The following is a 72,089-nucleotide window of genomic DNA, read 5'->3' on the forward strand; positions in this document are numbered from 1 at the left end:
CCACCTTTTTGCTGATTTATGTCCAAATTAGTCACTTTTCATTCATTTTTTTCCACGATTTTGCCACTTTTGGACCATTTTTGCCATCTGTAACTCTTTTTTTTAACCACTTCTCACAAATTTTTGCCACTTTCTGCCCTTTTATGACACTTTTTCTCTGAGTGTTTGCCAATTGAAGCCTATTTTACCACCTTCTTTTTGTCACTTTTCACCCATTTTTGTCATTTTTATCCTTCTTTTTGCTATTTTTGACCCTTTTTTGCATACTTCAGCCACTTCTCACCATTTTAAGCTGCCTTTCGCAGTTAAATTCCACTTTATTTCCATTTTTCCACCTTTTTTCTGTTTTTTTTTTGCCTATTTTATTCACTTTTCACCCATTTCTTTGCCACTTTTTTCTTTGCCATTTTTGCCATCTGTAACTAATTTCTTTTTACCACTTCTCACAAATGTTTGCCACTTTCTGCCCTTTTATGACACTTTTTCTCCGAGTGTTTGCCAATTTAAGCCCATTTTCCCACCTTTACTTCTAATTTTTGCCCATTGTCCCACACTTTTTTTCTAAATTTTAGCCCATTTTCCCACCTTTGTTCAGATTTTTGCAACTTTTTGACAATTTCTTGCCACTGTTAACTTATTTTTGGTCACTTCCCACCCATTTTTGCCACACTTTGCCCATTTTTGCCACTTTTCTCCCAGTGTTTGCCACTTTTGCCACCTTTAACTTATATTGATTGCCACTTTTCATGTCTTAGATTGTGGCTCTTGCAAATGTATTTTTCAACAATTTGGCTCTTTGGTTGAGCAGGGTTGAGTAATGCTGCTCTAGACTAAACACGTTACCTGTTTGCCTACAAAATTACGTCACGACTGCACCACTTGATTATGCTCTTAAATCGTCTTTTGTGTTGTGGACCGTTGGTCTGTACATGGCTTGTAGCGCCACGTATGTAAAAACGTAATACATTTTCCATCCATCATGTAATAACGCCGTATTTTGTAAGCCTCTGAGCGGGTAGGGTAAGGGCAAGGTAGTTGGGTAGGGCATACCTTAGAGCCCACACTAAGTCCTATGGTCAGGGTTATTACATAATGCAGTGTTATTACATAATGTGGCTCTACTAGCATGGTTCAGACCAACAGTCCACAACGCAAAAGATGATTCAAGAGCATAATAGAGTGGTGTAGTTGTGACGTTATTTTGTAGGCAAACCTGGAAGTTAGCGTCGCACAGGTTCCCTCGTCGTTGAGCCTTTGGGATTTTTCAATTGGTTTTTTGGATTATTGCCGAAAATAAGATCTGTGTCCAATAAGTTTTTGAAAGTTACACCTTTAATTCAGAAAGATAATCTTAATAAATTGATCGTATAAGCATCATATCTGGTTCTTTAATCCAGTGGTCCTCAACCTTTTCAGCCCGGGACCCCCAAAATAAAGGTGCCAGAGACCGGGGACCCCCACTGTACCTGAAGGTGGCTGAACACATCCACGCAAAATCTAGAATAGTCATGTGCAGACAAGGCCGTCCATAAGGGGGATAGAGGGGAGAGCTTTAACCTGAAAAATAACCACTCTTACCAAAGAAGCTTCATCTGTGTGGTAGATAGTCTTCTTAACGATGGATTCAAATCCCTTTTGTTAAAAACAGAAACAAAATGGGTTAAAAATGGCTGGAACATTTTAATAATGGCAAAAATATTGTGAAATTGGATTTTAAAAGTGGCAAAAACTGGTTAAAGTGGCAAAACAGGCATAGTGGTATAAACTGCGACGATGGTCTAACTAAGACAGAAAAATTGGCAGAAACGGGTTAAACTTGTAAAAATGAGCACATTGAATAGTGGAATGGGTGTAAAATGTAGTAAAAAGTTGTTAACAGAGGCAACAATTGGTGTAAAGTGGCAAGACTTGGTTTAAATGTGGCAAAAACAGGCAGAAAAAAGTGTTGAAAGAGTTTGAAATGGAAAAAAATGGGTTTGAAGTGGCGAAAATGTGTTAAAATTGGTGGGAAAAGTGATGAAAAGTGGTTTAAATGTAGCAAAATTGGTGTAAAGTGGCAACAGTGTAATTTAAAAAATATTCTTAGTTTTTTAGGTCATCTTGCGACTCCACCTCAGTGTCTCGCGACCCCCATGGGGGTCCCGACCCCAGCGTTGAGAACCACTGTTTTAAGTGGTGGCGGGAACACGCTCAGGCTTTGAGTCTGTGCAGAAAGGCCCTGACCGTGAAGCGAACCAGGGACCTTCTTGCTGTGAACGGTGCTGACCCCTGCGCCACCGTGTCATTGGTTGTGACTCACCACAAGACTGTTGGGTGTTCCCGACACTCAACGTCAGACTGAGGGGTTGAGCTGGAACATTTCAGTCTGGTCTACAGGGGTACAGCCAACTTTCAGATACCAGATTTTACAGCTAGTTGAAGAACATTTTTCTTAAATATAATGATGATAAATGGCTAAAATTATATTTATTATATATTTAAATGACATGTCCAAATATATGGAACTGTAGAAACCTGAACTGAAGCCACATCCGTCTGTAACTTGAGTAAAGATGCAGATGTAGTTTCCATTATATCCTCTAGATGGAGCCGTCACTCCTCTTTCCTCTCTTCTTCTCCTTCCTGTCTTCCACTCTCCTCCGTCCTCGTCTCTCGCCCTTAGAGGAAGAAAGCTAAGAGGGATAATGAGCCTCAAGGGAGAGAGAGAGAGACGCTCTCCCACACTAATTAGGACTATCAGGGTTCGATTAAATGGCTGTTAAACACACACTCCGGGGTGGATTGGTGCCAAGTCCAGACTCCGGTCAGAAAAAGAAGAGAAGACGAGGACTAAAGAAACGATGAGAAATACAAACTGAAGAGAGTCCAACAGGCCAAACATTTGCTGGACAGAGAAAGGCTTTCTCTATTTCTCTAAATTTCTATCATTTTAGGAAGCTTTCCACCCCCCCAGAGCACCGGGGAGGGTTCTTTGTTAAACGTGTCTTCCTACAGGACGTCATAGGGGCTTTATCAATATCACCGCCCTCAGGGCCCCACAGAGGGCACTTTAAAAACCTGTTCCCATTTAAGGGCCCCAAAGGTGTGACTTTCCAAATTCTGTCCACTCAGGTCCCGTCCACAAGAGATGAAAACAGGAAACGATATATTGCTGTTTCGTTTTGAAAAAGTTTTCTGTAAAGACAGTGAAAACGCCGTAGTGCACTGATCATCAACTGGCGGCCCGAGGGCCACATCAGGTCCCCCAAAGCTTCCTGTCTGGCCCCCGAAAGATGATTAAATTCAGAAAAGAAGATTTTAAGACTTTCCTTTTGCTTTAAATGTCTGCAGCTGTTAAATCCATCCCACAAACAACACTGAAAAAGTTTTTGAATGACTGAACATTTGATCTGTTTTACAGAAATTTACTGTCAAAATTAGTCAACATTTAAAAAACGGTTGAGGTTGGCAGAAGTGCTGCAAAAATTGGCAGAAAAAAAGTTGTGAAAAGAGGTTAAAATCTGTCAAAAATGGTAAAGGAGGAAAAAAGGGGCAAAGGGTACCAAAAATTGGATACAAATGACAAAAAATAGTGCAGGAAAGTACAGAAAAAAGGTTAAAATGTGGCAAAAATTGCTAATGAGTGGTTTAAAGGGGATAAAACATGCAGAAAAGGTGGTTTAAAGGGGGTTAAAATAATGCAAAAGCTGGGTTAAATAGACAAAAAGTATCAAAAAGGGGTTAAAAGTGTCAAAATAGGTTAATATTGGTGCTAAAGGACAATCAGGGAGGGCCCATTCTCTGTGATTTTCAGGGGTCCGGCCAATCCTGTTGTCAGGCCTGCTGGGTTATAGATAACAGAGATAGATCTCACTGGTGATGACTGAAAATGTCCTGTAGTTTAAAGGCAAACTTAAATACTACAGCAATAATATCTCAGTCAGACTAAAATGTTCAGTTAGTTTTTCTGTGTTTGAAAGTCCGGCCCCCAGAGTTTCTGTTGAGACTAAATCTGGCCCTGGTGCAGATGGACTTGATGACCCCTGCTGTAGTGCATATGCCACGCCTGTATGTGGCGCTGTAACGCCGCCACAGAAATGCACCAAAGAAGAAGAAGAAGATCACAGAAAACTGACGCAAACTTTCTTCTAGTTGCCCTTCTGGTTGTTCTCCACGTTGGATCTAAGAACATCTGGTGTGTGCGTTTTGTGGTGGTAAAGGAGCATCAGAGTTAGCTGTTAAAGCCATAACTAGCTCAGTAGCCTCTGCAGCACGGACACAGCCCTGTAATCCGCCATTATTGTTTTGGTCGGACCCGCGCAGGCGCCTTAAGGGCGCTACGCTGTGTGATGTAATCATTTCAAGAAAGATGCGGATAGCCGTCCACACGAAGACGAAACGGTGGTCGTTCATGGATTTATGCACTCTGGGACCCGTGTTCAAAAAGTATCGTTCACAGCAGTGGTTCTCAACGTTGGGTTGGGACCCCCATGGGGGTCGCGAGACACTGAGGTGGGGTCACAGGATGCCCTAAAAAACTAAGAATATTTTTTAAATTACACTGTTGCCACTTTACACCAATTTTGCTACATTTTAACCAGTTTTTATCTTTTTTCCCACCAATTTTAACACATTTTCGCCACTTCAAACCCATTTTTTTCCATTTCAAACTCTTTCCAACACTTTTTTTCTGCCTGTTTTTGCCACGTTTAAACCAAGTCTTGCCACTTTACACCTATTGCTGCCTCTGTTAACCACTTTTTACCACATTTTACACCCATTTCACTATTTGATGTGCTCATTTTTACCAGTTTAACCCATTTCTGCCAATTTTTCTGTCTTAGTTAACCCATTTTCACAGTTTATATCAATTTATATTCCAATTTCACCAAATTTTCCAGCCATTAATGCCAATTTAAAGTCATTTCAGCCACTTTTTAATTCCCCATACCACTATCTATGCCTGTTTTTGCCACTTTAACCAATTTTTGCTACTTTGTGCTTATTTTTTTGCCAATTTTATCAGATTTTTGCCACTTTTTGCTTTTTTTGTGCCAATTTTATCACATTTTTGCCACATTTTGCTTTTTTTGTGCCAATTTTATCACATTTTTGCCACTTCTAATCAAATTCTACCACTTTTAAAATCCAATTTCACCTTTTTTTTTTTTTTTAACCATTATTAAACTATTTTCACCATTTTAAACCCATTTTATTTCTGTTTTTAACTAAAGAGATGTGAACCCATTGTTAAGAAGGCTATCTACCACACAGATGAAGCTTCTTTGATAGGGTGGTTATTTTTCAGGTTAAAGCTCTCCCCTCTACCCCCCCTTTTGGACGGCCTTGTCTGCACATGACTGTTCTAGATTTTGCGTGGATGTGTTCATCCACCTTCAGGTACAGTGGGGGTCCCCAGTCTCTGGCACCTTTTTTGGGGGGTCCCGGGCTGAAAAGGTTGAGGACTCCTGCCTTAGAGAATACTTTTATAGGGCACCTTTAGGGCACATCCTCCCCTATAGTTTCTCTAAAGCAGAGGTAAAACCAGCGTCTCTGACACTTTCAGTCACTAAAGAACTATTGTTCCTCAGCTGCCATGCTCATTCTGCTCCATTATTTAAAGGTTGAACTTAATAAAACATACCTGACATCAGTACGCTGCTGATGGCTCTTTAGCTGTTTTTAGATGCTGATCTGATTTAATGGAGTCTCTTTTTTATTTTGTGATGAGCATCAATCATTCACACTGCAGCTGTCTGCGTTAAAACCGGCGGGCTCAAACTCTGCAGAGAACGCCACCCCCCACCTACCCCACTCCCAGGCCACGCCCACTTTCTAGAACACTGGTGGCAGGCCTTTGTTAGCGCTGTTGCCAGGCAACACGGGGCCCCGTCGTCAGGGACAACCGGGCTCTCTGTCTTTCTTCCTCAGCACCATTACCGAGATGACGAGCCCACACACATGCACAGCTTCCATCTTGTGGCGGCGCTCCGGCAGAACATTTTCACACAAACACAAAAACATATTGTTCATTTTCATGCCTGCTCTCTCTCTCTCTCTCTCTCACTCTCTCTCGCCCGCTCACAGTACTGTATGATGCAATCAGCTGACATCCATATTGGTGCAGCGCGCGTGTCGATCACACCACACAGCTCATCTTTGAAATGCTTTATTATAATTCAGCACATGAGGAGGTCACAGAGACAGAACACAGGAGGAGGAGGAGGAGGAGGACAGACACAGTACACAAACGCCTCCTTCCTCCCTCACTCACCCCGCCAACATCACCCCACCCCGGGAAAAAAGAGACGTTTGGATTCAAGTTCCCATCAAGAGACAAGGGAACGTTTTCCTCATGAAACCTGGAAATAAAAATAAACATCAAATAAAGAAATATTTCCAACATGTTTGTGGGTCTTTAAGCAGGACGGGCCAGGCATCATCAAGGCCTGGTATCTGGCTCTAATAGGTCAGTGGATTTTACAGCTAAAGGACTTTTATTTGAAATGAGAAATCAAAATCAGACACAAGCTGCTCCCAACGTTCCTCAACCTGCTCATGACCGTTTCAGGAAGTTCATATTAAAAAACAAACTAAAAACTTTTTTCTCACTCTGTTTTCCAAAAAAAAAAAATATATATATATATAAATAAAAATCTGTTTTATTGTTTTTGTTCTCATCAAAAAGGAAAGGTCAAAGGACAGAACGCTGGTGATGTAACATTCTTTTTCCATAACACCTGCAGAGACAGGAAATAGAAGAATGTTACATGGCCAGTGTATATTAAGGTCAACATTTTTTTTTTTTTTACTTGAGAAGAGAAATCCAAAACCAAGAAACACGTTGTTTCTTGGTGAAAGGATGAAATACTGGTGATGTAACATTCTTTTCCCATAACACCTGCAGTGCAGAGACATAGGAAATAGAAGAATGTTACATGGCCAGTGTATATTAAGGTCAACAGATTTTTTTTTACTTGAAAAGAGAAATCCAAAATTTTCTTGATGGAAGGATGGAATACTGGTGATGTAACATTCTTTTCCTCATGACATCATCCAAAACAGTTCGTTCCCTTTGTAATCAGATGCCTAGATGGTGTTTAGGTTTTGATTTATATCCGTTGTTGCTGTCACTGTGATTTGTTTGTTTTTTGCTTTTCAAGACCAATTCCTCTTCGAGGGGTTAATAAAGTTTTTTGAATTTAAGTGAATTTAATGAAAACATTGGCAGCAGAAAATACATATAGAAAAAAAAGAATGTTACATGGTCAGTGTATTTGTTGCCATTAGGTTTTGGATTTAATAAGAGAAATCCAAATTCAGGAAGAGAGCTGTTTCTAAATTACTGTTTTTAGGAAAACACCCAGGAAAAAAAAACACATTTCACATTTCAAACGAATTAGAAATAAAGGTTTTTTGTTTGGATCAGAGGGTGGAACACTGGTGATGTAACAATTTTTCAACAACATTTACTGTGGCAAAGACTTTTTTTTTACAAGAACAAAAAAAAACAAAACAATAAAAAACTAAAACAATGAGGATGTAATATTCTTTTTTGTTCGCTTTATGTCTCTGCTACTGCAGGTGTTGTGAAAAAAGAATGCTACATCAGTGGTGTTCCATACGTAAATCTTCCTTTTTTTTGATTCGAACACAAAAAACAAACCAAAAAAAAAAACACAAGCTGGTGATGTAACATTCCTTTTTGCTACATCTGCTGTTGCAGGTGTTGTGAAAAAAGAATGCTATATCACCAGTGTTCCACACATAAATCTTACTTGTTTGATTTCAACACAAAAACAATAAAAACTGTAACAAACTGGTAATGTAACATTCTTTTTTGCTATGTCTTTGCCATTGTAGGTGTTGTGAAAAAAAGAACGCTACATCACCAGTGTTCCATTCTTTGATCTTTCTTTTTGAGGCATTCTAAAACAATTTTAAAAATCTGTTTGTTTTTCATCTTTTTTTGTTCTGTTAAAAACGGAAGGATCAAAGGACAAAACATTGGCATTGTTACATTCTTTTTTCTCACAACAGTATCAAAGAAATGTAGGAAAAGAGAATGTTACAGCCCCAGTGTTCTATTCTTTGATATTTTTGTTTGATCAGAACACAATAACAATACGATGAAAAACGAGACCTTTGTTTGTTTGTTTTTAAATAAATTTTTGGAAAATGTAAAAAAAAAAAAAAAAAAAAAAAAAGAGAAAGAGAGAAATGGAAACACTTTTGATTCCCAGTTTACTATGAACTGCCAGGAACAGCCAAAGGAGTGGTGTGTTAATGGCCAGTATATTTTTAATTTGAAACGAGGAAACTAAAATCATAAACACAACATTTCTCTCTCACTGTTTAAAAACAGAAAAACAAAACATAAAAAATCAACTCTTGCCCCGGACAGCTCATATTAAAACTGAGAATCAAATACAGTTTCTTTTTTTCATTGTCCTAAAGAAATGAATACAGGAAAAACTTTTCATCTTATAAGATATCTAAAAGAAAGATCAAAGAATGGAACATTGGTGATGTAACATTCTTTTTTTACATAACACCTGCATTGGCAAAGAGATGTAAAAGAATGTTACATAGTGTTTTGTCCTATTAGCTTTGCGATCAGAACACAAAAACAAAATGACAACAAACTGTTTTTTTATTTTGGTCCAAAAAAAAAAGAAAGAAAACAACAAAAACAGTTTGCTTTTTTGTTTTTTTGTTTTCTTGTTTTCGATTCCCAAATAAAAACGAGCTGCCTCTAACGGCCAGGGTTCATTTTTTTGTCCATATTTTGATTCTCTTTTTTAAACAGCAGTGGGGGAACAGCTGGTTTCTTGGTTTTGGAGTTCTCCTTTCAAATTTACAGATCTGTTGGCAGTAAAACCACTGACCCTAGAGGCCATTCCACCAGATTTTTTAGAGGGATCCAGTCAGGAGGAAGGACAAAAACAGAGCCATGCTGACGCCATGAAGCATGAAGTTAGATGGACGTCAGAAATGGTGGAGCAACTTCCTGATTTTTTTGGCAGCATGAGAGTTTGAACAAGTAAAACAGTGGTTCTCAAGTGGTGGGTTGGGACCCAAAAGTGGGTACACGAGCTCTTTCCAGTGGGCGTTAATGGGTTAATGAGTGCCTGGATAAATGTGGCAAAAAGGCCTAGAATGTACGGAAGCACTAAACGGACAGCGGATCATTTTCTTTAAGATTACAACTTATTAGTTACTTTTCTTGGGATAACAGAGCTGTTTTTCTCAAGAAAACCAGATAATTCCTCAATTATCAAAACTTCCACGGGGAATGACTTGTAACAAATGGCGCCAGGGTTGGAGTCGAACCTGTGACTAGTGCAACAAGGACTGCAGTCGTATACGGCAGTGGTTCTCAATGTTGGGGTTGGGACCCCCATGGGGGTCGTGAGACACTGAGGTGGGGTCGCAAGATGCCCTAAAAAAACTAAGAATATTTTCTAAATTACACTGTTGCCACTTTACACCAATTTTGCTACATTTTTACCAGTTTTCATCACTTCCCACCAATTTTAACACATTTTTGCCACTTCAAACCCATTTTTTTCCATTTCAAACCCTTTCCAACACTTCGTTCTGCCTGTTTTTGCCACATTTAAACCAAGTCTTGCCACTGTGCACCTATTGTTGCCTCTGTTAACCACTTTTTACCACATTTTACACCCATTGCACTATTTGATGTGCTCATTTTTACCAGTTTAACCCATTTCTGCCAATTTTTCTGTCTTAGTTAACCCATTGTTGCAGTTTATATCAATTCTTATTCCAATTTCACCAAATTTTCCAGCCATTTATGCCAATTTAAAGTCATTTCAGCCACTTTTTAATTCCCCATACCACTATCTATGCCTGTTTTTGCCACTTTAACCAATTTTTGTGCCAATTTTATTACATTTTTGCCACTTCCAACCAGATTCTGTGACTTTTAAAATCCAATTTTTTTTGCCATTATTAAACTATTTTCACCATTTTAACCCATTTTATTTCTGTTTTTAACAAAAGAGATTTGAACCCATTGTTAAGAAGTCTATCTACCACACAGATGAATCAAAATATACTTGCTTCTTTGGTAAGAGTGGTTATTTTTCAGGTTAAAGCTCTCCCCTTTATCCCCCCTTATGGACGGCCTTGTCTGCACATGACTATTCTAGATTTTGCATGGATGTGTTGAACCACCTTCAGGTACAGTGGGGGTCCCCGGTGTCTGGCGCCTTTATTTTTGGGGTCCCAGGCTGAAAAGGTTGAGAACCACTGTTATACGGGCCACCTGTATACCAGCTGAGCTAAACCAGCGCCTGGTAAAGGCCTGTCATAAAGTGAGTAGCCTTGTTTAGAGATTTCTTCAGCTTTTATCAGATAGGACCGAGGATAGAACAGGAAACTGAGAAGAGAGAGAGAGAGCGGGGAATGGACAGGACCCAAACCAGGCCGCCCACTTGGAGGTCTTTAGCCTCATGGGGCATGACCACATTGCGATCAGCCCAGGAGAAGGTCATGTTTGTGATGGAGCTCAATACCCTGGGTCATCAAGTGCAACAGTGACACCAGGTTGTCTACCATAATCTGCAAGGTTGAGTTGACCCCTGCACCTGAAGACATCATATTTAGAAAATTAAAATTACAAAACGAGGCCTGCGATTGACTGGCGACCAGTCCAGGGTGTACCCTGCTTCTCGCCCAATGACAGCCAGGATAGGCTCCAGCACAACCCGCGACTCCCAACGGGATAAGTGGTATAGAAAATGTATGAATGGAAAATTACAAAACAAAACTTGCTGACTGAAAATAATGTTTAATTCAGATTTTGAATGACTGTTTGTAGGAGAAATGGAGCCAGACTTTTCTAGCTTGCCATCTCATAGAGACCCACAGACGTGTTGGAAATAACATGTTTTAACGGTGGAATGTTCTGATCTCGTTCAGGTGAGTTCTGTAAGTCCAAACTGCCGTGCACAAGATCCAGAGTTTCCCTGTGTGTTCCCACACTGCGTTCAACCTGCAGGCGGATTCTGGAGTTTGGATACCAGTTGGTTCCCCATGTGGAGGCATCTGCAATGATACAAGAACACATAAACTGGTTCTGAACTCTCTTTGTGGTCCTTGTGAGGGTTTGGCGGATAAAGACCAGAAATCTGAATCTTTCGGACAGGAAGTTTAGCATCAAAACCCTGCCCAAAAATGTGTCTTTTTGGATTCATGTGGGACACTCTGCTGTCTACACCATGGCTCAAGTGACCTGACCTTAGAGCTCACTCGGGCAAAGGATTGCTGCCCAAGTTAGTTCATTTTAGTCAGGTGGACTACAGCCTTTGGATGCATAACTCTCATAACTCACCCAGGCATCCACCTCGTAGAGTTATATGGCTCCAAATATTGTGATTGGCTGGAGGTGTTATAGGGCAGGGTGTCGCGATGGTATATCCACCAAAGTAGGACTCAAAGACCTGTTTCAGGACAGAAATGACAAACCTTCCCAAAGGTACCTGTCACTCAAATACAGATAGAACAAAGACAGTTTTTCCTGTCGACTTGTTTATAAAAACCCAGTGGAAGTATGACAGCGCCCTGAGAACTTTCCATTAAAATCGAGACAAATTAAACAACAGTGAAAGAAGAGTGAAAAAGGAAACGAAACGGCAGATTCCTTTCAAAGTAAACGAGCTCTGGACCATTGAGAGAGTTAAGAAGCAGATCAAGATGTACCAACATGAACGCAGCCCAGTAAAAATCAATCAAGGTGCCTTGTAGGTTCTTGAGGAGGAGGTAGACAGAAGAGACAAATAACAGTGTTGTGGTAATCGTAGTCCTAAGGTGGTGGAGTTGTAGTCCTTAGTAACAGTCCTGGATCACTTCTTGCTGAGGTCAGTTCGTTCGCCCTCCGTGGTAAAGTTTTTATCCCTTGAGGTTAACTTGCCGTGTGGATTTGGTCAAAGAGAGAGAGTTTTTGTGGTGACAGCAGTGGTCCACGTGAGTCCTGAATCTTCCTTGTTTGGCTATGATGGGGTTTGCTGGGAAGAGGAAGGAGGAGACGGTTTGATCACAGGTGGTAAAAAACGTCAGCGCCACAGCTGGAATATGGAACAGATGGTACTGTTGTTGTTTCATAGGGAGGACTGTTTAAGATGAATATTTGGGCTTTTTAAGCCTTTGTAAAAGGAACAGGCATTGAGGAGGGAAGTAAACTAGAAGGCGTCTATAATCACTAACATAGTGGGAGAGAAACGACTGTCCAGATTCCATGTCTGTCATCAGGCAGATCCATCTTACAAAGTCTCGGTCTGAGAATGGATACAACCAATCAGCGTCATTTGAGGAGAACAAGGCTGTAGCCAGTGTTGGGTAGGGTTACTTTTTAAACTAACTCGTTAGATTACTCCGTTACATACTGAGAAAAGTAATTTGTTACTCGGGATGCACCGGTACCAATCCTGGTATCGGGTATCGGCCCGATCCAGGCCCTCAAAGCTGGATCGGGTATCGATGGGAAAGGGCCGATCCGTGGTGCCGATCCAGGCAACCAGCTCTAAGCCTTTTTCACAAGGTTGTTTGCTCTATTTTCTCACAGAATTGTTACTTGGTTTACAGTATGTGGTTAAAAACACTTGTGTAATACAGTTTTGTACTGGAATGTTACCTCTGATGCACTTCCTTTGTTTTTTGCTGCATTACCAGTCTACAGGGTATAAAAGTTTACAATTGAATAGTAATTTCTGTAAGTCCTGAGGCATTGTTTTTACCAAACTGCTGGTAAACATTTAAACATTTTATAGTTTAAAGAAATATCAACTTTAGTAATCTATATGTACTCATTGTTTGCCTTTTACCCAAAACAATTACCAGTCTTATGTTACAGTGGGGCATGAAGGTTATTCTTTTAACACTGGTATCGGATCAGTATCGGTATTGGTCAATACCCAAAGGTCAGGTATTGGAATCGGTATCGGGACCAGAAAAGGTGGATTGGTGCATCCTTATTTGTTAAGTTACTGCGTTACCTACTCCTAAAACTAACGCGTTATAGTACTTTTGCTTTACTAAATGTTAAAACCCTTTAGCCACTCGTTCCACTCGGCGGTAAAAACGACAGATAACAACCAAACGTCTGTATTTGAATGTGCAGACTCTAATGCCAATGTACAGCCTGATTCACGGCCCATAATCTGTATCTCTGCAGCCTGATAAAGGCCCATTTATGCTCAACCTTAAATACAGATATGGATACGGACGGAGCCTTCTGTGTGTGCTCCGCGTTCATTTCGTCCGTATTTCTGCACGTTTCCATAAAGCTTACGGATACGCGCCAAACGGAGCAGTACCACCGGAAACCGTGGGGGCGGTGTTGCTGTCACTACCCGATACGTAGCTCTACTGAGACACGAAGAAGAAATAACAACAGCGGAACTTTTTGAGGAAAAGTTGTGCGAGTTGGTTTGAAATGCTGCCTCGGTTTTTGTCTTATATGGAAGAGGTACATTATCAATACCTCCTCCACAGTCGCCATGTTTGTTTTTGAGTTTGTTGTTATCATAAACTTTTGACTCTGAGCTGCCCCCCCCCCCCGTGGATGCATTGGTTAACATCCATGCCAACGTAAAGGACGCATGCAAGTATGTGAGCAGTGACGGTAACATCGTTTGAAAAGGACGTACACATTTTTGTACGTAAAGGGAGTATAAATGGGCCTTAACACCGCTAACAGACAGGAAAACCTTTACAGCTCTTTAACATGCTCACAATCTGACAACAAGCTGAGCAGAGGCAGACAGAATCACTCTAAAGCTGTGCGCAATAACAGCGCGGAATTGGCACGGCTGCACAGCTGATTCAATGAAAGCAAACGGAGTTTTTAAAGTTACGTTTCACCAGGATGCTGTTCTTGTCCCTTTCTTCCAAAAATCCATCATAATGGGGATAATTCCACAGTGCCATGCCGTCCTCTTTGACACCTCACTCGCTCAACAAGCTAACAATGCGCTCCTAATGACACAGAATGGTTACCTTCCGCTGGCACAGCACTACAGGCTAACGTTTGTTTGTTTATTTGGATCCACCATTAGATACAGCAAATATGCAGTAGCTATTCTTCCTGGGGTCCTCATATTACATTTTCAAACAATAATGGGACTACAGGAAGAGAGAAGGACAAACAGAGCAGATGCTTCAAGGCGCTTCTTTTTTTCTTTCTCACAAGAGACAGCAAATTTGGGTTTTTTCTTCCAGTAACAGATTACTTTTATAAAATTGTAACTCATAACTAACGCATTACTGTACTCATTACAACAAAAAAAGTAATCTGAGTACTCTAACGGATTACTTTGTAACGCGTTACCCCCAACACTGATGGTAGCTATGGATGGGCTTTAGTTGGAAGCTGGTAATAATGGCTGCTGCTGATGTAGCAGTTAGCTCGGATGTAGTTTTAGTGTAGCAGCAGTTTTATCAGAACTATTAAAAGAAGAGCAGAGGAAAGATGTGTTTGCTCTTCTCCTGACCTGCATCAGCATGAGTTTGCAAAAGTTACGGGCGTGGTTTAGTTGGATTGCAAAGCCACAACCACACCAGCACCAGGTACGGCGTGGTGGTCTGGTGCCAGTCCAGTCCACATGACTGCATTACCAGGTGCTTGATACCAGAGCCTACACCTCGGAATAAGATGGCGCTAAAACAGAGCTGCTCCTAGGGCAACCAAGATGGACAGCTGTTCTCTTCGCCAGCTGGTCCAGTGGGCCTTTTCTCTATTGAAGTGGAGCACAGAACCAGAACCAGACTGAAAGCTTGTCTCAGTGGAGATGTTTTTACACTTCCTCCTAACGGACTCAGCATAAGTTTGATCCAGCTAGCTCCACCGTTACTAAACGACAGCTCCATACTCCTGAGCTCGTCTTACTTACCAGAGCTGTGCCTGCCTACTACCTCATTTTGTCTTGTTGCTCTGATTGGCTTGTAATGAACGTGACAGATGAAAAATTTGTCCAATCACTGTCTGTGAATTTTCTGAGTCCTGCCCTCCCCAAACACTTCGTATGGGAGGTTTTTTAAATATATCCATGAAATGGATAAATGAAAGTCTACGTGGCATGTCGGTTTTAGAGAAACTAAAAGTGCTAGCATCAGACTCTTGTCGCATGTTTTAACCAGGTTGTAGACACGTTTGTTTCTGCTGTAAAATAGACATTTAACATGGGTGTTAATGGGACCTGGTGCTTCTACGGACAGCCTCAAGTGGACGCTTCAGGAACAGCAGTTGTTTGTATTCTGACTGGCTCATTTGTCCACTCTAGAGGTTGCTACTTTTATGTACCTCAACAACTGTAGCCTTTTATCCTATTAAGCTAACGTGAACAAAAAACTATTGTTTGCTAAGTAGCAGGAACGTTCTAGCATAAAGCTAACCCGTATGCATCTTTGCGATTAGGTGAGTTCTGACTTTACCTGTTCATGGTTCAGGAAAATGTGCGGTTGTGGCATCATGGGTGTATCCTGTGATCAAACTGCCCCCCCTGCCTCCGTCCTCCCAGCTGAGGTGAGATTTTCAGTCTTGAGTTGTCGTCCACACAGTATGAAATTTGTAATCCTGCTGCTAAGTGTCTGGTTCAATCCCAGGACTTGTAGTGCTTGATGTGAATTTCTCCAGGCCTGACTTGTAGTCCATTTGTGATGGAAACTTCCTGACCTCATGCTCCCTCCGCTGTCTGCGAGCGGAGGGAAAGTTAGAAAAACCAACGGAAAGCCTCGCCTGTTGGGACGGAGGGCGGCCGCTGAGAAAAGAGGCGAAACACAAAGAAGTTAGAGATGGAAATCAAATGTTTGAATGAGTTCAAAGGCCTGAGATGTACTCGATGTTTTACTTTGGATCCCATTCACAACCAGAGAAAATTATTATTTATTAATGTCATTCAATGTCTTTTTAGTGCAAAGTATTTTGGGACTGTATATGTGGTTTTCTCTTCAAACTTTCTGTACTTTTGGTCCGACTGAACTTTAAAAACGATATATATATTTTAAAGCAGTGATTCTCAACCGGTCAGGTGTCGTATTAAAACATTTTTAATGGCTTTACCTGGAAATGGATGGAAATTTTGGTAATTTCTCAAATTTACCTTGGAGGAACTAGCTTGGCTGTTTTCTGTAAAGCAGCTAAAAACAATAAAAAGATAGAGATGGGCAAAATTCAACGATTGTCAGACCTCATAAACCCATATTTTATTCACAATAGAACTTAAACAACATGTCAGATATTGGAAATGAGACCAAAGTTCATTTAACATGGACTGAGGAAACATGGAAAACTGTTCTGTGGTCAGAGGAAACATGGAAAACTGTTCTGTGGTCAGAGGAAACATGGAAAACTGTTCTGTGGTCAGAGGAAACATGGAAAACTGTTCTGTGGTCAGAGGAAACCACAGACGCCGTGTCCTGTGGACTAAAGAGGATTTGGAGCATCCAGCTTGTTCTCCTGGCTCAGGTCTAAAGCCTGCATCTCTGATGGTATGGGGTTGCATTAGTGCCTATGGTGTGGGCAGCTCTAACATCTGGAAAGGAACTATCAATGCTGAACAGTAGAGAGAGCTTTTAGAGCAACATATAGTCCCATCCAGACCATGCTAAACCACAGACCACATCCATCACAACAGCATGGCTTCACGGGAGAAGAATCCAGGTCCTGAACTGGTCTGCCTGGTCCTGGTGCAGGTCTTTCACCAACAGAAAACATTTGGAGCATCAGAAAAGGAAAAATCCAGCAAAGAAGAGCAGCTAGAATCCAACGTCACACAAGAATGGGACAACATTCCTCTCTCAAAACTCCAGAAACTGGTCCCCACACTTCCCAAAGCTATACTCTACTACCAGTGGTTCTCAACCTTTTCAGCCCGGGGACCCCCAAAATAAAGGTGCCAGAGACCGTGGATCCCCACTGTACCTGAAGGTGGATGAACACCTCCACGCAAAATCTAGCACAGTCATGTGCAGACAAGGCCGTCCACAAGGGGGGATAAAGGGGAGAGCTTTAACCTGAAAAATAACCACTCTTACCAAAGAAGCAAGTATATTTTGATTCATCTGTGTGGTAGATAGCCTTCTTAACAATGGGTTCAAATCTCTTTTGTTAAAAACAGAAATAATATGGGTTAAAAATGGCTAGAATAGGTTAATAATGGCAAAAATATTGTGAAACTGGATTTTAAAAGTGGCAGAATTTGGTTAGAAGTGGCAAAAATGTGATAAAATTGGCAAAAATTGGTTAAAGTGGCAAAACAGGCATAGATAGTGGTATGAGGAATTAAAAAGTGGCTGAAATGACTTTAAATTGGCATAAAAGGGTGGAAAATTTGGTGAACTTGGAATAAAAATTTATATAAACTGCAACAATGGGTTAACTAAGACAGAAAAATTGGCAGAAATGGGTTAAACTGGTAAAAATGAGCACATCAAATAGTGCAATGGGTGTAAAATGTGGTAAAAAGTGGTTAACAGAGGCAACAATAGGTGTGAAGTGGCAAGACTTGGTTTAAACGTGGCAAAAACAGGCAGAAAACAGTGTTGGAAAGAGTTTGAAATGGAAAAAAATGGGTTTGAAGTGGCAAAAATGTGTTAAAGTTGGTGGAAAAAGTGATAAAAACTGGTTAAAATGTAGCAAAATTGGTGTAAAGTGGCAACAGTGTAATTTTAAAAATATTCTTTGTTTTTTAAGGGCATCTTGTGACCCCACCTCAGTGTCTCGCGACCCCCATGGGGGTCCCAACCCAACGTTGAGAACCACTGCATTATTGCCTCTAACGATCACTTTTTACATCCCTTTTTCTGCCCATTTTAACCACAGCTAACCCATTTTTGCCAGTTTAAGTCACATTTTCATCCCATTCCACCTAATTTCCACCAATTTTTGCACGTAAAAGCAATTTCAGCCACTATTTAATCCTCTCTGACCACTTTTTGTGCCTTTTTTGCCACTTTAACCCAAATATATCCTTTAGAAATCTAATTTCACCACCTTCTCCACCATTTATTAACCAATTTTAGCAATTTTAACCCATTTTAACTATTTTTTAACAAAAGTTATTTTCATTTAAAGAAGGCTATTCGCTACACAAATGAATAAATAAAGATATTTCCTTGACAAGAGTGGTTATTATTCAGGTCATATATAAAATGTGGTTTTTACAGCTTACCTTCACAATGGACCATGGTTTTGCTGGCCTCCATGGACCCCCAGTTTGGCTGGGTCCCAGAGACCTCCCTCTTTTTCCCCCTTATAGACGGCCTTGTCTCCACATGACTATTCTTGAATGTTCATGGCTGTTCAGCCACCTTCAGGTCCAGTGGGGGTCCCCGGTCTCTGGTGCCTTTCTTTTGGGGGTCGTGGGCTGAAAAGGTTGAGAACCACTGTACGATACTATGGTAAACATGGCCCTGTCCCTACTTTTTTGAGATGTGTTGCTGCCATCAAATTCATACTGAGCTTTTATTTTTCATACATGTTAATACATGTTAATGTTAAGTTCTATTGTGAATCAAATACGGGTTTATGAGATTTGACAATCACTGACTTGTTTTTATCTACACCTTACACAGCGTCCCAACTTTTGTAGAACTGTATTGTATTTAAAAGAATGTACTTAGTTGACTTTCATTGACGATATTGTGGTTCAAACTGTCCTGAGGCCTCTTCATAAACTGCACAGGTCCACTGAATACAGACAGACATGTTTTTTAAAGTTTTAAGACCACAATAACCCTGGATTTATTTGAAATTTGCTTCAAAGCTGGTTAAAATTTGTTCTCAACTCAACAGGATGAAAACGCTGTCAGAACTGACAAGGTGTCCTATACAAAAAAACTCCCAGAGGGCTTTGCTGCTCGTTTCAGAAAGTAAACTTTGTGATTGGCTGAGAGTTCGTCAGGTCGACTTCAAAGAGGGATGAGGCAACAGAGTGAAACGTCCTGCTAACACACGAACACGCACGCATAAGAAAACACACAAACACGCACACGCGGGGCTGTCAACGCCGTTAGCCTTCGCAGGTCCAATTAGCGTGTAATTAAGGAAGATTACGGCTGCTGATTCGCTGTCTTTCTGACACACATACACAGGAGTGTAAGTGTGCACGCCCCAATGCGTGTCTGCGCCGATGCTCGGGGAATAATTAGTGATGGTTTGTGGAGATTCCCACGAGGAAGGAGAGATATATAGAGTCATCAGTGAGGTCGAACCGTGGTGTCAATTAATTATTGATCGGCACTAATTCTTCCGCCACGCAGGCACTCACACAGTCGTAGTAGTAGATAACAAATATTCCCTTTCTCCGGCTCTCCACGGCTCGTTTTATCACTGCGAATCAGCGGAGAGTCCGTGTGTTTGGAGGGAGAGTGTGTTTGGAGGGAATGTGTGTGCGTTTTGTGCGCGGAGTGTGCGTTTGTGTGCGTTGGCAGGCTGCCAGACCTCAGCAGGGACCGAGCTCTCACTTTTCACCACCCACCATCTGCACGCCGTTCGCACACATACACTCAGCAGGGCGAGAGATGACTGCCAGCTCTCGGCTCGCTGGCAGTCGACCGGGTTAAACGAGCCAGGACACACACGCACCAACCGCACACGCACAGATTACACACACACAGACCTCACACACACCAGTGTTTGCAGACATAGACACAGTGCGTTGACTAAAGTGAAAATCCCATTCATTTTCTCCATTGTGGATCTGATTATCCACCATGATATCATTACTATAGGAATCAATGTGAAGGGAGGAATGTTAGTCCGTAAAAGCTCTAGGTAGACAAGCACGCTGCAGTTATGATAAAATCTCTACATCTATTAGCTATGAGCCCCTTTAACAGCTTTTCTCCCTCACTTTATCATGATCATGGAATGGAAACACTACTTTACCATTAATCACCTAATTGTGTAGGGGTTAGACTGAAATGACAGCTGGGGACCTGGACTGGCCTGCATGCCAAAGGCAAGGATGGAATGTTGTATAAGCTTTGATGGCATTGTCTTCAAAGGAAAGAATGGAATGTTTTAAGAGCTTTTATGACATCGTCTTCAAAGGGAAAGAATGGAATGTTTCATAAGTTTTAATGACATTGTCTTCAAAGGAAAGAATGGAATGTTGTACAAGCTTTGATGAAAATGTCTTCAAAGGAAAGAATGGAATGTTTTATAAATTTTGATGACATTGTCTTCAAAGGGAAAGAATGGAATATTTTGTCAGATTGAATGACATTGCCTTCAAAGGAAAAAAATGTAATGTTTTATAAGCTTTGATGATATTCTCTTTAAAGGAAAGAATGGAATGTTTTATAAGCTTTGATGACCTTGCTTCAAAGGGAAAGAATGGAATGTTGTACAAGCTTTGATGAAAATGTCTTCAAAGGAAAGAATGGAATGTTTTATCAATTTTGATGACATCGTTTTCAAAGGGAAAGAATGGAATGTTGTATAACCTTTCATGAAAATGTCTTCAAAGGAAAAAATGGAATGTTGTATAAGCTTTGATGACATCATCTTCAAAGGGAAAGAATGGAATATTTTGTCAGATTGAATGACATCGCCTTCAAAGGAAAAAATGTAATGTTTTATAAGCTTTGATGATATTCTCTTTAAAGGAAAGAATGGAATGTTTTATATGCTTTGATGACATCGTCATCAAAGGAAAAAATTGAATGTTTTATAAGCTTTGATCACAGTGTTTCAAAGGCAACGATGGAATGTCTCAGAAGCTTTGATTACATCGTCTTCAAAGGGAAGAATGGAATGTTGTATTAGATTTGCTGACATTGTCTTCAAACAGAAGAATGGAATGTTTTATAAAATTTGATGATATTATCTTCAAAGGAAATGATGGAATATTTCATAAGCTTTTATGAAATTGTTTCAAGTCAATGATGGAATATTTTATAACATTTGATGACATCATGTTCAAAGGCAGAAGACAGAATTTTGGTGAGGCTGGGAATGTTGGGGACTTTTCCCCCATTTTTGCCAAATTGTTGACCATACTCAGCAACTTTGGTAAAGTGGATGAATCTGGTGAGGGGAAGAAACCTTATCTTTGAAACAGAGCTGTAACCTTTGATGACATTTTCAAAGGTAGAGGATGGAATGTTGGTGAAGCTGGGCATGTTGAGGCCTTTTTCTATCCATCATTGCCAAACAGTTAGCTGCTATCCCAAAACACATGCACACCATCTGACACACGTCCAAACCATCAGCCCCAACCTTTTTTTATGTGCAAACCCACACATGTGATGGCCAGACGCACCTGAATGTGGCACGCCGCAGCAATTTACACCACTGCTCTATTCCCAGTGCTGCCTGCATTTTTTTTTCCAGAGAGAACAGCTGTTTTATACATCCTGGCTGCCATGTAGCAGCTCTGTTTAACAGCATATGGAAGACATTTAGTGCCATCTTTTTCTTAATTCTCAATCCCACTTTTTGCATCAATTAAAATGTTTTCTGGTAGCTGCTTGGTTTGGCTCCTGGACCATAATATTGATTGCAGGATGTTCTGAAACTTCATTTGAGGATCTGAATGGGAACTTTCTAGAACCAGACCTGCCAAGAAAGTGGGCTGAACCAACAGCGCGCTTGAACTCTTACCTCCAGAACCCCCCCTCCTCCCCCTGGTTTCTTCTTCAGCTCTTCGCACTTCCTGAATTTGCAGATCTGGTGACCTGTCTTCCTGTTGCGGCAGGACGAGCAGACCCCGCAGTTGATGAGTCGCCTGCATGGCCCACACACGCCGCAGCGTTTCCTCTTCCTTTTTGCCACTGCCCCTGATGACGAGGAAGAGGATGATGACAAGGCCACGCCTCCTGTTGTCACCCCTGATGATGAGGGTGATGAGGAGGATGGGCAGGGCGAGGAGTTTGCGTGCTGCTGGCAGTCTGTTAGGGCCCGCTGGCCTCCTGTCATTTGGAAGGCGCTTCCTGCGTCTGAGATCCCGCCTCCTGCTGAGCCCATCGCCATGACAATGACCCCTGGAGGTAATCCTAGTCCCCCTAGGAAGCCGCCCCCCATCACCCCTCCCCCATTGCAGCTTCCACCATCTGATAGGCCCATCATGTCTGCATGGGCGTGTCCTTGTTTGTTCATAGCGCCGCAGTCCGCTCCGCCACCATAACTTGGGAGGAAGTTCCCATTGCTTGGCGCCATGGGGTGATGATGCGACGTCCCCTGTGTGACGGGAAGTGAAGGGGCAGTGTGTCCGTGTTTTTCAGCTCTTCCCCCTTCGCTGCCACCTCCACCCCCTCCCCCTCCTGATCCCCCGCTACCCTGGTGCATGCTGGTACCGTGGGGGTGTGAGGAGGACATGTGACTCGGTGTCGCTGTTGGGTGATGGTGATGGTGGTGATGATGTGTCGGGCCAGTCGCTACAGGCTTGGGTCGGCCCCAGAACATGGCTGCCGGGTGATTCATGTTCATGTTCATGTTTTCGTGGCAGCCCCAGGGCGCTGTCGCCATTGCGCCCAGCCTGGCGGCGGTGGGAGGGAAGATAGGGGTGGCAGCCGCCAAACGGGCCGCCAGTTTGGCCGACTGAGGAAAGTTTGTGACGTTCATGTTCATGTTGACGTTGGTCTTATAGAAGCTGGCGATGGACGAGCGGTAACGATCCATCTCTGAGGTGTAGTCCAACATCGGAGCGAGACCCGACACCTGAAACATCAATAAGGTATCAGTAGCTTAAAGATCAATAAATCCACCTGAGATGTGAAGAAGTCAAAATTCTCACCTGTCCCTGTCCGCCATAACCGTGGTGATTCGGGTGGTGGTGGGAGGGGGCGGAGCTTCTCTGGAGCATCGAGGAGAGGTCACTCTCCACGCAGACGCCGCTCGTCATCCCGGACATGACCTCATACACACATGCACACACGCACACTCACTCACTGAGGAAGTCGGCAGGCGATCAGTTCTGATTGGTCGACACGTTTTGCTCTGTGAACAGCAGAAAGAAAAAAAGTGATTTTCAAACGTTTTTTTGTCCAAGGCAGATCAAGCCAAAGTCTCAGGGAACACCGTGCTTACATCCACACAGAATGGCCTCTTTAACGTGTCTCACAGTATCTTTACTTGATGGTTCGTGGTAGGAATAATGCATGGTTGGCTATACCATTTGGGAACAACCTATTCATACAAATGCATGCTAAAAGTTGTTTTTTTAGCATACATTTCAGCCATAGCAGCCCCATTCACAGTTTTTGATTAAAGCCATCTGCTGTAGAAAATCCCAAACTGTTTGTCCCGGACATTTGTCATTTGCAAACCAAATTATCCAAAATACGTACTTATGAAACAAAAGTACAGTTGGAAAATACCAGAAATCAGTTTTCTAAAAGGTTAGAACATTTGTCACACATTATTTGTAAGTTTTAAAATGATATTATAGTACCAAAAATACCTGTGAAAACGCATGTAAAAGTATCTCGAGTTTTTTTGTATTATTGTTATAATCAAGCGTGGTTGTACAAATTCCCACGGCACTCCAAGTCTTGCTTGCAACATCATTGGAGAAATACTGATGTAGAAGGTTACTGACTTGTACATTTTAGTTTTCTCCAGGGCTAACAGCATTAATGCATTAATCAGGAGGTGATTAATGTCTTTTGTTAGTGCATTAATATCTCTAATCTCATTCTTTCTTTTCCCTTGCAGCACACAGTGGCTAAGCCACTGCAACACATCAGTGAGGAAATCCCTAAACATAGTTAAGCCTTAATACTAGCCCTGACAAGTCAACCATGCTGACCGCTGGGCAGCAAAAAGCCAGCACTTTTCTAGGGTTGTCAAGTGAGAACCCCCCTACACCTGCATTTTCACTGAAAGAAAACAAAGACCTCAAGATTATTACACGAATTAACCACAGCAAAAAGGAACTTGTTATAGACTGAGAAGGAAAATACATCGTATGACCCAAGCAAAATCCTCAACTTTGGGGATTTTTTTTTTCCCATCGTGGACTTTTGGACATCATCTTAAACTAGAAAAGCACTCAGAGAGCACAGACCTCCACCATTAGCCCTATCTCACTATAGTGAAGAATCCTTTAAAAAAGTCCTGGATCCGTCCCTGTGTGCCCCTCACCACGGCATTCACTGATTACCCCCTCCCTGGTGGGGTGGAAACAAGGTGAGGCAAAGCACTGGCTTCGCTACGCGTGGACTGTCATGGTGGAAGCATTGCCTGCTGGTGCCAACAGATGCACTGACAGTCTCACCCATGGTGTCACTGGACGACTGAAAGTCATGGCAGAGGGTGAATATTCCTCTATTCCTCCCAGCATTGTGAGCATTCTCACTACAATTCGCTGTCTTTCTCTCTGTTACGCTCCGACTCATCTCCTCGACCGGGCGAATTGTCCAAAATCTCTTGGTATGCTGAAGCATTCAGAGTTCCATCCACTGGAACTAAGGGGCCAAGCCCAGCTCCTGAAAAACAACCCTACACCATAATCCCCCATCCACCAAACTTTACACTAGGCACAACGCAGTCAGACAAGTACCGTTCTCCTGGCAACCGCCAAACCCAGACTGGCACATCAGATTGCCAGAGAAGGTGTCTCCACTGCTCTAGAGTCCAGTGGCGGCGTGCTTTACACCACTGCATCCCATGCTTTGCATTACACTTGGTGATGTATGGCTTGGATGCAGCTGTTACCATGGAAACCCATTCCATGAAGCTCTCTACCACTGTTCTTGAGCTATTCTGAAGGCCACATGAAGTTTGGAGGTCTTTAGCCATTGACTCTGTGGAAAGTTGGCCACCTCTGTGCACTATGACGTCGGCATCCGCTGACCGTCATTTTACATGGCCTACCACTTGGTGGCTGAGTTGCTGTCATTCACAATGGCTTCCACTCTGTTATAACACCACTGACAGTTGACTGTGGAATATTTAGGAGTGAGGAAACTACACCACTGGACTTGTTGCACAGGTGGCATCCTATCACAGTACCACGCTGGAATTCACTGAGCTCCTGAGAGCGAGCCATTCTTTCACTAATGTTTGTAGAGACAGTCTGCATGCCTAGGTGATGATTTTATACACCTGTGACCATGGAAGTGACTGGAACACCTGATTTACATTATTTGGATGGGTGAGTGAATACTTTTGGAAATATAATGTATCATATCGTGGCTACTGTATCGTGGTACCAACTGAATCGAGGCCTCTGGATCATGATATAAATTAGGTTGTGGCTTCTGTATACAGATTCACATCATGGCCTCCATATTGGATATGTATCATATCGTGGCTACTGTATCATGACACGTATCGTATCATGGCTACTGTATCATGATACGTATCCTATCATGGCTACTATGTCATGATACGTATCATATCGCGGCTACTGTATCATGAGACGTATCGTATCATGGCTACTGTATCATGATACGTATCCTATCATGGCTACTGTGTCATGATACGTATTGTATTGTGGCTACTGTATCATGATACATACTGATCTTGGCTACTGTATCATGATACGTACTGATCTTGGCTACTGTATCATGATACGTACTGATCTTGGCTACTGTATCATGATACGTATCCTATCATGGCTACTGTATCATGATACGTATCCTATCATGGCTACTGTATCATGATACGTATCATATCGTGGCTACTGTATCATGATACGTACTGATCTTGGCTACTGTAACATGATACGTATCCTATCATGGCTACTGTATCATGATACGTATCATATCGTGGCTACTGTATCATGATACGTACTGATCTTGGCTACTGTATCATGATACGTATCCTATCATGGCTACTGTATCATGATACGTATCGTATCGTGGCTACTGTATCATGATACGTACTGATCTTGGCTACTGTATCATGATACGTATCCTATCATGGCTACTGTATCATGATACGTGTCGTATCGTGGCTACTGTATCATGATACGTATCCTATCATGGCTACTGTATCATGATACGTATCCTATCATGGCTACTGTATCATGATACGTGTCGTATCATGGCTACTGTATCATGATACGTATCCTATCATGGCTACTGTGTCATGATACGTATCGTATCGTGGCTACTGTATCATGATACGTACTGATCTTGGCTACTGTATCATGATACGTATCCTATCATGGCTACTGTGTCATGATACGTATCATATCATGGCAACTGTATCATGATACGTATCGTATCGTGGCTTCTCTATCATGATACGTATCAAATCTTGGCTACTGTATCATGATACATACCAAATCTTGGCTAATGTATCATAACACGTATCATATCGTGGCTACTGTATCATGATACATATCATATCTTAGCTACTGTATCATGAAACATACCAAATCTTGGCTAATGTATCATAACACGTATCATATCGTGGCTACTGTATCATGATGCATATCGTATCATGGCTACTGTATCATGATACGTACTGATCTTGGCTACTGTATCATGATATGTATTGTATCATGATTTCTATATCATGATATGTATCATATCTTGGCTACTGTATCATGATACATATTGTATCATGGCTACTGTATCATGATATGTATTGTATCATGATTTCTATATCATGATATGTATCATATCTTGGCTACTGTATCATGATACATATTGTATCATGGCTACTGTATCATGATATGTATCGTATCGTGGCTACTGTATCATGATACGTACTGATCTTGGCTACTGTATCATGATACGTATCGTATCATGGCTACTGTATCATGATACGTATCGAACCGTGGCTACTGTATCATGATACGTATTGTATCGTGGCTACTGTATCATGATATGTATCGTATCGTGACTACTTGATCATGATACATATCGTATCGTGGCTACTGTATCATGATACGTATCGTATCGTGACTACTTGATCATGATACATATCGTATCGTGGCTACTGTATCATGATACGTATCGTATCGTGGCTACTGTATCATGCTACCCACTGAATCGAGGCCTCTGGATCATGATATGAATTGTGTTGTGGCTTCTGTATTCAGATTCGCATCTTGGCCTCCATATTGGATACGTATCATATTATGTCTTCTGTATCATGTTTAGTATCGTATTTCTTGTCTGTGCATATACCCAGCCCTTACTGTTATGTCCAGGACGTTACATCTGTGAGTGTAAGCTCAGTCACCTCTGACCTTTCTGCAGACATTTGCACAGACACAGGCATGCACAAAGAAAGACAACCTGACTGTGTGATAACCACCGCCTTTCTGAGCGAGGATGTGTGAATGAACGAGAGCACGAGTGTGTCTCTCTGCTGTGTGTTTGCAGCCTGTGTGAAAATGTGTGTATCGGTGTGTGTGCCTTCTCGCACCCCACCCTCCCTCGAGGCGTAACTAATTACCCTGTCTGGTCAACCGGGCCGGCGCAAGCTCCGACAGAAGGTCACGGTGGCCACCGGCCGCGAGGGGAAAACGGCTCTCCCACGCGACACATTAACCCCCCTCCCCTCCTCCTCCTCCTCCTCCCCTCAGGCACAGCGCAAGGAGGGAGGGAGGGAGGGAGGGAAGGGGGTCAATCAGGAAAAAAAAGCCAGAGCCGATAAGAAGCGATAAACAGCGTGAACACAGCATGCAGTCCGACAGAGAGGAGGAGAAAACAGGAAGATGGACGGCGCGTGCTGTTGCTACTTACCGAGCCCGTGAGGAGGAGGAGGAGGAGAAGGAGGAGGAGGAGGGGGAGGAAGAGGGTGATGAAGAGAAAAGGAAGAAGAAGAAGAAGAGCGTCTGGGAATTAGCCCGCCACGGATCATGGCTGGCGGGGAAGGAGATGTAGAGAGAGAGAAAGAGAGGAGGGGAGGAGGGGGGGAGACAGGAGCACCGGGAGGGATTTGTCGGTCTGTCGGTGCTGAGGAGAGAACGAGGAGGAGACGGAGGGAGGCGGGGGTGGGGGTAACGGCTAACAGGGGGCGGATGGATAATCACCTGGGCTTGGCACGAGCTAGCGCGAGGCGGGGAGAGAGAGAGAGAGAGAGGGAGGCGTTAAATTAGCGGGTCGAGGCGAGGAGGAAGCAGCTCCGTAGAGACCCTGCAGGGGCGGGAAAAGAGACGAGCTCGAGGAAAGAAAAAAACAGCACCCTGGGAAGAAATGGGAGGGGGTGGAGAGGGGGAGGATGAGGGGGGTGATGAATAATGGCGGAGGTTATGAACGGATACGTGCGTCGTCCTCCCGACAGAGCGAGAGAGGAGGGGAGGGGAGCGTGGCGCTGTGGTGGTGGTGGGGGGGGTTACATGCTGTGTTGATGTCTGCTAACGGGGAGGGGAGGGCGTGCGCTTGACGGCTCGTGCCCTCCGCCGTGTCTCCTGCTGTCGGCGGCGCCCGTGGCGGCGAGCTGTGCGCGCAGTGTGAGCGGTCTGATTGGCGCCGAGGCGAGGTGAGAGGAAAACAGGAGGCGTGAGAGCCAGCAGCTGATTGGCTGCCTGCCGGTGAGAGAGGGGGAAAGGGAGAGTGAGGCAGAGAGGGCGAGAGACTACGAAGAGACATTTGGAGAGAGAGCGAGAACGGCTCAATGAAGAATTTTTTACCAACACTGAGCCATAACAGCCACGTACTAAGACTTAATGCAGCCAGATTTTTATACTAACTGCTTTTAACACTTCTTTAGACTTCTCTGGCATTATATTTAAACAGGTACTCATGAATTTTCCAATTTTGCATTTTACTTTCTTTTATTTTCTGCATTAAAATGATCACTTTTAACAGGGAAAGTGGCCTCCATCCATTATCATCTATTAGCACCCCAGCCTTTATCATCATTTAACTTTGGCAGTTGGCTGCAGTTCTCTTACAAGAAATGCTTTAAATAGGGTGACCATAAATCCCAGTTTTACTGGGACTGTCCTGTTTTCAAACTCCATGTCCTATGTACCAAAAAAAAAATCTACAAAAACAGTAATGGTCTTGGTTTTGGCCTGGAGTTAGGACCAACGAACTCTTTAACTCCTAACTGAAGATCAGTTCCTTACATCAGTGGTTTTCAAACTTTTTTCGCCCAAGGCACACCATATTTAAATGGATACAAAATAGACCTTTTCAATAATGTTACAGTCAAGGTGGTCTATAAGAGGAGATAAAGGGGCGAGCTTTCTGGGGCCCAGCCAACTGGGGGATCATGGAGATGGTAAAAGTGGGCTAAAAGTGGCTAAACAAAGTCAGAAATGGGCGAAAATTGGTAAAAAGTGGCCAACCAATGGGTTGAAATTGGCTAAAACTTGTTGAAAATGTCAAAATAGTGGCAAAAATGTGTTAAAGTGGCCTAAAAGGATTAACTGTGTAAGAAGGTGGTAAAAATGGGATAAAAGTGATAAGAAAAAAGGGCAAAGGTGTGGAAAAAAGTGGTCAAAGGTAAAAGCTGGCAAAAGTGGCAAAAAGGTGGCAAAATAGATCACAAGTGGTAGAAAAGTGGCAAAAAAGGTTAAAGTTGCTACAAGGTGGTGAGAAGGGGTTAAAAGTGATGGGAGAAAATGGCAAAAAATGGCCAAACAATAGCAAAATTGTGCAAAAAGTGGCAAGAAGGTAGCAAAAATGGATTAAATGTGGCAAAAAGTTCCAAAAAAGGTAGCGAAAATGGATAAATATGGTAAAAAGTTCCAAAAAAGGTAGCAGAAATTGGTTAAATGTGGCAAAAAGTTCCAAAAAGGTAGCAGAAATTGGATAAATATGGTAAAAAGTTCCAAAAAAGGTAGCAGAAATTGGTTAAATGTGGTAAAAAGTTCCAAAAAGGTAGCAATAATGGGTCAAAAGTAGTGATAAGAAGTGGCAAAAATGGGTAGAAAAATGGTTTAACTTGATTAAAAATAGCACGAATTAATAACTTTTACACCAATTTCAACCCAATAATAGCTTGCCATGCTTTTCAGCCCTTAACGAGCTAACTGTTAGCCAGGATGCTAGCACCAATGCTACTATTCCAACACACACACACACACACACTGATATCATCAATCAGTCCCAACTGAGAGGTCCCATTCTCTGGGGTTTTTCAGGGGTCCAGATCTGTGGGCAGGCCTGGTTACAGTTCTTACCATTAAGTTGTTGTAATAACATATGGTACCGATTCCCACGGCACACCTTAGACCTGCCTTAAAGCACTCCATTTGAGAACCACTGGCTTACATGTTTAAATCAAAACCAAGTGTTTTTAATGAAAAATTGGGTAGTTTGGACTTGAGATGGAACAAGTGTTGCATGAAACAATGGGATAAAGATGTCCTTTAGATTAAAATGGCATCGTTGACTTTTAGCTTCATGCCTTTATCAGGCACACGTCTATCAGGTCAGGTCAGGTATGAGAGCACATGCTGGTTCTGCACGTCGCCATATTTAACCTCGTTCCTGGACTTCCTGATGGCCATCATCCAGGCCTGCTACAAGCCAATGCCCCACCTCTCCAGGTATCCCTTCAGCTGACTCCTCCACAATGCATGCAACTGCCCCTGGTCCAACCCACCAGGACCTGAGAACCCAGTACACTGTGAGCTTGATCAGGCCTAGAAAAGCGTGCCACTCTCCTGAGTACCTCTCTAGTCATCTGACTACTCACAGCGTCTTTACGCCAAAGGTCACACATACCATTGGCTTCTGAGGAAGACTGCAGATGACAGTCGAAACATGTCAAGGTAAAAACATCTCCTACAATAAATTGTCTGAAAAAAGAAACCCAAGCAGATTATCCAAAATAGGAAGACAAAATGAACTTGCTGGATTCACACGTACCTATTCACTCCATTCCCTTCACATAGACACTCTGATGGAAGAGGTTGCTATGGAGAACTGGCCATCAGTATTAACTAACCCGCAATTTCCACATAGGACGACTGCGTTGCACACTGAAGCGCCGCGGGTTTGGTCCGACCGAAGGTGAGCGACCTCGCCCATTGGAAGTGAGTCTAGAGCGCTGCACCGCGCCACACAGTCCTGATCAGCAGATCACAGGAGAGCTGTGAGTTCACGCAGGAATAGTATGTCAACAGCGGACTATTTTACTTTTGGGGTTTATTTATCATCGTTTCCGGTTAAAGTCCATGATATTATTGCTTCCTCCATTGGGTGAGTACATTAGGAAGTTAAAAGGTTCATGTTTGCTTAAAGGATCTGTGGTTTGATGTAAAACTCTTTGGCTAAATTTCCCCAAAAGTCAACTTTTCCTCGTCAATGGCACCGTTGTAGCTCTGTGACCCACTGACCTGTTGGTGACCCTTTGCTCTCGCTGCAGGATGAGCCGTAATGTTGATAAAGTGATGATTTACAATCAGGAGTCTGTGCATTGTGTTTTATTTTGAAAGAACCGGATATTCTACACTTGTGATTTCCTCTTCTGGAGGTTTCTGATCGACGGGTATTGACGCGGTTTGGCAGCGTTGAAAATAGACCTGCAGCGTAGCTCGAACGAAGCAGAGCAAAGTGTCGGTATAGACACGCGCCGGCTGTGGAAATGCTCTGATAGACTAGAGAGGGAGCGATTTGCTCCGCAGTACGATTTGCCGGCGGTTCACGGCGCGTTTGCTGAATGTGGAAATTGGAGGTAATCCCATTCAAATGCATCCATACCCACTGACACACAACCAGTGAAGCAGTGGGAGCAGTGTTTTCCCAAGAATACATCAACATGTGACTGCAGGGGCTGGGGATCGAACCTGCAACCTTCCGATGGAGAGATGACCGGCTCTACCCACAGTAGCCCTGAAACTGTTTTCCACTATCACCATGTCTGATCCAGAAAGCGCCCAAGAAAGCTGGATCTAAGCCCACCAAAAGTGTCGAGAGGAGAAAGAGGAAGAGAGCATGGTCCTGAAGCAGGTCCACCCTCACACCAGTATCTCCTCCAAGGCCATGGGCATCGTGAACTTGTTTGTGGGTAGCGTTTTTGAGTACATCCCTGTGTGGCACTATAACAAACGCTCCAGCTTCACACCCCCCCCGGGGAACCAGATGACTGTTGTCTGCTGCTGCCTGGCAAGCTGGCATCACCAAGTACACCAGCTCCAAGTTAAGATTAGACACACGGCCTTTACCCAAAAATGCACCGGAGACAAGTTACTCCAAAGGAGTCCAGCCGGCGCCTCTGGCCATCAATCAGCATCCACGACTCACAAGAACATAATAAGACCGGGCGGACCAGGGACCAAAAGAAACTTTCATCCGATTATTTATGCACAAGGCCAAGTCTGCAGTTGATCTTTGCCTCACAGCAAACTGATCAAATGATTATGCTGCCATGGTAGCTGAACTGCTCCACAACCTCTGTGCTCACCGTTCACTGACAGACTCACGCAGATGAAGGTGGGATCTTCATATGACACTCTTACAGAGGGCCACCTGGGCACAGGTAGTGCCAGTCCGGCAGGGCCGTGCAAAGCCTCAGGCAGCTGCATCCTCTGCAGCAGGGGTTCTCAATGTTGGAGTCGGGACTCCATTGGGGGTCGCGAGACACTGAGAGGGGGTCTCCAGATGCCTTAAAAAAACTAAGAACATTTTTGAATCACACTGTTGCCACTTTACACCAATTTTGCCAAATTTTAACACATTTTTGCAACTTAAAACCCATTCTGATCAATTTTAAATCCTTTCCACCACTTTTTTTCTGTCTTTTTGCAATTTTTAAACCAAATCTTGCAACTATCTGCCTATTGTTGGCTCTGTTGACATATTACTGCCACTATTAACCGCTTTTACCACGTTTTAAGCCACAATTCAGAATTTGATATGCCCATCGTTGCCAGTTTGACTATTTCTGCCTCAGTTAACCTTTTTTTGCCAGTTTATATCATTTTTCATCCCCTTTTACCACCTAATATGCCCATTTTTGCCACTTTAACCCATTTTTTGCAATTTTTTGCAATTTTTTTGCTACTTTAATCTAATTTTTGGCATTTCTAACCCATATCTGCCCCTTTCAAAATGTAATTTCACCACCTCTCCCACCATTTTGCCATTAAAAACTCATATTAGCTATTTTCAACATATTTTAATTCTGTTTTTAACAAAAGGACTTACATTTTTAAGAGGGCTACTTACTACACAAATTGAAAATGTGTTTTTTTGATAATAGTGGTTATCATTCAGGTTAAATATAAAATACCACAGCTTAATTTTGCTTAATGCTGGCCCCAAGTTTGGCTGGGCCCCAGAAAGCCCTTATAGACGGCCTTGTGCATTATTAGGGTTTGCTTGCGTTCTGATGCTCTAGACCAGTGGTTCTCAAATGGTGTGGCGAGGCACACTAGTGTGCCTTAGACTAGTCTAGGTGTGCCTTTGGAATCTGGCTGGACCCCTGAAAACCCCCAGAGAATAGACCCTCCCCAGTTGTGATGTATTGATGAGTGTGTGTGTTGGATCAGTAGCATTGGTGCTAGCATCCTGGCTAACAGTTACCTCATTTGGCAAGCTATTATTGGTGTTGAAATGATGATTATTCATGCTACTTTTAACCAAGTTAAACAATTTTTCTACCTATTTTGCCATTAATTTTGTCGACTTAAACTATTTTTGCAATTTTGCAACATTTTAAAAATACATGACTCATCTTTGGAAATTTTTGCCACATTTAACCCATGTTTGCTACCTTTCTGTCGGTTTTCGCCTACTTTTCCTATGATTTGGACATTTTATACCAACCTTTTCACCACTTTTTACCACCCTTTTTGGCCACTTTAATGCCACTTGTAACCTATTTTGTCACCTTTTTGACACCTTAAACCCATTTGTGCCACCTTTTTGCTAATTTTCACTCACTGTGCCTTTGTTTGGCCACTTTTTTCTCTAATTTTGCCCATTTTTTAATCACTTTAGAACAATTTTAACCACCTTTTTACAATATTTAACCCCTTTTTCCACTTGTAACCCATTTTTGTCACCTTTTTGACACTTTCAACATGTTTTGCCACTATTAACCAATTCTTTGGCTCCTTATGCCAGTTGTTAACTATTTTTGACTTTGTCTTGCCACTCTTTACCCAACTTTGCCATGTTTTATCATCACTTTAACCATTTTTTTGCCCACTTCCGCCACCCCCAGTTGTCTGGGCCCCAGAAACGTCTCCCCATTATCCCCCTTATGGGCCAGCTTGACTGTTATATTATTTAAAAGGTCCATTTTGTATTGATATGAATATGGTGTGCCCTGAGATTTTGGCTTAACCTTAGGTGTGCCTTGGGTGAAAAAAGTTTGAAAACCACTGCTCTAGTAAGCGCTCATGAAGGACTGTTGGGGATTTAGGTTGATTTTTTGGGTATCCGATAGCTCTCTGGCTTTGGTACCTGCATAAATCTGCTTCTAAATCATTCGTTCACTTACTGTTAGTTTTTGCTAAATGGGTAAGAGCTTTATAGGCTATCCTGGCCCCTTTATTAAAGTTCAGAAGAGCTGATGAGGTGCTACAGTGTGTTTGTCCAATACTGGGTCACCTGTTGCCTGTTTCTCCATAGAAAGCAGTCAGAATAAAGGCGAAAATGGATCCAGCAGCAGCTAATTTGTCACCTGCTCCTTTGGTGCTGGCTGCAGATCCATCCCTAAAGGTCAAACAGGAGAAATGTAGATTATTACACTAAATCTGCATCTTTCTTACACACGGAGAGCTTGTTTTCCCTTTAAAAGTGAGCAGAGCTCGTCATCTAGTGGGGAAAACTGGAAGTACACTGTTAATAAAATGAGCACCTGATTCTTTCTGTGTTAAATAATCAGCGTTTTCACGGCTGAAACCCGCAGATTCGCCGTTTCCCCTCATGCTGCCTCTCTTCAGACCTCATTTATCCGACACCGAGCTCACCTGGCCGGAAACAAAAGGCTGCAGGTAGGTATGGTGCTCCGTTAGCCTGAGCTGTTAGCCGTTAGCTTCCTCCGCAGCATCAGCATCACCGCGGGGGAAGCTAACTGCTAACTCCATAGCACGAACATCGCTACGGCTCCTGCTGATACAAACTTCCGGCTCATTTTACCTGAGCTCACAGTATTCATGACTAAATATGCTCGAGGGAGCCTGGGATATGCCGTTTAAGAAGGAATATGTCGGTATTTATCGACTGTTAGGACTGCTGAACACGAATAAACACAGGGAAACAGGAGCTAGTGGGTACTGGTGTTACGGTGTGATTAGTCACCATGCTATCTGATGACTTTGAGCCGAAGACGTCTGTGGTTGTCGTACAGCTACTACCTCTTTTTTAAATTACATACCCAGAGTACACTTATTAGAAGTGTCTTTAATGACTGCTGAAGGAAGGATGATACGTGAAACATCTGGTGGAGCTGCGACAACCAAACATAGACGGGGAACTCAGGAATTCACACGGTCACTCTTTGAACCGTTACACCGCTACGTCTGACGAACTGATTTAATAGGTTAAAATGATAATGTGAGCTAGTAGTAGCACTCGAGCCTTTAGCTAATGTTAGAAGTCAGTGGTTTAAACGGTTTAGAGATCATGACATCTTTTTTCTCTATTAACGAAAATCCTTGCAGAGTAGATCAGGCGTTGGTGGTATAGTGGTTAGCATAGCTGCCTTCCAAGCAGTTGACCCGGGTTCGATTCCCGGCCAACGCAAACGTTTTGCCCTTTACTTATCGGTTCTTTATCACCGTTAATGATTTTTCTACGTCACAAAGTTCAAGTCAGTGCACTGTTGTGAGTTTTTCAGCGGTACAGAATTGTTGTTAAATACTTTAACTTTCACTGAGCTGCCTTTTATTAAAAGTGGCACATTTAGAAACCCTTTGGGACTCTGAATAAATATAAAAAAGGTTATCTGTGTCTTCAGTTTCAATATGGGCCCATTAACTAATGATCTATCTAAAGCATAGTTAAAAAAGACAGATTGTAAGTCTTAACTAATGATGAGCTGATCGATTCGGTCATCTAAAAACAGATATAAATGTATATGTAGATTTTTTTTAATCAAACATTTGATTTTAAGATGCTGCAAACAACTTCTACAAACTCTCTGATGTACTAATCACAGCACCATACAAACATAGAGCTACTGCATACACTAGCGCAGTGGTTCTCAAAGTGTGGGGCGGGCCTCCTATAGGGGGCGCTACAGAGCTTCAGGGGAGGCGCAGAACCAGAACCAGAGAAAAGGTGATTGTCTTTGCTAACCTCTGCTGTGCATGGAGAAAAATGAATAAACTTATAGTTACTATAGGGACTATGCTACAGAGCAGTGTTACTCAACCAAAGAGCAAAAGTTTTAAAGATACCTTTGCAAGAGCCACAATCTAAGAGGTGAAAGTGGCAAAAACAGCTGGAAGTAGCAATAAAAATAGGCTAAAGGTGGCAAAATGGTCAAAGAGCAGCAAAAAATGAGTGAAAAGGGGTGAAAATGGGGAGAAAAGTGGAAAAATGGTCAGAAAGTAGCAGAAATGGGTGAGTGACTTAAATGGGCAAAAAGCAGTCAAGAGTGGCAAAAATGGACAAAAAAAGAGGAAACAAGTGGTATGTAATGACAAAGGGTAGGTTAAATGTGCAAAAAGTGGCAAAAAAGTTAAGAAAGGGGGAAAAAATGGGATAAAAGTGGCAAAATAATTGTGAAAAAGGGCAAAAATTGGGGAAAAAGGAAACAAGTGGTATTAAATGGCAAGGTGCAGCTTAAATGGACAAAAGGTTGAAAAAATTGTAAAAATATTTGATAAAAGTGGCAAAAAGTGGTTAAAAATGGGGGGGGATAAAATGGGATAAAAGTGGCAAAAAGTGGTTAAAAATGGGGGGAAATGAGATAAAAGTGGCAAAAAATTGTAAAAAAAAAATAGGGCAAAAAATGGGATAAAAGTGGCAAAAAATTGTAAAAGAAAAAAAAATAGGGCAAAAAATGGGATAAAAATGGCAAAAGTGGTTAAAAATGTGGGGAGAAATGGGTTTAAATGGGATAAAAGTGGCAAAAAAAATTGTGATGAAGGGCAAAATTGGGAAAAAGGAAACAAGTGGTATTAAATGGCAATGGGCAGCTTGAATGGACGTAAAGTGGCAACAAATTGTAAAATAGGGCAAAAAAATTGGATAAAAGTGGCAAAAATTGAGAAAAGTGGCAAAAAGACATAGCAAAAATGAGAAAAAAAAGATATTTAATGATGAAAGGTAGCTTAAATGGGCAAAAAGGTGAAGAAGGGCAGAAACGGGATAAAAGTGGAAAAAATGGGGAAAAAGAGGCAAAAAGAAGTTGTAAAATGACCAAAAAAATATGAAAAAGGGTATTTAATGGCATTATAACTGTATAAAAGGGAAAGGCAGATGTTTAAGGACATTTGCAAACCAAAATATCCAAAAATATATTAATGTTAAAATGTTTAAAGATTAGACGTAAATGTTTGAAATGTTGTTGTTTAATTTTTTTCAACTTGAATCCTTTTGGTGCGTGGGGGTCCACCGAATGAATAATTTCTTCTTAGGGGAGGCTCACTCTCACACACTTTGAAAACCCCTGCACTAGCAGATAGATGCTGAACCCTGAGCACATCTGGTACCTACACTGGTGAAAACAAAGAGCTCTGAAAATGAGGATTTGGGCACAGCAAGCAGAAAAACCCTCACTGGACCCAGTCTCTAACACGACAAACATAAAATAGAACAGGAATTATTCTGAACAGAACCAAACAGCAGCAGAAAATACACAGAATTAAATATCTGACTGACTGTTTTTCTGCTGTAGCTGCTAGTGGAGCCTCCAGAGGCTCTGTGTCTGCAGACATGGGTCGGTATTTCTGACTGACTGTTTTTCTGCTGTAGCTGCTAGTGGAGCCTCCAGCGGCTCTGTGTCTGCAGACATGGGTCGGTATTTCTGACTGACTGTTTTTCTGCTGTAGCTGCTAGTGGAGCCTCCAGCGGCTCTGTGTCTGCAGACATGGGTCGGTATTTCTGACTGACTGTTTTTCTGCTGTAGCTGCTAGTGGAGCCTCCAGCGGCTCTGTGTCTGCAGACATGGGTCGGTATTTCCACAGTGACGTCGACATTAAGAGTCCCTGGCAGCAGGTGTTAGCAGCCTTCTGGCAGCGCTACCCAAACCCTTACAGGTAAGTCATGATAAAAGCATTAAAGGCTAAATTCAGTTTTGTGTTTCTTGTTTCTCGTTGTTTGAGATTGTTCTTTGGTTTCGTTATTTGTTTTGCGTTGTCTTGTTGATTCTTTTGTCTATTTTTTGTTTCTAGTTTGTCTTTTTTGTTTCTATTTTTTGTATATTTTTGTCCCTTGATTTCATTTGTTTTTTGTTTTTATGTTTTTTGTTGTATTTTTGTAATTTATTTCTCATTTTTGTTTTTTCATTTATCTTTTTTCTTGCTTATTTGGTTCTTGTTGATTTTAGTTCTTGTTTCTTGCTTTTCTTTTTTCATTTGTCTCTTGATTTTGTTTTTTTCTGTAATCTGTACCTCTTTTTGGTCTTCTCGTTTGTTTTTGTTTGTCTTTTAGATTCTTTTGTTCATTTTTGTTTCTAGTTTGTCTTTTTTAGTTTGTTTCTTGTGTCTATTTTTTGTCACTTGATGTTGTTTCTTTTGTTTATTTGTTGTATTTTTAAGATTTGTTTCTCATCTTTTTGTTTTTTGTTTCAATTTTTTGTTTCTTGTGTTTTTGTTTCCTGCTAATTTTAGTTTAGTTTTTCTTGTTTCCCTTTTTTTCATTTGTCTCTTGACTTTGTTTCTAGTTTGTCTTTTTTAGTTTGTTTCTTGTGTCTATTTATCTCTTGATGTCGTTTTTTGTTTTTTTGTTTGTTTTGTTTTTTCAGGAGTGGTTTCTTATCTTTTCGTTTTCATTTATTTTTGTTTCTTGTGTTTTTTTTTCCCACTAATTTTAGTTTAGTGTTTCTTGTTTCTCATTTTTTCATTTGTCTCTTGAATTTTTTTCTTTTGTTTTTTGTGATTTGTATCTCATTGGTTCTTCTTATTTGTTTGTCTTTTTGTTTCTTGTTTCTTATTTATGTCTTTAGTTTGTTTTTTGTTTCTTGTGTCTAATTTTTGTCTCTTGATTTCATTTCTTTTTTGTTTGTTTATGTTGTTTTTGTGATGTTTCTTGTTTTTTGTTTTACTTTTTTGTTTTTTTTCTAATGTATTTGTTTTCTGTTTAGTTTTTGGTTTATTTTTTGTCTCTTTATTTTGATTCTTGTTTTTGATTTGTTTTTATTTTTGTTGTTGTTGTTGTGTTTTTTTTTTGTCTTATTTTTGTTTCTAATTTGTCTTTTTTATTTTCCCCGGGGTGTGTGTGTGTGTGTGTGTGTGTGTGTGTGCTATAATCGGACTGTTCCTTTCATTGATTTTCCTTTTTTTGATCCAAACATAAAAACGATTAGTTTAATTTTTGTAAAAAAGAAAAGAAAAATCTGGAAATGTTTCTGGATTCTTAGTGTAATGTTGACACTAAAGGCATGTTCACCATGTTTTTCCTAACTGTGGGGAAACGGCTTGTTCCCTGGTTGTTGATTTCTCATTTGAAAATAAAACCCAGTTGTTATAAACTTTACTGACCCTGGGTTGATCTGCTCTGTTGAAAATAGTCTTAGCATGAATGCTGCCATGGTTGCATTTCCTACTGAACAGTTTTCCAAATGTTAACCTTTTCTTTTTTTAAATCGTACCGCTCCAAAACTTCCGTTTTTAAAAAAATATTGCCTCTTTTAAAAGTTTCTTCATTTTGTCAAAACGTCATCAGTTCTGAAAATGTCCCCCTCTGCTGGTCACCTGGTGGTCATGCCTCTTACCTGGCTGTCTTTACGTCTCAGCTCCCACGTTCTCACCGAGGACGTCCTTTACCGTGAGGTCACCCCCAGCAACCACCTGTTGTCACGGCGACTGCTAACCAAAACCAACCGTCTGCCGGGCTGGGCGGAGCGCGTGTTCCCCGCCCACATGGCAAGGGCCGTGTACGTCCTGGAGGACTCCATTGTGGACCCGCAAACGCACACTCTCATCACAAAGACGTGGAACCTGAACCACAACACGCTGATGGTGAATATGACGGTGGCGTTCATCATTTATGCTAGAACTTTTCATTGATGTTCTTGTTTTAAAATGAGTTTAATGTTATATTTGTAGAAGTCTCATAAACCGAAGAATCATAGCTATGTTTAACCATCCTCACTGCTGAGTTTCATCTGTGTTTTATGTTTAAAGACTGTGATGTTTAGTCTGTGCTGTTCGTGCGTCTCAGACGGTGGTGGAGCGATGCTTGTTCGAGGAGGACCGCAGTCGGCCATCTTGGACCAAACTGAGGAGGGAGGCCTGGATCTTTTCAGCGGTGTACGGCTTGGCCCGGCCCATCCAGGTGGATATTTACACGTGCTGAATCTAAATTCAGAACCGAGGGCGGAGCTACAGACATCACAGAGAGATAGGGCATTATCACATTAGGCACAGTTGTTTCATACGTACCATGGTGCAATCGCTCCCGTCTCTCCAGGGGTCTGGTTTCATTTCAGTAATGTTGGTCAGCGCTGGTACTACATATATAACCAGTAGGGGGCGGTATGCATGTAGTTTGCTGGCAAATCTGCCAAGAAGAGAAAAGAAGAAGAGGCAGCCATGGCATATACTCAGGCTGACATTAGTCTATGCTACGGTTAATAATCCAGTCCATCAGGTAGGAAAAAATTATTTTTGGGACGCCAACAACGACCCTCTTCCTACCTTCATCTACTGTGTAACTCAACGGCTGTAATGAGCCCATGCACTCCTGCTTTTACAGCGACTAATGGAACTAGACTCTGGGGTCAGGTGTGCTCAGATCCAGGCCAGAGTGGAATTATGCAACATAAACCTACAAAGCCAACCTAGTGGTAGCTGCTGGTACCACGGTAGCTTCAATGCTAACAGGGGATGCTAACAGCTAATCCAGCTGAATTTGGCAGTAGATAGCGGCACACATTTACAAATTTATCGTAGCTTAATGTAGTTTTAATTGTAAATAGATTTGAATTTATGTTGGTTTGATCTAAAAGAAGCTAACTGTGTCTTTCAGGAGTTTGGACTGGCCAGGTTTAAGAGTAACCAGGCCAAAGCCATGAGGGGTCTGGAGTACGCTCTGTCCAAAATACAAGGTAAGATGCACACGGATGCAGAACACACATTTTTATTTTTCATGATTTTGACCTATTTTTAAAAAATATAAATCAGAGCTACTAGTCTGCCTTTATGTCTGTCAGCCTGTCAACAAATGTTAAACCAAGATAGAGAGTCAACGAGAGCTTGTGCCAAAATCCTGCCCACCAGAAGGGTCAATATAGAAATACAAAGATAAACAGGATCTGTTAATTCTTGAGAAAATCTCAAAATTCACGAGAAATAAATCAAAAACATCAAAACATTTTAAATGTAAATTTTTATTTTATTTATTCATTTGAAAATTTTGATATATAAAGACCTAAATATACAATTTTTTAAATCCGTATATTTACGAGAAGCAAAACAGGAAACAGTGTCTGATAGTCCCAGTTTCTATGAATTTCTCTTCTTAGTCCAGATAATAATGATAAAGTGATGACCTGGACTAAATAGACTGGACTAAGTTACAGATTTTTCAACACGAAAACGTCAAGCTTTTTCTCCTAAAGTTTCAACTTTTTAACTTGAACATTTTGAGTTTTTTTCTTAGAAATAAAAAACTTTTCAACACTAAAATTTCATGTGTTTTTCTCCAGTTTCCTGACTTCTTTATGTTAAAGTTTAAGGTTTATTTCAAATTAAGTTACAATGTTTTTTAATGTAAATATTTTGTTTTTGGATTTGTTGTTGATCGAAAACTTTTTTCAATGTTTAATTTTAGTTTTTTTTTTCTCTTTAACTTATAACTTTTACAACATAAAAATTTCAAGTTTAAATTTGAAACTTTTTTAACATTAAAAGTTTATTTCTATTCAAGGTCTGACTTTTTTAACATTCAAATTTGATTTTAATGAGATTTTTTTTTGTTTCTTAGGTTATGGCTGTAAGAACTTAAAAATTTAGAGTTTTTTTTTTTTTTTACTTTTTGAACTTTTTTTTCACCTTAAGTCACAGCATTTTTTCAATGTTTTTTAATGCTATTTTATTTTCTCCAAAGTTATGTCATTTTTCTTTTAAATGTCCAACTCTTTAAACTTGAAAATTTCCTGTCTTTTCACTAAAAGTTGTAAAGTTATAAGTAAGTAAACTTTATTTATATAGCGCTTTTCACAGACAGTAGTCACAAAGTGCTTCACAGTAGTAGACATATATAAAACGATCATACAGTCGAATAAATAGTGTAAAATACAACCAAACACAATGCTGGGTCAGTTTGGACTAGAATGCTTGCCGAAACAAATATGTTTTTAGGTGCTTTTTTAAAGCATCCACTGAGTCCAGAGAGCGCAGGTCTAAAGGAAGTTCGCTCCAAAGGCAAGGCGCAGTGGCTTTGAATGATCAGTCTCCCCGAGTTTTAAAACAAGTTCATGGAACCATCAGCAGGTCCTGCCCAGACGACCTCAGGCTTCGAGCTGAGTTATGACTTCTTGAAATTAAAAAGGTTTTACGTTTCTTCTAAATCAACAACTTTTTTAGCTTTATGATTTCAAGCGTACCCCCACCCACAAACAGATCCTCTTTATTTTAGTATTTTCTTGAAGAGCCCTAATGTACTGTTTTATAGACAGGACTAATAAAAAACATGAAAATAGTTAGAGGTTATAGCCTGACGGTGATGATATGCAGGCTTTAACAACTTGATAGGATTTTTGAAATCAGGCTGTGGTCATTACAGTTAAACATCAGTTAAAGTTACAGATCAATACAAACTGTTTTCTCTCTTTGATTGACAGCAGCAGATGCCCCGCCCCATCTCCACAGTGACCAGGCGGAGTCGTCAGAGAAGCACAAGCCCCTCCCACCACAGGCCGGTCCAGCCTCCAACCAGAAGCCAAAGCAGTTCGTCTAAGATCTCAGCTTCTACATCAGCAGCTGGCTGCAGCATTTATGACAGAGGGGGCGGGGCTTTATGCCAACCTGAGCTGTGATTGTCCCCGTGGGAAGTCAGAGGACAAATGTTCTTTTCTTTTTTAAATATCAGCTGCTCTGTAGCTAGAATCAATCCCAGAATGCTTTGGGGCTTGAATACTGTCTTTGATAGAGATTTTATACCTCAAAGGTGCTTTTTTCTTTTTCTTCTTCTTTTTCTAGATTATTAGGACCCAGGACCAGGGGAATTGTTGGCGTTTCGTTTTTGTTCCCACTTTCACCAAAACAATAAATGATGTATATTAATTTAAATAAACTTTAAGAATGTTTAATGTTTTTCTTAACTGCTTTAACACACTTTAAATCTTAAAATTCACAGGAAACAGACGAGTTGAACGCCTCTGATCAGCCAAACAGTTCCTCCATCAAACAAAGAAAAACCGCCCACAGGTACTTTACTACAGAGAACCATCAGCGACCACAAAGGAAACTCACCATTAGCCAAAGGAGGGCAATCACCTGGGGCCTCAACATACAGTCATTATAGGTGAGAATAAGATATGAGGTCTAAAACTACTCTAAATGATTAAGATGTGAATGTCCATTAGGGTCCAAGAGTTAAGAAAATAACATCAGACACATTTAATAAACTCAAAGAGACTCTGTGGAGGACTCCTGACCCCAACAGCAGATCCAGGACCCTGAAAAGTCCCCAGAAGTCTTCATATCAGTCTAAAGATAGTCAGGAGGAACTGAAATAGTGTCTGGGTGATTTTAAACTTGTTTAATAGAGAATCTCTAAATGTCCCCTCTGGGTGAACCCTACAGAAGTCTCTTGATGGATGCATAAACAAGTTGTGTTTTACACACACTCAATAGAAAGAAAACACATGTTCAGATTTTTGGTTTTTATGGGGAACTTTAAGTTAAGTCAAGTCAAACTTTATTTCTATAGCACATTTCAAACACAAGGCAACACAATGTGCTTCACAGTCACAGGCAAGTTAAAAGGTACAGAAGAAAAAAGAAGGCAGAAAGTCAAATAAGTACAACACACCCATCACACATTCGCCACAGAGATTAAAGCGTGCAAACACAATACCCCCCCCCCCACACACACACACGTACAACCGCACTGTAAAACAAGCAATAAGATCTAGCCATAAGCTGATGAGTAAAGTTTTGTTGAAGTAAACAAAAAGTTAACTTTATTTGTATTCACTGAGCTAATTTCTGTCAGTTTAATGTCAGGCAGCATGCAACACCTTGTGTATGGCAGGCACTATTTTGTTTAAAGAAAATTAGAGTATTGTTGTAAATCACTGAAGATTGCTTAGATTTAATTCGCTGTGACAAATGAAAATAGTGTCAGTGGTTAGTGAATATAATTTTTAAAATATCAAACAATAGACAAACAGATAAATTAATTTAAGAATTAAATGCCAATATAGGTGCATATAGATTTAGGACTTTGTGTGAAATGGCTTAAAATGATCAAATTATTGGTTAAATCTAACTTAATACTTAGTTAAAATAAAGACAAAGTAAGGAATGTATTCCTGGTGTACCTGCCTACATTTAAATAAGTTTGTATGCTTAAAATAAATCTGAGTGATCTGAAAAGGTTCGCTTAGTTAATTATTTGATTGGATTTAACTCAATCGATCAACCTAAATGCTATTTAGTTCAACAGAGTTATGCAGATTTAATTCAACAGTAAATTAGGATTTAGTCAAGAACTAAACATTAAAAATCTTTTTATAGGTTGAGTGTGTCATCCTGACATTAACCTTTGGATCCAGAAATCATTGGGAGCGTGGAGACGTTTGATTGTTTGATTTATTCCCTATAATGTCTCAGGATGCAGTCTAAAGTTTTATAATCAACCTTTACTCTTTTTTTTTCCAACAATTTTTTTTATTGGTTTTTCAAAACAAGTTTAAAAACAACAACAGAACAAAATCTCCAGCTCAGACATAACATAGCACAGATCTACCTCACTAAAAAGAAGGAAAAGGAAGTACCATACATTAAACAAATATATGCACATGAAGTACAAGCCAAACATCCAATCTGGGTATCTCATAATTCCAACCACTTCTTTGCAATACGATGGCATCAAAAAGTTACAAAAGGGTAAGTCTGAAGGCAGGTAAGTAAAAATATAGTCAAGGGCAAAAGAAACATTAGGATCTAATTGGAAATCCATGCAAAATTGACAATGATAAAATAGGTCCTATATGTACTAAGTAAGGATCCCAGACCTTATAAAAATGATCCACAGAGGAGTGAAGCATACATGTGATATATTCGTTAGGAATACATTCCATAATAAAGTTGTGCCATGACTTCTTTGTAAGGACTGTGTCTTTGATACAGAAAAGCAGAATATTCTTCCTAGCTGCAAAGGTTAGGAGAGTAAATAGTCTTTAATGACTAGCTTTTGTGATATGAACATTTGAGAGACCAATAAGAAGCCAAAAATAGCAGATAATTCAGATACAATACCAAGCCAGTATCTTTGCAACTCAGGGCATGACCAGAAACAATGAATGTAATTGCCAGTTTCAGATTTACATTTACTGCAAAGTGGAGATGCATTATTATCCATTTTAAGTTTGAGAGCAGGTGTTATATAAATACGATGTACAATTGTTAACTGAATGGATCTAGTACGATTGCAGACAGAAATCTTAGTAGCCTTGATCCATACCTCCTGCCACTCTGCATCATCAATAGAGATGCCCAGATCTCTCTCCCATGCTTGTTTGGTGGCCTTAGAGGTTAGAGAGGAATTCAGACTAAGGGCCTTGCAAAATACTCTTGCATGTTTCTTGGTCACACTTAAAGACAGAAACTTTTCTACATGAGACATTACATCATTATTAATTAAAGTAGTGTCTTTCTTAATAAAATGTCTAATTTGCAAATATCGAAAGAATTCCCCATTTTGTAGTTTATACTGTTGCTGAAGTTGCTGAAATGATAAAAAAGCTTGAGCAGAAACTAAATTTCCCAATTTAGTTATTCCATGTTTAAACCATAATCCAAAGCCATGATCAGAACAGCCTGGAAAGAAGTCTGGGTTATCCAGAATAGGAGTGAGGGGAGATGTTAGTTGAGTGTGACCCTCTAAAGCTCGAATAGACCTCCAGGTTTTGATTGTACGTAGGGTGATTGGATTAGAACAGAGAACCCGGAGCGATTCAGGGTTAGAAATAAAAAGTAAGTTCCATAGTGGACATTTAGATTGAGAAGCCTCAATATCTAGCCAGATCGAATTTGGGTCACATTTTAGCCAGTCTGTCATTGCACAAAGATGGGCTGCCAGCTGATAAAGTCTCAAATTAGGGACATCTAAACCCCCATCTGAGGCCGACAGCTTAAGTTTTGCCAATTTAAGTCTAGGTTTCCTTTTACTCCAAATGAAAGAACTCAACCAGCCTTCAAGTACCTTAATTACCTTGTTTGATAACAAAATAGGAATCATACGGAGTGGGTAGAGTAATCTGGGAAGGATATTCATCTTAATAAGAGCAACCCTACCCAGCCAAGAAAGCGGTAAAGGGGCTCAACGGTCCAAGTCTGCTTGTAAAGTTTCTAATAAAGGGGAAAAATTGGTCTTAAACATCTCCTCATATGAAGGTGTAATATAGACTTCAAGATATACAAAACCAGAAGGTGACCATTTAAAAGGAAAGGGTTCAGCTAATTCTGGCATAGATGTTAAAGTCCCTAATGGCAAAGCCTCTGATTTAGAGAAATTCATTTTATAGCCTGAAAAAATACTAAATGAAAATATTAACTGTGTTAAGAAAGGAATGGAAGTCTGAGGTCGTGTCAAAAATATCATAATATCGTCGGCATAAAGCGTAATTTTATGCTCTCTCTCCTTGACTAGAATGCCAGGAATCATAGCATTCTGCTGTATCGTTTGAGCGAGTGGCTCGATAGCAACAGCAAAAAGCAAAGGGCTGAGGGGGTCTCCCTGCCTATTTCCACGGTGGAAAGGGAAACTGTTAGATCTAAACCCATTAGTCACAACTGCAGCTGTTAGAGAAGTATATAAAACTCTAACCCACTTGATAAAATTGTCACCCAAGCCAAATTTCTCCAATATAAAGAACAAGTAAAGCCACTCCACTTGATTGAAAGCCTTTTCGGCATCGAGTGAGAGCACGAGAATTTGATCCTTACTGTTCTGGGAAAGCTGGATTATACTAAGGAGTCGTCTGATATTATCATTAGAGTAGCGACCCTTAATGAAGCCTGTCTGATCCTCCCTAACAATGGAGGGTAACACTTTTTCAAGATGCAAAGCTAATATCTTAGAAAGCAGTTTTTGATCAGAGTTAAGTAAAGCTATTGGCCTGTAGGAGGCACAGTTGTCAGGGCATTTCCCTTTTTTGTGAATAAGAGATATATTTGCTTCCCTGAGTGATGGGGGCAGAATTCCACTTTTGAAGGATTGATCAAACATGGCTAACGGTCAATAAGGATGTCACTGATCTCCTTATAAAACTCACACCCAAAACCATCTGGCCCTGGAGCCTTCCCTGATGGCATAGATTTCAGAGCCTGTAGAGCCTCGTCTCTAGTAATTGGTGCATTTAGTTTCATTTTTTTGGTCTTGTGAGATTTTGGGTATTGTCACATCTGCATAAAAGGAATGCATGAGGGCTAGAAAATTCTCAGGAATTTCAGACTTCTATAGATTTGAGTAAAACAAAGCAAATTCCTTATTAATAACTCTGGTATCATGTGACCTGATCCCATTAGAGTCTGTTATTGAAGCAGTCATTTGAGTGTTAACTTCCTTTTTGACCAGATTGGCCAAGTATCTACCAGGTTTATCACCACATTCATACAGTTTTTGTTTTGCATATTTAAGGGAATGCTCAGAGTTCTGAGTCGGAAGTGTATTCAAAGCAGTGCGAGTTGCAGTCAGTTCTTCAAGTAAGTTTAGACTCGGGCTAGATAAATAACACTTCTCTGAAGTAGCTAGATTAGATTCAAGTTTCTTGAATCGATCAGCCTTCTGATACCTCATGGAAGCTACAAAAGATAACACTAGGCCCCTGGAGTAGGCCTTACAGGTCTCCCACATTATAGAAGGACTTTCAAAAGATACAGAATTAATGGAGTAAAAAATTCTAAACTCTGAGTTAAAATAGGAAACAAACATGTCATTTCTGAGAAGTGATGGCTGTAATTTCCACCTTCTTGTTATTGCTTCATCAGAAAGAGGGTAGATCAAGTAAAGGGGTGCATGGTCAGATAAGATTATGTTATCCGGGGAGCAGGTGGCTTGGTGGTTAAAGGTGCTCCCCGTGTACGCGGGCGGCCCGGGTTCGAATTCGGCCTGAGGCCCTTTACCGCATTTCTCTCCCCCACCTTTGACCCTGTTTCCGACTCTATCCACTGTCCTCCTCTATCTAATAAAGGCACAAAAATGCCCAAAAATAAATCTTACAAAAAAAAAAAGATTATGTTACCCAGTGTGCATGAGCGCACCTTAAACATCCTGGATGAGGGAATAAAAAAATAGTCAATTATAGTGTAACTTCTATGGGGAGCTGAGAAAAATGTAAAATGGGGTGAGTCTCTCTCCACACATCTGTATATCCAAAATCTTGACATAAGGAGGTAAGTACCTTTGCTTGCCTGGAGGGAGGAGTGTTGCTTTTACAGAATTTATCAAGAGAAGGGTTAAGATGGCAATTAAAATCTCCTCCAACAAAGCAATTCTCACAATCTAGTTCAGCAAACTGCAAAGACTTTGGGGAGAAAATCTGGGGAATAGCCAGGTGGGCAGTAAAGATTCATGAATGTTACATCCTTGCCTGAAAGTACTCCCTTCACAATAACATAACGTTCATGAGTATCTATAATACTCTTTGTTGGTTTAAATGCAGTGTTGGGCATAACGCGTTACTAAGTAACGCAGGGAGCAGGGAGGAGCAGGGAGGAACCGCCCCATGTAAACAACCCAAAACTGGATTTAATTCACCGCCAGCTGCAGAGTGTGTCACTAAGGAGGCACTAAACAGACTGATAGCAAGGTATGCTGATATAAGCTGTGTAGTCCGCTGTCTTCAGAAAAATAACGAGAGAAAAAGATAAGACGAGGGATAGGACCGCCGTGTAAAAAGATATTCAGAGAGCAGCCGGGATTTAATCTTTACTCTGTCAGTAGAGTAGCCTAGATCTGTTTGAGACTGTGTTAAAAATGCTTTAACACTGTCAAAAATTGAGAAACATTTCTACTGAGTTCTATTGTTTCACCACTTTCCAACATAATGATAATGGCTACAATGTTATATAAAATTTGAGTTGTTTCCTCTCACATTGTCATAACAACACAAATTAATGTGATGTGTACAATAATGAGGACTCAAGTGAAAAAGTAACGCTTGAGTTATTTTTCAAAGTAACTAGTTACTTTTACAAAGCAGTAACTCAGTTACTTTTTGCAAGCAGTAACTAGTAACTGTAACTAGTTACTATTTTTCAGTAACTTGCCCAACACTGTTTAAATGCCAGCTTTTTGCTAATAAGAATTTCCACACCTTGACTAAATGAAGAATAAGATGTTGAGAAAACCTGCCCAACCCTAACCTTACAAAGCAGACGAATACGCCCGTTTCCTTGTTTTTCACTGGCGAATCCATCTTGTAAGGCACCCGTCTGAACCGTTTGGGCCCGGTTAGCCAGCGACAGGACCAATCAGCGACGAGGGGCAGTACACTCAGTGGTATCGTTATGCAAACAAGCAGCAGCAGGAGCTGGCGCAGTTATGGAGGAAGAGATTAGCGTGGATGCTGCTAAAGCGCCAGTTTTATCAGAACTTGACGACATTTCTTCATGAAAAGAAGAACAAAGAACAGCAGTGAGTTGAGTTCTTTTCAAAAACGACAAAAGTCGAGTACTGACATGTCTATAGTCGCCATGTTTCGCATTAATCCTTGGTAGCAGTCCAAGCTGCTATTTAGCTGCTACGTCACGTGTTTTGTTGCTCTGATTGGCCCGTAGAGATGTGACAGACAGAACGTTCATCCAATCACACTCTGAGTTTTTTTCAAATCCTCTGCCTTTTCTCAAACGTTTCCTATTGAAGCTTTCCCTTGTGGCTGTGTGAAACACATCCATCTGGCGTGTCAGGTTAGCCCAACCCAACTTTTTTTGCAATTCAACAGTGTCCTTATTTTCCAAGTGAGTTTCCTGGAGAAAAGCAATAGATACATTCTCTCTTTTAAGAAAAGACAATACCGCCAATCTTTTGATAGATTTTTGGAGACCCCTGACATTCCATGAACAAAGTTTGATGTTATTAAAATCCGACATAATCATGAAACAAGACTCCTGTAAATTAACCACTTTATGCTAAGACCCAGCCCCACCCCGTAGTATGAGTGTATTGTTTGACCCAGAATGGTTAGACTCTGAATATGTCTAAGGTGCATCAGTATGATAAATATCAAACCTGAACCACGTACACCCTGAGCTGAGAAATGAACACAAAAACCTAACAACAATAACACTGCAAAGAACAGAATAAGGATCTTTCCCCAAACAAACAGGGACCCACATCAAACACACACAGCTGTGTAGCAACGAACACACCGGCAATAAGCACTTACAGTCCGCTATACAGGACCTTCCTTCTGGAGTGACTTGAAAACAAACTAAAATATTTCACACGTTATGAGCAGCTACCACCCGGCTACAACAGAAAAATACAAATGAGAGACAAGATAGATACAAAAAGAGGAAAACAGATCCAAAGTGTATAAACAAACTTCACAGTCCAGTCTGGGGAATTATTTAAATGATCCAAGAGTACACATGAGAGTCAAAACATAATCCAGCCAGAGTGAATGAGTCTTCTCAAGGCAACGGGGGGGCAGCGGGCACCACCGAGACTCACGGAGCTGGTAGAGAGTCCAAGTAGACACATACTTGATCCGGGGTGATGAACCTCCACTTGGAACCTTCGTGGGTAATTTGCAAAGTGGCGTGGAAAAACATGGCGTAGGGTAACCCATGTTCTCGTAGACGCTGTTTAACCGTGTCGTATGCTTTACGTTCTTTCATAACAGCTGAGGAGAAGTCGTTGTAGAATGAGAGCTTGGATCCGTTGTACATAAGAGCACCATCTTGACTGGCACGACAAGCCGCCTCCATTACCCGCTGTTTATCTCTGTATGTGTGAAAATGCAGCAGCAGGGACCTGGGGTGTTTATTTTGCTCTTGCCTCGGCGCTAACGAGCAATGCGCTCGTTTGCTTCCTTCCCATTTTCTCAAAAGACTGGGGCCAGAAAGTTTCCAGGGACATATCACTAAACGTACATATCAAAAAGGGCTCTCAGGACACAGATATTTTCAAGATAAATCAATAATTGCAGCCGAGTGGCACGGAGCTCTGGTCCAAACCTTGTGCTCACAGCGCCGCCATCACATGCTTCACTGGAAATACGCTGCCTGGCCAAAAAAAAAAGTCGCCACCTGGATTTAACTAAGCAAATAGGTATGAGCTTCCTATTGGATAATTACTGCATGGGCGATTATCTGTCAGCTGGTAACAAGTTATTTAACCCCAGCTGATGCAATGAGTAACTTCTCATTTCTTAAACAATGGATTTTTTCTTCCCTAATGGCACGGGCATATTCCAAGATGACAATGCCAGGATTCATCGGGCTCAAATAGTGAAAGAGTGGTTCAGGGAGCATGAGACATCATTTTCACACATGGATTGGCCACCACAGAGTCCAGACCTTAACCCCATTGAGAATGTGCTGGAGAAGGCTTTGCGCAGTGGTCAGACTCTCCCATCACCAATATTAAAACTAATGCAACACTGGATGGAAATAAATCTTGTGACACTACAGAAGCTTATCGAAACAATGCCACAGTGAACGCGTGCTGTAATCAACGCTAAAGGCGGTCCAACGAAATATTAGAGTGTGTGACCTTTTTTTGGTGCCAACTTCTTTTTTTGGCCAGGCAGTGTAGAAACCCATAAAATCATCGTCTCTAAGGTTTTCATAAAATACAGTTCAATAATAAATGTTTGATCAGAGTAACACTAGTAGGGATCAATGTTTCTCCACTCCACAGAGGGGTCAGATCTGTGTGAAAATGTTATCATGACTCTGAATCAGCTGTGAAAAATCTCTAAAGAGGGTTTCTGCTGAGAACTAAGGTGGTTCTGAAGGTAAAAGATGGGCACGCCCAGAACTAGCAGGGTGTACCTAATAAAGTGGCTGGTGAGTGTATATTTATTGTGTGTGTCATCACTGAGGTAAAACAGCTTCAGACTTGTTATTTGGTTAATGATGCCCAACCCGACATTCCACCTTCATGAATAAACTGGTGTGGCGTTCCTGCTGTGACAAAGCTCCACCCCTTCTCCTGTTTTATCTCAGTCAAACCAAGAAATGAGCCGTCCATTTTTTTTTTACATCACTCAGAGGAGACGCACCGACAGACCGACCTACACACAAGAGCCAGCACCACTTCTTCTGAGAGAGGACAGAAGCAGGGAATACTGGGACTACTGGGAGTACAACCACTGTAACCAGGTACTGGATCCACACAGACAGAGGTAAAAAGAATCAAAATGAGAGTCATGTTCAGGGACAGGGAGTGGTTTTTAGTGGTTAACAGTTCAAACAGCTTCAAATGAAGTAAAACACATCAGTTCATCAATCAATCAGACATATTGATCTGTTTTCATGGACACAGGTGGTTTCAGTTCTTAGAGCTTCTATGAATATTGTTGATTTCATTCTGTAACACTCGTCACTCTGTCACTACCTGACATTTAAAGACATGAACAATCCAGAATAAAAGCTTCTACATGATTCTGTTAGCACTAAAATAATCAATCTTAAAAACGTTTGTTTACCTCAAAGATTTCAACATTAAAACTTCACCAGAGTATTCTAACAATGAAAATGACATTTTTAATGGTGATAAAAATCCGTGGTTTTGACGGCTGCACTACCTGATATTCTTAGGCTTTGAGAGGCCAACATCTAAAATTAATTATTTAGTTTTGAACCCAGAAAATGCATTCAAACACAGTGGTCTTTTGGGTCCATTACAGACTGTCTAATGTGAGAGTACCCTCAGTCTGTGATTGTCCTCTGAAATGTGCTGTAGAAATAATCCTGACTCTCTTACCCTCTGCTGTCTTCAGATCCTCTCAGAGACTAAATGGCGTCCAAGTTAAGATCTTAGCTGTCTGCTGTGCCGGGACATCCTTAGAGATCCCGTCATCCTGTCCTGCAGCCGCAGCTTCTGTAAAACGTGTGTGGAGAAGAGCTGGAAGGGGAAGGAGGACAAGGAGTGTCCTGTTTGTAAGAGACGAAATTCAAAGGAACTGTCTGTTAACTTTGCCTTAAAGAATATGAGTGATAGTGTTCGACAGAAGAGACCAAAGAGATCTTCAGAGGATCTCTGCAGTCTGCATCATAAGAAGCTCAAACTCTTCTGTCTGGCCCATCAGGAGCCGCTGTGTCTCAACTGCATGGATTCACAAAAACATGACAAACACACAATCAGATCCATCGATGAAGCTGCTCGACAACACAAGCAGAAACTTGAGGGAAGTCTGCAGCCCTTAAAGGAGAAGTTAAAAGCTCTGAAAGAAGTTAAAGTGAAGTTTGATCAAACAGAAGCTCACATGGAGGTCCAGGCCCGACACACAGAGAGGCAGATTAAGGAGCAGTTTAAGAAGCTTCATCAGTTTCTAGCAGAGGAAGAGGAGGCCAGGCTGCGTGCACTGAGGGAGGAAGAGGAGCAGAAGAGACAGAGGATGAAGGAGCAGATGGAGGCTCTGAGAGCACAGATAGCAGATCTTTCACAGACAGTCAGAGCCACAGAGGACCAGCTGAAGGCCCAAGACGTCTCCTTCCTGAAAAACTACAAGGCTGCAGTGGAGAGAGTCCAGCAGCGCCCCCTGCTGGAGGAGCCACAGCTGCCCTCAGGAGCTCTGATAGACCAGGCCAAACACCTGGGCAACCTGGTCTTCAAGATCTGGCACAAGATGAAGGATCTGGTCTCCTACATGCCGGTCATTCTGGATCCAAACATGGCTGATCCAGGACTCATCCTGTCTGATGATCTGACCGCTGTGAGACGAGGATGGAGACGGCAACTTCCTGATAATCCAGGGATGTTTGATCGTTACAGGTCTGTCCTGGGCTCTAAAGTCTTTAACTCAGGGACTCACCGCTGGGACGTCCATGTTGGAGACAGTAATAGCTGGTTCTTAGGTGTGATTGCAGAGTCTGTCCAGAGGAAAGGAAACATATGGAATCAAGTTTGGAGTGTAGGGCTCAGTGACGGTAAATACAGAGCATATTCACCAATATACCGACTCAGTGATATCACTGTAGAGAATCCTCCAGAGAGGATCAGAGTGAATCTAGACTTTAACAGGGGAGAGCTGTCGTTCTCTGATCCTGATACTAACACACTCATACACTCCTTCAAACACACTTTCACTGACAGGATGGTTCCAGTATTTCATACTGCGGATAAACACCAACTGAAGATTTTACAAATGACTTGTACAGTGACTGTGGGAAAAAGATAAAAAAGGTTTAAAATTCAACCAAAGTAAGCCCCAATACTGACACCGGTGGACACCACAGGTAATGTCTACATGTGTCATTTAATAACTCCTCACCCTCAAAAACTGTTTCCTGATGGTCAAATAAGTTCTAACATGGTTCTCATGATGCCAACCTTCAGATATCATTGGGAGTGTGGAGACCTTTGACTGTTTGATTTATTCTCTGAAATGTCTCAGAATGATGTATAAAGTTTCATAAATTACCTTTGGTCTTTGGTTTTTAACATTTTCTTTTTACATTCTGTCAATAAAAACAGCTCTGCTCATCAGGTTTTTCAGTTTGGTGCTTCACTGGAAATAAAATCCATAAAATCATCATCTCTCAAGTTTCATTAATGCCTGCTCAGAATTAGTCCTTCATACTGAACACAGGTTAGATAAAAAGTGTTGGGATAGTTACTGAAAAACAGTAACTAGTTACAGTTAATAGTTACTGCTTTCAAAAAGTAACTGTTAGTAAGTGAGGAACTGCATTTTAAAAGCAACTCAAGCATTACTTTTTTTTTTACTTCAATCCTCATTATTGTACACATCACTTTAATGTGTGTTGTTGTGTCAATGTGAGAGGAAATAACTGTCATATAAGGTTGTAGCCGTTATCATTATGTTGGAACGTGGTGAAACAGTAGAACTCAGTAGAAATGTTTCTCAACTTTTGACACTGTTAAAAACATTTTAACACTGTTTAAGAAGTCTAATAAAGATACACTCTACTGACAGAGAAAAGATTAAATCCCAGCTGTTCTCTAAATGTCTTTCTGGCGGTCCTCTCTCATCTTACCAGTTTTTTCTTGTTATTTTTCTGAAAGCAGCGGACTACACAGCTTATATCAGAAGCGTGTCTTCAACAACATACCTTGCTATCAGTCTGTTTAGTGCTGCCTTGGTGACTCACTAAGGCAGTGATTTAAAATCCAGCCCTGGTTGTTTACATGGAGTGGCTCCTCCTTGGTCTGCTGTGCTAACGTAAGCTGTACCTGGGTTAGCGTTGTTTGTAGCATCTGTACTTCGGGAGGTTGGAATAACTGTTCTTGGTGGTGGGAAAGTGTTCTTCCTGTTTTTTTTTTTGTCCTGTATCTCGAGGAGTAATTATGCTCGTATTTCCAAGACAGAGGGCTCACACTCGAGTGCTCAGCCATGATGTGTGTGTGTGCTTCAGTGCCTGTGTTTGTTTGTGTGTCCGCAGAGGCTCTATTCTCTCACAGGATGCTGATGTTCTTACGTCCCGTCACACTGTGTGCTGAACCGGATGTTTACTGACCTTCATGAACGGGTTGTAGGCTGTAAAAGTGATGAGTAATGTGTGATTTAAATTCTCAGTAACTGTAACGGCATTAAAGATTTTAAAAAGAAACACGTAACACTACTAGTTACTATAAAAAACAACAGAGTTACTGTAACATGTTACTAAACAACACGTTTCTCCCAACATTGTTAATAATAAATGTTTGATCAGAGTAACACTAGTAGGGATCAATGTTTCTCCACTCCACAGAGGGGTCAGATCTGTGTGAAAATGTTATCATGACTCTGAATCAGCTGTGAAAAATCTCTAAAGAGGGTTTCTGCTGAGAACTAAGGTGGTTCTGAAGGTAAAAGACGGGCACGCCCACCCAGAGGAAAAGAAAATCCAAAAAGAGATCTCAAAAATGTTTCATTTACTTCTCCTAGACAACGATGAGATCTGTGTGACACCAAACTGAGACTAAGGTGTATTTCTCCTGTCTCTCATTTTTTTCTCCTGAGCAATAAGATGCACTGAATCTCAGTTTAGTCTCCATTGAAGTTTTAGAAGAGATCTCATCAGCCTCTAATTCAATTCTCAAAGTTTCTCAACTTTTGTGTCTCTTTGTGATCTCAGGCAGAGAAATAAAAGAGCTCTCTTTATGAACTCAACCTACTCTCATCCCAGCTTCAGTATATGCACCTCACACTTAGCTCACACAGAGCTGATGAAGAGCTCTCCACAAGCACTCATTGAATTCTCAGACTTAGATACATATTTTGGTGGTTTTTATTCACCTGATATCTTTTTGATTTTATTGTAATCCACACAATATTTTTTATTTATTATTGTGCACAATGAATTGTTGAAAATGTATGATTGTAGGCTGCAAATATATTCTGCTTTTATATTAATTATATGTTCTATAAATCCTTTTAAGTATTGCACTGCATGTGATTCAGTTTTGTCACGGACTACATAAAAGACGTAACATGTTGTAAAATAAAAAACTAAATTTATTAGTAACTTGAAGGCTATGAGGTGTCTACTCAACAAAGTATTTACATAAAGTCCTGTATATTATTTCCCCAGATGTCATTTAAAAATACCACTATCATTGCCTCCAATAAAGAACACATTTGTGAATGAAATTATTCATCAGAACAAAAAACAGAATGCTACACTATGACCCTTGCATTGAGAAAATTTGGTTTATATAATGCTGAAAAAAGCATTACATTTTCCGTGGATGATCTCCAGAGTTTGTAGAGCTTTTGGGTTCTGTTCCCTCTTCTTGGTTTTTAGCTGAACTGTCCTCAAATGACAGGTCATCATCAAACAATAGGACATCATTAAATATCATCCAAAGTACGTTCCCTAACAAATTCTGATAGGTGATCAACAACTGTATCAATGTGAAATGGCTGTTCAGGTTCCGATTCAACATGAAGTCCAGAGTGATGCATCTCACTTGTTTGTCCACAGCACTGGGATGTATGGTTGGCGTTATGTAGGTCACACAAATTTGTGATCAAACAGTATTCCAGGTCAGTACAGTCATCAGCCTTCAGATACGCTTCAGAACTGGTCACTTGCAGTCATCTGGCCTCAAGTCTGATGATTCTAGAGAAAAACAAAAGAGGTGGAATATACTCTACCAATTTCTTATCACTTGGCAATGAGTCATGCTGGAGTAAACTGAGATGGTTGCTTTACATTTTTGCACATTCATTGTGTTACCTCCGTTCTCCTCTCTTTGTGTGTCCCGATGAAAACAGGGTATAACAGTAAAAAGTTACCATATTTGACACTAACTTGCCAATTTATAAGTCATCCAGGTCAAATCCTGTTATAAATCCCCCTTTTATGAGGTTATACTGTGAATGTTTTATTGGATCTGTTCAAGAGAGGTGCTGATTTACTTAAACAGAAACTTTGGATGCTGTAATTTGTGCTGTTATTAAACTGTACTAGGTTATACTCAGACATGTTCTTAATATTTTGTGAATCCTACATATAAATGTGATCTTAGCAGACTGTCTTTTCAAATTTAATTGATTTTTTTATATGTACAAAATCATTAAAGAATGTTGTCAAAAGCAATGGAGCTGAGAGAAGAAAAAAGAGATGGCCAGTTTTAAATAAAATACCAAAAGTCCAATTTAAGTAAAAGCAAAGGTGTTGTGGTGTTTTACTTTGTACATTTTGATTTATTTTGGTAACTTCCGGTTTCCGGAGTCACTCCTGCTGGCCGCTAACTTTTCTTTGTGTTCCCTGAGGCAATCTCCCCTCCCCCCCGGGTGCTGGGGAGAGATCACACCTGCAGCGAGTTCTCATCAAAGAGGGACTACTTTAGATCGGCTGCAGCTCTCCACCGGCGCCTGAGTTTTGTCTACCTTCCCTCGCGGTAAACTTCTGCTCCAGGCTCACACATTTTCTCGAGAAACCCTCAGAGAAGTCTTCAGCGTTTGTTGTAGACCTTTTGAGTAATTTCCAGTGCTTGTGTTTTTGTGACCTGTTCTAACGTGCCTCCTCCTTTCTTTTCCAGTGCCTCACTCCCCGCTCACTGCAGCCAGCTCCAGCACTCTCTCCCCCCTGGACTCTTGGACTCACATTCCCTGATTGCTTACCTGTGCAAATAAAACTGTTAAAACTGCTACTCCGCCTCCGCATCCTGGGTTCTACATCACAAACCACACAACAGGTGTTAAAATACGAATTTGGTAACAGTTAAAGTTACCCATATGAATAGTACTTGAGTAGAAGTCTTAAATTATGTGTAGTGTATTGTAGTGTAGTTTAGTATATTGTACTGCAGTGGACTGATCAATAAAATGTGTCTCCAAAATGTAGTGGAGTGGAAATATCAGCAGGTATTAGTAAAGTGACAATATATAAAAATTATAAAATGCTAATTTCCTCACCTTTCTTCTGTATCTTCTGTACTTTGTTGGCTCTTCACTTTTCTTCTCCAGAGTCGTACTTATGTGCCATTTTCAAACGTATTCAAAATATGTCTGTAAAAAAGCAAAAGTGGAAATAAGCATTTCATAAACTAAACATAAATTCATAATACCGTATGTCTATCTGTTTTTACAGCACAAATGATCACAAACATGCATGCATACACAGTTTACAGGTTATTTACACAAATATGAGAGAAGCAATGCTGACTAGCTGGAACAAGACTAAAATCTGTTTAATAAGATATTTTTTTCTGTACATACAATGTGACTCTGCATCAAAAAATAGAATACAATTAAACCTGACAGAAACTTTACCTGCACAAATTATTTCTTTCTTATCTTTGAAATTACGAAAAGAGGTATGTTGTGGTAGCAATTTTATTTTCAATTGTATCAAAATAAGCAACACACATTTAATTAATGAAGACTTAAAGACGTGTGGGCGATCAACCAGCTACACAGCAGTTTAAAATTTACCAGGTATATAAATAAAACTGGGCTACATGTATGAACCAGCTGTAATGATTTAAAAAGCCAGACTTTTGAAATGATATGGCCATTACAATAAAGAATTTTAAATATTTCCTTCCTCATTTAATTAATATTTTTATTTTATTTACAATTTTTTCACGTTTTGAGTGCCTGAATTTTGCCTTTTAAACTGGATACTGTCTGCAGTGTTTGTCAACTTCTATAGCTGGATCATTTTGTCGTTTTCAGATAAAGATATTTCCCTCAGCATTATAATATAAAACTATCACGTAGTAGTTAATGATTTGGTACCTTACTCAGCTCTGATCAGAGTTTATCACAGTAAACAGGGGACGTTGTTTAGCAAGTTACCATTAACTTTAGCTAGCGAGGCAGAGGGCAACCTGACTGAAATTAGGGATGAGTAGAGTCTTTTTCATGTATATAATTAAGTTAGATTACATGTTTATACGTTTTTTAAAGAGTTGATGCCCTGAAGTCGCGTCAGTTACTCCCTACCTCCTGACATCTGCGCCTGTCTGTCCGTGAGTGTCGACAACTTCTGGATTTATTCAACTGCAGGGAGAGGAGAGGGAGGTTGGACCGAACCACTTTGGAGCACTGGAGGGGGGACAGGGACGGTCTTTAAAATCTTTAACCAGATTAATTTGTGTATGCAACCCAAAGAAGGGCATTCAAGGCATATCATGTAAAACATAACTACATGTTTTCAATGAAATTAGCATTTTTTTTTGGGGGGGGGGCAATTCAGTGATTGTCTAGGATTGAGGGGGTCCAAAACACCCCCTCCACTTGATTTTCACCTATGCATACCTAAAATCATTCAACTGATTAAAACGTCCCAGTGGCAGATACTTTTTCTTAAAATGCATCATAAATAACTTTAGATTGGACGTGGATTAGATTGCATTTGGCCCAAATCTTGAACTGTGAACCCAGCCGCAACGTCGTCAGTTCATTGGAAGAGAGCGCCATCAGTCACTTACACTGCATCCTGATTGGTTAATCCAAACGGGGCTGATTTAACGTTCGTAGTGTAGTGGAGTAACGGAATGGAGCACGAAACCGTCTCAGGATAAAAAAGAAGGTAAGCCACATCTTTGTCAAACGAAATGTTGATAAAAGTAAGAACATTTTAGAGTATCTTGTTCGAGTATCTTGTCCTGATACTTCCTGAAGAAACTGGTCGGCATATGTGGTAAAAAGTAAAGCTAGCTAGCGAGGCTGTTAGCCAGAACCTCATGTAGGTTAGCTAACTGTTAACTTACTGCAGTAACATTTAATCATGGGAGAATCACCTGGATGCCCAATTTATGTAAATATAGTATATTTATTTAGATACTCAGTCACAGTCTGGATTTTTATCTGATGTTCCTTCAGGATCCCTCTGTGTTGCTGTTGTTTCTCTGGTGGATTTTAGATGTTTTTCAGGTCCTGAGTGGTCTGATATGGTAAAATTAACATGATTTACTATCCAAATATATCTACATGTGTTGTACTCTGTTCCCAAATACAAGACATAATGACAGGATGAAGTAAGGAGTTTAAGCAGCTTTTTAAGTTGGCTAATTAAAATGTGATGCACTTGTATGTATTTAACAGAATGGATGGCCCAGCAGCAAACACTAAAAAGGAGCTGCCCAGAAGAGCAAGAAAACCCAACGAAGAAGAAACGTGTCTATGAACCAGACCCTGACTCACCTAGAGATGACCGAGATGGTAACTGAGCTATTGTTTTACTACATGGTTTAGCTGTCTTTAAAGTAACTGTTATTTTGAATATTTGAATCTATAACTGGTATTATTATCAATGAATCTGCAGCTTCAGGCACAAACACTGGTTTACAGGATTTTTGTAAAGAAATGACAGAGAAGTAAGAGTAATCCTCCAGTCCAGTTGAAACTGTGTGTGTTTTAGTGGAAGAATTTTGCAGCTCGGTTGGTCACATTATCACTACATTTGGGGCTGGGAGATTGATTTGGAAATGTTATTATTATTACTTTTTTAAATCTCTCATTTGAAAAAATAGATACTGTTTTGCCTGGAAGGGCATGAAATTGCAAATAGGTAGAAGTTGATACTGCAGAAGTTGTGTTGCCACTTGTTTGCTGATTTTAGGATTTAACTGTTTAAAATGTATTGACAGTTTACTGAACATTTTCAGCAGCTTGACCTTAACTAAAGGCAATTTTGAAGAGAGGACAGGCCAAGGTGACAAAAACAGAAGAATATCAAGAACAGAAGTTTGCTAAATACAATCTTTTCATTCAACAGCATTGTAAAAAGCTAAAAATTGATATAAAATGAATTATCTCACATAAAAAAACTCCCACCAGCACACCTGGACACAGATCATGACCCTTTTCTATCCTACTCTATTCTCAACAGTTTATTGGTTTATACATTAATAATAGTGAACTTTATTTGCATAGCACCTCTGATACAATTATTGCAAGTCAAAGTGCTTTACAACAAAGAATTACAGCATCAGGTGTGTCATAGAAAATGTGTAAAAAATTAAAATGCATTATCATAAAATAATGAAATGAAAAACAAAGTGAAAAGATAGAATATGGAGTGCATAAATCAAATAATGAACACTATTTAAAAGAGTCACGTGAGTGCAGAAGTGTCAGGAAAATGCACAATTAGGCTTCTAAATTTAATGCTATTTAAAGGCATTAGTAAAGAGAGAGTTTGTGCTAAGGTCTAAGAGGATTAGAATTAGACCAATAGGATATAGTAGCATGTTTCTTGCATCACTTATTCCATCTTATTTTTGATTTTTTTTTTTTTAATGCAGAGGAGTGCCAAAATGCTTTAGTATTTGGGAAACATGGAAAGGTGCCAGATGGAAAGACAGTCCTGGATCAGTCCAAAGTCAGTGGAATTCTAAGTAAGTACACTGATCATTTAGTAGTTAAAAAAAGAAATGTTATGGAAAATTGTTGGAAATTAATTGGTAAAAACATGTGGGAACCCAATATAGAGAGCCAAAGGTGTATCCCTTGGGACCTTATTTTGGAAAAAATATATGTGGCAGTGAACAATAAGAGATAACTAATCATTTGATCATGTTTGAATTATGTCATGATTTACACATATGATGCTGGTCAATTTAAAATACAACATTACAACTCATAAAGTCACAGATGTTGAAAAACTGTACGAGACTGTGAAAATATGTAATTATTAAGACAACACACCCAAGAGTTGCACAGGTGACGTCATGCTAACTACAGCTGTTGAATCCAGTGCTAACATGATGCCGGTGTGTTTTGTGCTGGGACGTAGGTACACATATATTGGCTACATTGGCTCTTGCTTGTTCTTTGGCTATCTGGCTGAAAAGGAACATGAGTCACTGGATAAAGCACATCAGGCAAGATACATTTGTGCATCTAACAGCTAAGCTCATGCTACTGATGTATAGTATGTTGTGTAAGATGAGAGTATTAGTTTACTGTCCAGGTTGATACAAAACTACTAAATTCTAACTATTTTCACGCTTATTTTTTTAATAACAGCAGGGTAACATTTTGTAGTGATATACATTAACAAATGTTTAAGTCATTCACAGTTCATGGGATCAGAAATTAAGTTGTCTTTTGTTATTTATTGTCATACATATTAGGGGTGCCATGATTTTCCAAATCCTTGATTTGATTGGATTTTCAGTTTTAGGGTCACAATCAATTAGATTCTTGATCTTCTGTTCTCTTTAGCACAGATGGCAATACCACTTTTAGACTGTCTGATCTAGATTAATTGCTTTTATGCAATAACTCATTTAATTTTGGATTCTTCATTTAAAACATGGTTTACATGGTGTCATGATTGATATAATCTCCATTATTTGTTAACAATGTGCCACACTATAGCCTTATTGTCAAATTGAGATAATTTATTAACAACATAATTTAAAAATAAACTATTTTCTTGTTGGCAACGTTAATTTTGTTGGCACAACTCATTTGGAAGGCAATAAATCAGGGTTCATTTTAACAGTTTTTAAAATGAAGTCTCAGTCTTAGTCTTTAGATTAAATGCTGTTTAGTTTAAGTCACTTTTTAAACATTTATAACCTTTTATAGTTTTAGTCTAGTTTTAGTCCATAAAGATTTTAGTCTTGACCTTTAATCCAAGCATTTATTTTCTTACCTGAATCTGGAACCAAACCATGGTAGTGTGTTCTCTGCACTCTGCCAAACCTGCTTTCTACAGCTGAGAGGCAGAAGAAATACAGATGCATTGTTTTTGACAGATTTACCCACAGTGGAGAAATATCACAGATTTTGATTGACTGAAAAAAACTTAATTACATTTTAGTCTAGTTTTAGTCATCTTAATGAAAACTAAACTTACTTTGAGTCAGTTTTTGTCATCAAAGATCTATTTTTGTTAGTCTTCATCTAGTCTTTCTCATGTAAAAAGGCTGTTCACGTTCATTTTTAGTCATAGTTTTAGTCGACAAAACTAACACTGCAATATGTTGATTTCAGAAAAGCAGGAGTAAGTTTGGTTCATGTGTTTCCTATATCAGCAGTTGCCATGGTGTCTTAATTGGCACTTTCAGGTTAGAGGAGGTAATGTTCACTTGCAGTACAGTGGCCACAACCACAATAAGCTCTGTTTTTTTTGTCCCTCTTGGCCTGCCTGCTTTACATGACACTGGGGGCGTGGCTAAATCCTTGATTATTCTTTTAATTTTGAAGGTCGAGATCATGATGTCATTCCTATTAATATCCGATTTGAATCGAGATAGAAAAATACATATTTTTTTTCCAGAAATAAGGTCCCATAAGGTCCACTAGAAGAGGTTGACTTTGGCTTTCTATATGGAGCTCTGAGAATGGTTGACTGCAACTTTCTCATTACCAGGTTGTCCAACACAAGCGTTTGGGGTTGTGACACAAGACTGTGCTAGAGTTCTATACTGGACCTTTAAGAAGCTTGTATCAGAAATGTATTCCCCTCAAATGCCCTTAATCAATTGTAATTGATAACCAATAAACTAATAGTTGCAAATTTAAAAAAAAATCAGTTTTAGCATCAACCTGTGTCAACCAAGTGTTTTTGTTTTTCAATAAAGCTTCATCTACCTCATGCACTGATTAACATGCATTTAACCATCAACTTTTTCAATCTAAAGAAATGCAGCATTATTTTCAAAAATGAAGTTGTTGTAATTCTAGTTTTTATTTCTAGTTTGTTTTTTTCCTTTGTCTTCTGCCCTTTCTCCTCACATTCATCACCACATATAGCTAAATTTGTGGATACTTTCTAAAGTATTGGGACCCCATATATCATGTAGCTACATTTAATGTTGTGGTTGTTTAAGGTTTTCAGTGTCCCCAGTTTTACTGCGTTCTCTTGTGTGAACCATAGAGATATTACAATAAGAATTTTCAATATCAGGATAATAAAAAAGCTCTACTGTTGTGATAACTGCTGTTAGATTATCCAAGTTTTAATTAGTGCTGTTTCTCTTTCTTTTATTCTTGCAGCTTACATCATGTGCTGTAGTGCACTGGATGGATGGACACTGGTTGAGAAAAGTAAGGTCAAAAAAGCTGTCATAAACAAATGTCACATCAGAGCTACAAACACATGGACAATTGATGAGATGACCATGTTTAAAAAAGCCCTTACAATGCTGCATGATGGGCCTTAAAGAAGTTGTTGAATGTTATGTGTTGTAAAGCTGTGCTGATACTTCTTGAAACATTGTTAGAGACACTGTTTGTCCATGTCTGTTTTGAAAAATGTAGTTTTATTGATAAGAGGCACATTTATGGTTCAGATTTTATAAGGATGACAATGGTGGAGTAGCCTTAGCTGTTGTTGAAGTGCTAACATGTTATTACAGCTATCATAAATACTCAGTTGGGATTGAACTGTTTGTCAAAGTCGATTTACTACTGTTGTTAGTGCACTTTAATAAAGACTTACTAGTACCAACATTGCTGTGTGTGAGTGTTCATATATCTATTCTTCTATATATGGGTGTGTGTGGGGGCGGGGGTGTCTCAAGTGTGACTCCCTCTAACCTCTAATTGTTCTGTCTCACCTATTTCTCCTAGTGAATTTTAGGAGATATAGGTGAGAATCACTTATTGCTCCATAGTAGCTCCAGTAATGCTCATTTCTTTTCCAATGGAGAAACAAAAGAGCCAATAAAAACACTGAACTGAGATTAGCAAGGTATCTCTCATAAGTCTCTAGAATGACTCCCTCTAATTATTCTGTCTCACCTATTTCTCCTAGTGAATTTTAGGAGAAATAGCTGAGAAACATTTCAGACACAATAGAAACCAAAATGAGGCTGAGATGAGAATCAAAACTTTGTCTCACAAGCAATAGAAGAGCAAGCTTTGAGCAGTAGATTTTTCCTCTGGGCAGAACTAGCAGGGTGTACCTAATAAAGTGGCTGGTGTATATTTAATTGTGTGAGTCATCACTGAGGTAAAACAGCTTCAGACTTGTTATTTGGTTAATGATGCCCAACCCGACATTCCACCTTCATGAATAAACTGGTGTGGCGTTCCTGCTGTGACAAAGCTCCACCCCTTCTCCTGTTTTATCTCAGTCAAACCAAGAAATGAGCCGTCCATTTTTTTTTTACATCACTCAGAGGAGACGCACCGACAGACCGACCTACACACAAGAGCCAGCACCACTTCTTCTGAGAGAGGACAGAAGCAGGGAATACTGGGACTACTGGGAGTACAACCACTGTAACCAGGTACTGGATCCACACAGACAGAGGTAAAAAGAATCAAAATGAGAGTCATGTTCAGGGACAGGGAGTGGTTTTTAGTGGTTAACAGTTCAAACAGCTTCAAATGAAGTAAAACACATCAGTTCATCAATCAATCAGACATATTGATCTGTTTTCATGGACACAGGTGGTTTCAGTTCTTAGAGCTTCTATGAATATTGTTGATTTCATTCTGTAACACTCGTCACTCTGTCACTACCTGACATTTAAAGACATGAACAATCCAGAATAAAAGCTTCTACATGATTCTGTTAGCACTAAAATAATCAATCTTAAAAACGTTTGTTTACCTCAAAGATTTCAACATTAAAACTTCACCAGAGTATTCTAACAATGAAAATGACATTTTTAATGGTGATAAAAATCCGTGGTTTTGACGGCTGCACTACCTGATATTCTTAGGCTTTGAGAGGCCAACATCTAAAATTAATTATTTAGTTTTGAACCCAGAAAATGCATTCAAACACAGTGGTCTTTTGGGTCCATTACAGACTGTCTAATGTGAGAGTACCCTCAGTCTGTGATTGTCCTCTGAAATGTGCTGTAGAAATAATCCTGACTCTCTTACCCTCTGCTGTCTTCAGATCCTCTCAGAGACTAAATGGCGTCCAAGTTAAGATCTTAGCTGTCTGCTGTGCCGGGACATCCTTAGAGATCCCGTCATCCTGTCCTGCAGCCGCAGCTTCTGTAAAACGTGTGTGGAGAAGAGCTGGAAGGGGAAGGAGGACAAGGAGTGTCCTGTTTGTAAGAGATGAAATTCAAAGGAACTGTCTGATTACTTTGCCTTAAAGAATATGAGTGATAGTGTTCGACAACAGAGACCAAAGAGATCTTCAGAGGATCTCTGCAGTCTGCATCATAAGAAGCTCAAACTCTTCTGTCTGGACCATCAGGAGCCACTGTGTCTCAACTGCATAGATTCACAAAAACATGACAAACACACAATCAGATCCATCGATGAAGCTGCTCGACAACACAAGCAGAAACTTGAGGGAAGTCTGCAGCCCTTAAAGGAGAAGTTAAAAGCTCTGAAAGAAGTTAAAGTGAATTTTGATCAAACAGAAGCTCACATGGAGGTCCAGGCCCGACACACAGAGAGGCAGATTAAGGAGCAGTTTAAGAAGCTTCATCAGTTTCTAGCAGAGGAAGAGGAGGCCAGGCTGCGTGCACTGAGGGAGGAAGAGGAGCAGAAGAGACAGAGGATGAAGGAGCAGATGGAGGCTCTGAGAGCACAGATAGCAGATCTTTCACAGACAGTCAGAGCCACAGAGGACCAGCTGAAGGCCCAAGACGTCTCCTTCCTGAAAAACTACAAGGCTGCAGTGGAGAGAGTCCAGCAGCGCCCCCTGCTGGAGGAGCCACAGCTGCCCTCAGGAGCTCTGATAGACCAGGCCAAACACCTGGGCAACCTGGGCTTCAAGATCTGGGTCAGGATGAAGGACCTGGTCTCCTACATGCCGGTCATTCTGGATCCAAACACGGCTCATCCAGGACTCATCCTGTCTGATGATCTGACCGCTGTGAGAGGAAGAGAGGAGCTGAAGCTTCCTGATGTGATTGCAGAGTCTGTCCAGAGGAAAGGAAACATATGGAATCAAGTTTGGAGAGTAGGGCTCAGTGACGGTAAATACAGAGCATATTCACCATTACACCGACTCAGTGATATCACTGTAGAGAATCCTCCAGAGAGAATCAGAGTGAATCTGGACTTTAACAGGGGAGAGCTGTCGTTCTATGATCCTAATACTAACACACTTATATACTCCTTCACACACACTTTCACTGAGAGGATGTTTCCAGTATTTAATACTGGGGATGACCACCAACTGAAGATTTTACAAATGACTGGTACAGGGACTGTGGGAAAGAAGATAAATCTGATTAAAAATGAAACAACACAGGCCCCAATACTGACCCCTGGTAGACGCCATAAGTAATGCCCACATATGTCAAACAGTGATCTCCTACCTTCACAAACTGTTTCCAGATGGTCAAATAAGTTCTAACCCAGTCTAACAGGTTCTCCTGATGCCAACCTTTGGAGCCAGAAATCATTGGGGGTGTGGAGACGTTTGACTAATTTATTCTCTGAAATGTCGCAGAATGATGTGTAAAATTTTATCACTGATCTTTTCTCTTTGATTTTTAACATTAACTTTTTAAATTCTTGGTTCACTTTTGAGTTTCTAACCTCACCTTAGCAGCACACATCAACAAAACATAATCATTCTTCTTTTGTTTCCATTCTCCCCCATTCAGATATGGAAAATTCACACACGCCCTCATTTTTTTCCATCTTAATCAATGTAACTCTCCTCTGTCCAGTGTTAGCCGAAAAGCGATTTCTCCAACTGGTCTAGAACGCCGCAGCGAGGCTTCTAACAGGTTTTAACAGATGACATCACATCACCCCCATTTTAGCATCCTTACACTGGCTTCCTGTTAGTTTTAGAATAGATGTGTCATTCCAAAGTCGAGACTTTAAACTACAGGTGACAGAGCCTACTCCTTTAGAACCCCTCGACTTTGGAGCGACCTACCTGAGGAGAGGAGGCGGACAGAAACAGGCACTTCTTTTAAATCACTTCTTACAACTAGTTTTTATAGATGTGCTTTTATGTGATGTCATCCTAGTCCTTAAATCATCTTTCTACCTTTTTATCCCCACTTTTATTATTACTATTACTGCTACTATTGATATTATCATTTTTATTATTATTGTTATTATTCTTTTTACAATTATTGAAATTTTAGCACATTGTGATTACTCTTCCTATTCATGTTTTAATATCTCTTATTCTTTTTATGGCTTTAATTTCTTTTTAACCATGATCTTTAGTTTTTATTTAGACTGATCTTTTATAATTTTATAATTTTACCCATTTTAATGTACTCTTTTTATTGCTTTTTTAAAAAAGACTTCAGTCCCCTTGGTCCCAGGTTTTTGTTGCTGGGTTCCTGTGTTTGTCAGGTACTCGTGGGGTCTTAGGATGTCTTAATTATAAGGGGTCTGTAGCTTTATTTTTCTGCATGTCAAAGCACTTTGTAATGCCTTGTTTTTAAAAGCACTCTACATATAACATTATTATTATTCTGTAAAAAAAAAAATTCTGTTCATCAGGTTTATCAGTTTGGTGCTTCGCTGGAAATAAAACCCATAAAGTCATAATCTCTGTAGTTTTCATTAAAGCCTGCTCAGAATTAGTCCCTCACACTGAACACAGGTTAGATAATAAATGTTTGATCAGATCATCAGGAGATCCTTGGAAATCATCTATTCTGAGTTCTTCTTTCTTTTAAATGCACATTACTATAAAATGCTGACTATTGATATTATCATTTTTACACTTATTGTCAGTGTGGCTGAGTTCTTTTTCAATTATGATAATTTTAGCCTAAATTTCTTCCTGCACTCCTCACAGCTGTAGGTTTTCAGACCAGTGTGGTAGCTTTTATTTTGGCAGCTATTTTTAATTTTAGTCTTTAAATGTAATGTATTTTAGTTTTAGTCACATATAACATTATTATTATTCTGTAAAAAAATTCTAGTTCATCAGTTTATCAGTTTAGTGCTTCGCTGGAAATAAAACTCATAAAGTCATAATTTAGTCTAGTTTTAGTCATTAAAGCCTGCTCAGACATTTTAGTCTCACACTGAACACAGGTCTCAAAACATTTTTAGTCTAGTTTTAGTCAACAAAACTCATCAGTTTTAGTTTTAGTCTGACTGGAAAACTCAAAACATTTTAGTCTAGTTTTAGTCTTGCTCAAAACATTTTAGTCTAAAGTTAAATGCAACATTATTGTCAAAATGCTGATTTAGTCTAGTTTTAGTTTTTAGTCTAGATTTAGTCAACAAAAACTCAAAACATTTTATTCTAGTTTTAGTCAACAAAAACTCAAAACATTTTAGTCTAGTTTTTGTCGACAACAGCTCAAAACATTTTAGTCTAGTTTTAGTCAACAACAGCTCAAAACATTTTAGTCTAGTTTTAGTCAACAAAAACTCAAAACATTTTAGTCTAGTTTTTAGTCAACAAAAACTCAATACATTTTAGTCTAGTTTTAGTCAGTGACAACTTAAAAAACATTTTAGTCTAGTTTTAGTCAACAACAGCTCAAAACATTTTAGTCTAGTTTTAGTCAGTGACAACTTAAAAAACATTTTAGTCTAGTTTTAGTCAACAACAGCTCAAAACATTTTAGTCTAGTTTTAGTCAACAACAGCTCAAAACATTTTAGTCTAGTTTTAGTCAACAAAAACTCAAAACATTTTAGTCTAGTTTTTAGTCAACAAAAACTCAATACATTTTAGTCTAGTTTTAGTCAGTGACAACTTAAAAAACATTTTAGTCTAGTTTTAGTCAACAACAGCTCAAACATTTTAGTCTAGTTTTAGTCAGTGACAACTTAAAAAACATTTTAGTCTAGTTTTAGTCAGTGACAACTTAAAAAACATTTTAGTCTAGTTTTAGTCAGTGACAACTTAAAAAACATTTTAGTCTATATTTAGTCAACAAAAACTCAAAACATTTCAGTCTAGTTCGACAACGGAAACTCAAAACATTTTAGTCTAGTTTTAGCCATCTTGATGAAATCTAAAGTTAGTTTTTGTCAGTTTTAGTCATAACAGATCTATTTTTGTTAGTCTCGGTCTAGTTTTAGTCATCACAGATCTATTTTTGTTAGTCTCGGTCTAGTTTTAGTCATCACAGATCTATTTTTGTTAGTCTCAGTCTAGTTTTAGTCATCACAGATCTATTTTTGTTAGTCTCAGTCTAGTTTTAGTCATCACAGATCTATTTTTGTTAGTCTCAGTCTAGTTTTAGTCTTTTAAAAAAGGCTGTTGATGAACATTTTTAGTTATAGTTTTAGTCGATGAAATTAACTCTGTGTTTTAGTTCTAATCATGTCTCATGTTGTAGGGTAATAATGTTGGGTTTGGTGTGTAGGATGGGTCTTGATCTCTTTTAGGTCCTTTTATCTTGAGTGCTCTGTTGATTTTAATTTGCTTTCTTTCTGTCTTGTTTGGTTTCTGTTACTTTATTTTTCTGCATGTCAAAGCACTTTGTTGTACAATATTTTTAAAAGTGCTCTATAGATAACATAATTATTATTATTCTGTTAAAAAAAGTTCTGTTTAGCAGGTTTATCAGTTTGGTGCTTCACTGAAAATAAAACCCATAAAATCCTCGTCTCTGAAGTTTTCATTAAAACCGTCTCAGAATTAGTCCTTCACACTGAACACAGGTTAGATAATAAAAGTTTGATCATGTGTGATCAAATGTTTTCTCTCAGTATCTGCATTTGTGTGGTTTCTCTCCAGTGTGTGTCTGTCAGTGGAGATTGAGCTGACCTTGTCTACTGACAGTTTTCCCACATTACTGACAGCTGTATGGTTTCTCTCCAGTGTGGCTCTGTTGGTAGAGATTGAGCTGACCTTGTCTACTGACGGTTTTCCCACATTACTGACAGCTGTATGGTTTCTCTCCAGTGTGGCTCTGTTGGTAGAGATTGAGCTGACCTTGTCTACTGACAGTTTTCCCACATTACTAACAGCTGTATGGTTTCTCTCCAGTGTGGCTCTGTTGGTAGAGATTGAGCTGACCTTGTCTACTGACGGTTTTCCCACATTACTAACAGCTGTATGGTTTCTCTCCAGTGTGTGCCGCTCATGGCTCCTGCATTCTGATTATGGCTTGAATCTTTTCTCACAGTTTGTAGCTTTAATGTTTTAATTCATATAAAAACATAGGCTCACATGTGGGATGTTATATGTGTTAGATTAAAAACCTGATTCTAAAAAAGTTGGGACGCTGTGTAAACACAGAAGTCAATAATTGTCCAATCTCATAAACCCAGATTTGATTTACAAAAGTACATAAACAACTCATCAGAAGTTGAACTGAGACATTTTACCATTTCAGGAAAAATATTAGCTTTGTTTGGATTTGATGGCAGCAACACATCTCGAAAAAGTGGGGACAGGGTAGCCAATGGCTAGAAAGTAAGAGGTACTAATGGAAAACAGCTGGAGGAGAATTTTAACACTAATTAGGTTAATTTGATAGATCAAA

At 40.1% G+C, this 72,089-nt stretch overlaps 2 protein-coding genes and 1 non-coding gene across 4 annotated transcripts; 2 read left to right on the forward strand and 1 right to left on the reverse strand.

Moving 5' to 3' along the window:
• Positions 1-15,674: 15,674 nt before the first annotated feature.
• LOC121504374 (CXXC-type zinc finger protein 5-like) lies at positions 15,675-22,888 on the reverse strand. Its single transcript, XM_041779084.1, has 3 exons — positions 22,743-22,888; positions 21,611-22,666; positions 15,675-15,761 (listed from the first exon to the last, which is right to left on the reverse strand). The coding sequence occupies exons 1-3, from the start codon at positions 22,857-22,859 to the stop codon at positions 15,714-15,716; spliced, it is 1,221 nt and encodes a 406-aa protein (XP_041635018.1). The 5' UTR covers positions 22,860-22,888; the 3' UTR covers positions 15,675-15,713.
• Positions 22,889-34,648: 11,760 nt separating this feature from the next.
• On the forward strand, positions 34,649-43,193 carry LOC121504411 (PRELI domain-containing protein 1, mitochondrial-like). Of its 2 annotated transcripts, none has more exons than XM_041779138.1 (6): positions 34,649-34,808; positions 37,892-38,021; positions 39,719-39,944; positions 40,147-40,260; positions 40,954-41,032; positions 42,770-43,193. In XM_041779138.1, exons 2-6 carry the CDS (start codon positions 37,930-37,932, stop codon positions 42,883-42,885), a joined length of 627 nt encoding a protein of 208 aa, XP_041635072.1. In that variant the 5' UTR covers positions 34,649-34,808; positions 37,892-37,929; the 3' UTR covers positions 42,886-43,193. The 2 variants fall into 2 exon arrangements, with proteins under 2 accessions (XP_041635072.1, XP_041635073.1); XM_041779139.1 differs by having other exon boundaries at positions 42,773-43,193.
• On the forward strand, positions 35,488-35,559 carry trnag-ucc. The gene has a single exon. It is a non-coding gene; the product is annotated as a tRNA-Gly (tRNA).
• Positions 43,194-72,089: the final 28,896 nt, after the last annotated feature.

Source organism: Cheilinus undulatus, linkage group 22 (assembly GCF_018320785.1).
Source record: "Cheilinus undulatus linkage group 22, ASM1832078v1, whole genome shotgun sequence".
Taxonomy (NCBI): domain Eukaryota; kingdom Metazoa; phylum Chordata; class Actinopteri; order Labriformes; family Labridae; genus Cheilinus; species Cheilinus undulatus.

What these genes read in the sequence shown, in the direction of transcription:
- LOC121504374 (XM_041779084.1), bottom strand. Translation starts at nt 22,859, where the DNA reads ATGTCCGGGATGACGAGCGGCGTCTGCGTGGAGAGTGACCTCTCCTCG. An exon ending in GTTATGGCGGACAGGGACAG is followed by an intron (nt 22,667 to 22,742) that starts GTGAGAATTTTG and finishes TTGATGTTTCAG; the next exon opens with GTGTCGGGTCTCGCTCCGAT. An exon ending in GAGGAGGGGGGGTTCTGGAG is followed by an intron (nt 15,762 to 21,610) that starts GTAAGAGTTCAA and finishes CTCTTTTCTCAG; the next exon opens with CGGCCGCCCTCCGTCCCAAC.
- LOC121504411 (XM_041779138.1), top strand. Translation starts at nt 37,930, where the DNA reads ATGGGTCGGTATTTCCACAGTGACGTCGACATTAAGAGTCCCTGGCAG. An exon ending in CGCTACCCAAACCCTTACAG is followed by an intron (nt 38,022 to 39,718) that starts GTAAGTCATGAT and finishes TTTACGTCTCAG; the next exon opens with CTCCCACGTTCTCACCGAGG. An exon ending in TGAACCACAACACGCTGATG is followed by an intron (nt 39,945 to 40,146) that starts GTGAATATGACG and finishes CGTGCGTCTCAG; the next exon opens with ACGGTGGTGGAGCGATGCTT.